We start from the raw sequence: 69,213 nt of genomic DNA, 5'->3' as shown, positions 1-69,213 counted from the left end.
CCACCTGACATGTACTTTGCACTACACACACTCAACAATCCAGCGTCCGACGACATGGTTGGCCATCGGCGTGTATATCATGGTGATATCTGAAGGCCTGCGGTTCCCAATCTGGAAGCGCTTTCGATCTGGTGGATCGCCTCCGTCGGTTTGAGACGGTGAAACTTACCGATGAGTCCAACCGTTTCGATGCCTACTTCCCTGAGTGGTCAAACATGTGCAAACGGGTGCGTCGAGGACCAGCGGCCTTTGTTCCGGGCAATGGATTTCACACGTACAAGTATGGCTGCACGAAAAAAACTCGAAGCTCGTTAGTTCGTTTAGCTCGTGGCTGACTCGACTCGGCTCAGCTCGGTTCGTTATGATAACGAGCCGAGCCGAGCTAAGATTTTAGCTTGTTAGCTATAACGAGCCAACTCGAGCTAGCTCGCGAGCCGCTCGTGAGCTAAACGAGCCAAGCTTCCAGAAAAAAAGTATCAAAACTTATATTAGTTTTTGTATTACCTCATGTCTTGCACTTTACAATTGACTGGTAACTGGTGTAGACCTTATAAATTGACTGGTAACGGGTCTAGATGTATTTATTTTATATTATTATTATTCTCAAATTTTAGATAAATACAAATATTATATTTTGTGTATTTTTTATACCTGGCTCGCGAGCTTAATGAGCCAACTCAAGCTTTTAACGAGCCGAGCCGAGCTGGCTTTCTGGCTCGTTAGGATAACGAGCCGAGTCGAGCTAGCTCGTTATCTTAACGAGCCAGAACGAGCCGAGTCGAGCCAGCTCGTTATCCAGCCTTACGTACAAGCGACTGATTGAGACTGTGCATGTCCTTTGAGCCGGCCACCCGCCAATGGCCCCGTTCGCTTCGCTGAAAAAACAAGCCGAAATATTGTTCCACCTGATTTGTTGTGAGAGAAAAACACTGTTCTGGCTGAAAAAATAAGCTGAAAATATTTGTTGTGAGAGAAAAACACTGTTCTGACTGAAAAAACAAGCTGAAAAGTACGGATTGACCCTGTTCGCTTGGCTAAAATTGACTGAAAAAACAAGCAAAAGCTAAATTATTGTGAGAGAAAAATATTGTTGCTGCTAAAATAAACCCGAACAAACCGGCTTTCAACTTAAACTGAAGGGAGCCTTGAGGTCATCCTTTTGAGCTGCCCGGCCGGCTATCCTCTACTAGCCTTGAGATATCTATATGAATGCACTTGTATATGTTTTTGCACTTTGTCGTGCTCTAGACGCACCACCCTAAATGTTAATTACGCTCTTTGCATTGATCATGTCATAAACATCTTCTTTAGTTATGCTGTCATGGATTTCTTGTTTGAGTGATCATATGAAATGATAGCTGTTAAGTCTTGAATTGTGTGTTGTTGCAAAAATTCTTGCTTGTGTAATGTGTATAGCCTTGCTATTAGCAACTCTAACAGCCTGAACACTCTACCAATCCCCAATTTGTGTATTGGAGGCAAAAAAATACACTACAGTAGACTATACACATGTGTCCCCCTCCCACCACCTATTCTTGTTGGCCAACAAATCAGACAACCTAAATTTTTTCTCTCTCTCCTTCACGCTCGCACGCATGCGCCCTGCCCGCACTGCTCACCGACGCTGCCTTACTCCACGGCGGTGGCCCTGTGACCTCATCGACATCGCCCCGTGCCCTTCCTCTGCTTGGGTCGCGCCATCCTCCGCCGAATCTAGAGGGCCGCCTCCATGGTGATCCTAACGAAGAAGGACGCGTCGGTCATCGTCTTCTACGCCGAGAAGCCTCCCCGCTACTGCTCCCTCAGGCGTGAGCCCCTCCGACTCGAACGGCAGCCCCGCTTCCCAACAGGGAACCCTCCTCCCTACCGGTAGCCTGTTTCCCTCCCTCCTTGTCGCAGCTCTCTGCTCCGACCACCGGCATGGCCCTCTGCTTCAGCCACCGACATGGCTCTCTGCTCCGGCCATCTCTGCTCCAACGAGAAGAACATGTGAGAGAATGACATGTGGGACAGGATTAGTTTGAGTAGCCGGTTTTAGGTAGTACCGTTGGAGTTCGAAAATAGGTAGTGTATTTTAGGTAGTACTGTTGGAGATGCTCTAATGTGCTCAAATAACTATAATTAAGTGGCAAACAACTTTTGAACATGTTCCAACTACATTTTGTTACAATGAAAAAATATCGGCCAAAAATAATAAGTTTCTTTTACTGACTGATGTCATGTTTAATAGTTAATTAAACAAAGTTTTATTTGAGCACATTAGAGCATCTCCAGTAGAATGCCGATATTAAACAAAGTTTTACGTGATTGATGTCACGTACGATGCTTGCAAACCGAAGAATCTCCGAAGAAGTTCATTATTTCGTGAAGAGGCCGACGAGGTAGTAAGCATCGTACGTGACAAACTTGCGCGAAACCTTCTCGATTTTTTTTATCACAGCCTCCACATATGATATCATGACATCTCGACAAGTTTCAAGATTTTCGGTCTTCGTTTACTTTTTATTGAATTTAAAAACAACTCGACCGCAAGTTCGTGGTCATGTTTCGTGAACAAGATGTTCGAAATTGGTGGTCTATTCCTGGATACGGCCTCACATTATACTAAATAACATGAATATCATTTTTCCCATTCATTTTTTTTCATTATTCGAATGACTAGTAGTTATAATTTGAATTATCCAAGAAAATTCAATTAAATGAAATAAATTAAAGAAATATAAAAAAAGTCTGAGAAATGTACCACATTGGAACATGGAGTACCAGATATTGTATGAGGACTGCAGAAAAAGTTTGGAGGTCAAAAGTGAAAAACATATGGTTTGCCGAGTGTCAAAAATGACACTCGGCAAATCACCGCTTTGCCGAGTGTCAAAAAAAACACTCGACAAAGAGGGTTTTTGCTGAGTATCAAAAAAACACTCGGCAAAGAAATAAAATCTTTTTTCTAGAAAAAAAGAAGAAGAAAAAAATAAAAAAAAACTTTACCGAGTGCTCAGATCTAGAACACTCGGCAAACCCTGCTTTACCGAGTGTCAGATCTAGGACACTCGGCAAAAAATAAAAAAAAAATCATTTGCCGAGTGTATGATCTAGAACACTCGGCAAACACTGCTTTGCCGAGTGTCAGATGTAGGACACTCGGTAAAGCTGCTATACTATATAACTGCACGACGACGCGCAACAGCTAGGCAAATTCGAGGGTGGGCAACTCACCCAGCGGGGCGCGAGTCAGCGCTCGCTGCGATGGAGCGGCGGGCGCAGCAGCTCGGCGACGCGCAACAGCCAGACAAGGATGGCGGCGGCGACTCTCCTCCTCCACCGTAACCGGTAAGACCCGCTCTCCTCCTGCTGCACAGAGCCCCACGAACCTTCTTGTACATCTTCATCCCGCAGAAGGTCTGCTTGCTGTCTACTGTCTGCTTGCCGCGGAAGGTCTCCTCCTCCTGCTGCACCCGCTCTCCTCGAACTGACGCGCTTGCTGTTTGCTTGCCGCTTGGCGGTTCTTGGAGGTGACGTGCAGGAGCTCCGGCAAGGTTCCACTACTAGAGAACAGACTTTAGAACGATGTCCTAATTTGGCATTAGCCTCGGTATTTTTTGCTCCCGGGACTAAAGGTTTCTTTAGTCCCGGTTGGTAATACCAACCGAGACTAAAGGTTTCTGCCCAACGGTCGTCCGTGGGGCAGGGATCTTTAGTCCCGGCTGGTATTACCAACTGGGACTAAATGTAAACCTTTAGTCCTGGTTGGTAATACCAGCCGGGACTAAAGCTTTTAGTCCTGGTTTGGGTGATGCCCCGGGAATAAAGATTAATCTCCAACCGGGACTAAAGCTTGAAACTGTAACAGGCAGTCTTTTGAGCCGGGACTGACAGCGTGCTGTCCCGTTTGCATTTATTGTCGTGCTCTAAGATCTAAGCTCTAAAGCTCTAAAGCTCTAAGTTTTAGTCCTGGTTGCATTTATTGCCGTGCTTTACGAGCTGATGACCAGCACTGAACTTTTAGTCCCGGTGCTTTACTTGTACCTGCTTGCATTTACGAGTTGATGACCAGCACTGAACTTTTAGTCCCAGTGCTTTACTTGTACCTGCTAGCATTTACGAGCTGATGACCAGCACTGAACTTTTAGTCCCGGTGCTTTACTTGTACCTGCTTGCATTTACGAGCTTTAGTCCCGGCTTGCATTTACCTTTACGAGCTTTAGTCCCAGCTTGCATTTACCTGCTTGCATTTATTGCTGACACTGAAAACGAAGACCTTTAGTCCCGGCTGGTCCGATGCAACTAAACACGACCAAATCAATTAGTCCCGGCTGGTATTACGAGCCGGGACTAAAGGTATACCTTTAGTCCCGGCTGGTATTATTAGCCGGGACCAAATGTCTTTTAGTCCCTGGTGTTTACAGGAGCCTCGATGGGCCGGCCCAGTACGCAATATGCTGGAATTGCTGGCCAGTCACACCTATTAGCACCACCTCACTTGCTCAGAAGAGTAAAAGCTAACTTAAAAGCTCAGCTCTTGAATCAAGCAGCACGAACTTGAACAGGATTGTACCGCTAATCCTTGACTAAAGGTCCTTCGTACTATAGTTTATACAAAATGTTGCGTGAAAATAGAAAAAAAGGAAAATAGAAATAGAAACAAAAAAAGAAAAAAAAACATTTAGTCCCGGTTGAGTTTACCAACCGGGACTAAAGGGTGCGGCCACGTTTGCTCGGCTGGAGGGCCTTTAGTCCCGGTTGGTAACACCAACCGGGACTAAAGGTCCCTCTTTAGTCCCGGCTCGATGACCCGGGACTAAAGGTGCTCGAACCTGGGCCCCGCCGGCGCTGCACGTCAAGGTCATAAGGGATGGCGAAGAGCCCGTCAGCTTCAGCCCCAGCGCGGCCCTCGCCAACTACGGCCACGGCTGGAGGCTGCAGACCGTCACCACGCAGGATGCACCGGGGATCCATCACGCGCCGCACGCGGAAAGGCAGCGGCGGCGTTTTTTTTATATTTTTTCAAAAATTCGTTGCCGAGTGTTGATTTAGCACTCGGCAAAGGCTTTGTCGTCACGGTGGCGCTCACCGTCACGGCGACTTTTCTTTGCCGAGTGTCAAATTAGAATTCGGCAAAGCCTTTGCCGAGTGTCCGATAAAGTGCACTCGGCAAAGAGGCCTTTGTCGATAAACTGTTTACCGAGCGCCCTTTGCCGAGTGTAACACTCGGCAAAGGTTTTGCCGAGTGTAGGTATCTAGGATTATCTTTATGGTGGACCTCCAAGATTGATTATAAATATATTGAACTGATCAAAGTAGACTAACCTTGAGAAGGGGTTTAGATCCAAACAAACAAACAATGGTTCATTCCAAAAACTCACTATATACTCGTCCACATTTGTTTTCACTATCACATGATAGTTTGGTGTAGCAGATTGCTAATTAAGAACAAGATGAAAAGTCACACCTATGGTGCATTGTTGAACATTTTAGCAACAGAGGGAAATATATGTTAAGGTTTGGACCCAGCATTTTAATTTCTACATCAAAGAATTCACGCACCAAATGACATATTAGGTAACATAAGCAACAGCAATGCAATGATTTCACTATAGCTAGAGAGCATAGAAACACACATCAAAGACCACGATGCAAAAACCTTAGCTTTCAACAGTTCATGAGGCTGATAAGAGAAGTGGATTGCATATTCACATACAAATAGATGCAACATGCAAGGCCAATTTTCATTAGACAACAGTAAGTACAATGAAATTTAAAGAACATGTGAATTATGTCAGGATAAATGCGAAAATAAAGCAACTGAGACGAATCCCATGCATAGGAGCGCTGGGGAGGGGAGAAGAGAGCTGACCGGTACCATGGAAGAGGAGCCGAGGAGGTGGAGATGCGTCGCAGCAGTGGCCGAGGCCGGTACGGCACCCCTCGGCGGGGGCGACGCTCGGCAGCGCCACCTCGACAGAGCGGTGGCTGGGGCGCTACTCGTCAGGGGCTGGAACGGGGACGGGGACGGGGACGGGGAAGACGGCGGCGGAGGCGGAGATACGGCACCTGGTGAAAATAATTTTCTCTCTAGCCATAGAGTGACACGTGGACCATAATATAATAATAATAAACAGCAATGTACGGTGGAGTAAAACCAGACCGTGAAAATTGAATAAAAAAAACAGACCGTGAAAATGAGATGAAACGGTAAGAAATTTTGAAGACTACGCTAACTCTTCAGCCGCTTTGTAGAGGTTATTTAATAATAATTAATAATGAGGTAGATCTGCTAACTCTTCAGCCGCTTTGTAGAGTATTATTAGTTCCATTTAAATTCTTTAACTACTCTTCCTTTCGATCTCTGTTTTCAGTTGTCACACAACTTTCTCTCCATCTGCACAGTGTCCTTCTCACATGGACCATCAAGTGTCTAGCACACCCCGATCCAACTTATTATTACATTTTTGTTCTACACTAAGCTTTCTTGCTTTCATATAATTTTTTTTATGTTTTTGCTTTATATATCTTCTCTAATAATTATATCTTCCCTAATAATTCCATACAATTCAGGAAGCACTGGAATCATCCTATGGTGCTCTTCATGGCATCATCAATTCCCCCCAAGGAGATTCATAGTTCATGAAAATCATCACAAGGATAAATGTTCTATTGAACTGACGGTCAAGTGAATGACTGACCAACATGTTGTCACTATTGGTTAGATCAAATAGGGAGAGCACCTCCAAACGGTCATTTTTAGAGAAGGGAGTGATAAGAGCAAATCACTACGGGAAACAGATCCTTTACCGAGTGCAACTTTCTTTGCCGAGGGCTAAAAGTCGGGCACTCGGCAACGATATACACTCGGCAAAGAAGGCTTTGCCGAGTGTCAGGCACTCGGCAAAGCCAGACACTCGGCAAAAGCCCTTTTTGCCTAGTGTCAGGCACTCGGCAAACCCTGGCGCTCGGCAAAAAGCGGCGTCAGGTAACGGCCGCCGCCTGCCGTCCAGGTTTGCCGAGTGTCAGCGGGTAGGCACTCGGCAAACCACTTCTTTGCCGAGTGCCAGACCCTGACACTCGGCAAAGAATAACGACAAACTATTTTTTCCTCACTTTTGAACTCCAAAATTTTTCTCGAGTCCTCCTACAGTACATGAGACTCCATGTTAAAATTTGGTACATTTTTATGGCTTTTTGCTATATTTAGTTAATTTATTTCATTTAATTGAATTTTTTCGGAAAATGCAAATTTGAACTGCACGTGCATCGAATAATGGAATTTAATGATTCAAAAAATGATATTCATGGTATTGAGTGTAGTGTGAGGCCGTATCTAGGAACGGACGTGAAATTTCGAACATCTTGTTCACGAAACATGACCACGAACTTGCGGACGAATTGTTTTTAAATTCTATAAAATGCAAATGAAGTCTGAAAATCATGAAACTAGTCGAGATGTCATGATATCGTATGTGGAGGATGTGATAAAAATTTGAGAAGGTTTGGTGCACGTTATCACGTACGAGATATCACATGTGGAGATGCCCTGGTTTGTAAGCATCGTACGAGATATCACACGTGCAGGAGCTCCGTCTCGCCCCGCCCACGCACGGCGGCACGCCCCCGCCGGCGTGCCCCCACCGCCTTCGCCCGCCCCACCCCGCCGACGCGCCCCCGCCGGCTTGCCCCCACCGCCTTCGCCCGCCAGCCCGCCCACACCGGCGCGCCTCCACCGGCCGCCCCGGACACCGCGGCCCACCGACGCCCGCCGCTCCAACCCCGAGGCCCGTGCCCCGGTCCACGGCATCGCCGCCCTGGCCCTCTCGACGTGACCCTAGCCGTCCTCAGCGCGCCCCTGACCGCCGCGACCATCCTCTCCCCGTCCCCGACGCGTCTCGGCTAACCCCGACGCCCCGACGCCCTCCCAGCCCCCGACACTATAGGTGAGTAGTAGAGTAGCAGTGGTAGTATGTTTTAGTAGAAGTAGAGTTCGGTAGAGTAGTAGTAGTAGGTGGTTGTGGTGGTGGTAGTAGTACTAGGTGGTGGTGGTGGTGGTTGTAGTAGTAGAAGAGTAGAGTGGTGGTGGTGGTGGTGGTTGTAGTAGTAGAAGAGTAGAGTGGTGGCGGCGGTGGTGGTGGATGAATGTGACTTGGCAATGATATGTTGAATTGAATGCATATGTATATGTGGTTGTCGGCCATCGTGCCATATGTTTTTTGTAGGTTTTGGATACGTCACCGTGTAGGGGAGGTTCTGACGAAATTTTGAACTGAGATAGTATTTTGTTCTTTTTTTGCAGAGAAGAGCCGTCGTAGTCGAGCCGGAGTATCTCGACGACCCCGATCGTCTTCCTCGCCGCTGTGGGTCTGCCTGCACCGCATCGCCTCGCCACTGCACCGACCAGCTTTGTGCCAAGGAGCTCTCTCGGACCATCATTGATGACATGGAAAAAACGGCACCCGTGTTGCTCTATAAGTTGGAGAAGATCTTTCCACCCGGCTTTTTCTTGCCGATGCAACATTTGATTGTGCACCTCCCGTATGAGGCACGGATGGGGGGTCCATGCAGGACCATTGGTGCTATCCAATCGAGAGATGTTTGAAGACTCTTCGCAAAAAATGTAGAAATAAAGCCAAAATTGAGGCTTTTATTGCAGAGGCATACATTCTAGAGGTGGTGTCGAACTTCACAGAGAAATACTACACTGAGAACCTTCCTAGCGTTTATAATCCACCCCCTTGTTACAATACTGGCAAAAATGAATCGAACCTTAGCCTTTTCCAAGGGCAACTCAGAAGCGCAAGTGCATCAACCACTAAGCAATTGAAAAATGAAGAGTGGTGCAATATTATGCTATATGTGTTGACCAACCTTATCGAGGTGCAGCCGTTCATTGGGTAAGTTCTAAATGAACTTGTTTCATTTCACCGTATGTCCTTGTTTCTTCGTCCAACCCCCTTGTTTCTCGTTGGTACAGGGAATTTCTTCGTCAATCTTGGCATGGATCAAGGCAACCTACCCTGCAAGAAAATAATACCCTTCTTTCATAGGGTGCGGGACTAGAGAGCCCCGATTTCATTTGTTGGTTCAAACAGAAAGCCTAATCTGATGCGCCTATAAGTGACGAGCTGAGATAGGATGCAAACAGCTGTGCCGTTAGGGTCAAGTCATTTACCGGTTATGACGTGAATGAATATCGTTTTCACACAGCAAGCTATGAGCAGAGTCGGCCCAATCGAAAAACCACAAATAGCGGAGTTGTTACGCCCGGCACTGATGGGCTCGACTATTATGGAAGAATTGAAGAAATCTATGAACTATCATTCTATGGTTCCAAACCTCTTACTCCTGTCATATTCAAATACCACTGGTTTTATCCTAGAGTAATGAGACGGACCCCTAAGCTTGGGCCAGTCGAGATTCGACAGGATTCCATCTATCCAGGAAAAGATGTCTACATTGTGGCTCAACAGACCATCCAGATTTATTATACGTCATACGCGTGCAAAGACGCCGAGCATCTTAAGGGTTGATCTATTGTGCACAAGGTATCGCGACACGGTAAACTACCTGTCCCAAACGATGAAGATTACAACTTCAACACAAACACATATGATGGAGGGTTCTATCAAGAAGAGGGGCTACAAGGGAGGTTTGACATAGACTTAACCGAAGAGATAGGAATGGAAGTAGACAATGAAAGGGATGATGACGAGGACGCTGGAGACGAGGTGCAAAATCTGAAGGACATACAAATGCTTGAGCGATTACGTTTAGGCAATGACAATGAAGACAATATTCCTCCTTCGGATAGTGTTGATGAGTTAGACAATGTTGATAGTGATGACGAGACCTATGATCCAGCTACTCTCAATCATGAAGATTATTTCTAATACATGTAATACTATGTTTTTTGTAATTATGTTTTGTTCATTTTTGCATATATTTCTAATACATGTATAACTATGTTTTTTGTAATTATGTTTTGTTCATTTTTGCACCTATTTCTAATTACGTCTTGTTTTTCTTTTTTATTACAGGTGATTGAACAAAGATGGCGGGCGACCGTCATAGGTCCGTGAACTCGATTTACCAAAGACCACGCCGGCTGTAGGAGGAGACGGAGGGGGCGGCGGAGGGATCGGACAGGAGGAGGAGGAGGACCACCAGCCACAGGAGGGGGTCGTCTCTTCCCACTCCACGTGAGGAGGAGCTATAGGAGGAGGTGGCGCCCGTGGACGAGTTGAATGAGGAGCTGGTTTGGCAGACGAACAAGGAGAAGGGGCCGCACGAGGATGAGTCTCCTCCCACGCCGTTGAAGGGTCGAGATGGCGACTAGAGGGGGGGTGAATAGTCTTTTCTAAAACTTAATTACGTCGGCTAACCGATACAAATGCGGAATTAAAACTATCAGTCTAGCCAAGACTATACCCCACTATATATGTTCACTAGCACCTTACAAAGATAACAATTATGCAACAAAGGTGCCGGGCTAGCTAGAGCTCTCCTAAACAATTCTAGGAGCAAGGTCACATAAACCTATGCCACTAGTACTTTAAGCAACAAGGGAGCTCCTACACATGCTAGTAAGCAAAAGCACAAAGCTAACTAAGCTCACTAGCAATGCTCAATAACAAGGCAACCAATGCCTAATTAGAGAGCACAAATACTTAGTTACACAAACTAAGCAATGTGACTAACAAGGTTACTAAAACCAAATTAGCCACACAAGGGAGCTACTTCTATGCTACACAAGCAAGAAGATAATTAGCAAGCTACACAAGCTATCTAATTACAAGAGCAACTACACAAGCTTAATATGTATAAAAGTAATTGCAAGCTTGTGTAATGGGGATGCAAACCAACGGGAAGAACAAGGTTGACACGATGATTTTTCTCCCGAGGTTCACGTGTTTGCCAACACGCTAGTCCCCGTTGTGTCGACCGCTCACTTGGTGGTTCGGCGGCTAATTAGCATCACCCGCTAAGCCTGCACGTCGGGCGCCGCAAGAACCTACCCCTTGAGTGAGGGTAGCTCAATGACACGCTTTACTAGAGTTGCTCTTCGCGGCTCCCGCGGGGCGAGCACAATGCCCCTCACAAGCACTTCTCCGGAGCGCCGCACAAGCTTCTTGCGCGCTTCGACGGAGACCACCACCAAGCCATCTAGGATGTGGCAACCTCCAAGAGTAACAAGCACCACCGGCTTGCAACTCAATCACCTAGTGCCACTCGATGCAACCTCACGATGCAATCGCACTAGAATCGCTCACTCACACAATCGAATGATCACTATCAAGTATATGTGTGATGGAGGGCTCCCAAGCACTCACAAGCATGGACACTAAGTCCCTTGAGGTGCTCAACACTAGCCATGGCCGAAGGCCACTTCTATTTATAGCCCCAAGGGCTAAACTAGCCGTTACCCCTTCACTGGGCAACGGTCGGGCCGACCGGACGCTCCGGTCGTGTTGACCGGACGCTGGACCTCAGCGTCCGGTCATCCACAGACGACCACGTGTCCCGGTTCCAACGGTCACTTGACCTGACCGGGCGCTCCAGCTTCAACTGACCGGACGCTGGACCCTCAGCGTCCGGTCGTTTCTAGTAAGCTCCCGAGCATGACCGGACGCGTCCGGTCGAACGCGATCGGACGCAGCCAGCGTCCGGTCACTCTCCAGCTACTGCTACACTCCACGTCAGCGCGACCGGACGCAGCCTGCCAGCGTCCGGTCAGTTGACCGACGCCAGCATCTTCTCCATTCTCTTCACCCTTGCTCAAGTGTGCTAACCACAAGAATTTGCATCCGGCGCAATAGAAAATAGGCATTCCATTTTCCCGAAAGCGCCAACAACATCAAGTGTACATCACCATGTGTATGTGTGTTAGCATTTTCACAATCATTTCCCAAAGGATGTTAGCCACTCAACTTGCCACGCCACTCGATCCTAGCGACAATGCAAAGTTAGATCACTCGAGTGGCACTAGATGACCGATATGCAAACAAGTTTGCCTCTCTTGATAGTACGGCCATCTATCCTAAACCCGGTCATAAACTTCTCTACACACCTATGACCGGTGAAATGAAATGCCCTAGGTTATACCTTTGCCTTGCGCATTCCATTCCATCTCCTTCAATGTCGATGCAACACATGCACCAACACGATCAACAATGATATGATCCACTTCATATCATCACATGATCATATTGGTTCATCGATCTTGACTCTACTTGCTCTTCACCGTTGCCATCGTCCATCGGCGCCAAGTCTTGCTCAAGCTTCACCGCCACGCGGTCCATCACTCCAAAGCCTTTGACTTGCCCTTCACGCTTGCAACTGGTCTATCAAGCCAAGTCTTGTCTTGATCTTCTCCACCTTAATCACATGAGTCAATGTCATGTCTTATGTGCAATAAGCTCCTTCATCATCACATGTGTGAGCTTTGCAACATCTCCAAGCCATTTTCACCTTCATGGCATATGTTGCTCACACACATGTACCTGTGGACTAATCACCTGTGTATCTCACATAAACATAATTAGTCCACCTAAGTTGTCACTCAATTACCAAAACCAAACAAGGACCTTTCAAAAGGGCTACCATTTTTCAAACTGCTCAAAGCATCCGAGAAGTTTGAGTGGTCGGAAGAAGTAGACGCTGCCTTCACGCAGCTAAAACATTACCTTACATCACCTCCAGTCCTCACTGCTCCTAGAGAAGATGAAACCCTCCTACTTTACATTGCAGCAACCAATCGGGTGGTCTCCACTACCATAGTGGTCGAGCGCGACGAGCCAGGCCACGCCTATAAGGTACAGCGGCCAATTTATTTCATCAGTGAGGTACTCAACGAATCTAAGACCAGGTACCCACAGATTCAGAAACTACTCTATGCCATACTAATAACATCCCAAAAGTTGAGACATTACTTCGATGGATATCGTGTGGTGGTCATGACCGAGTACCCTTTAGGGGACATCATCCGCAATAAGGATGCGAATGGGCGCATCGTCAAATGGGCAATGAAGCTATGCCCCTTCTCCTTGGAATTTGCAAGCCGTACTACAATCAAGTCTTAGGCACTTGTCGATTTCGTCGTCGAGTGGACAGACTTAAGCACGCCTGCCTCTCCATGATCTGACGAATAGTGGAGAGAGGACATGCATCACGAGGTGCGCATCCAGGCCATTGTAACCTACTACGGGTCGAAGCTTGGAGAGAGGAAAACCAAGAAAGACGCAAGAGAGATGCAGCTAACCCGGGAGCAGTACCTTGAGGTAAATGAAGAACATCAATATTGATTCGTTTTGAGATTAATTTGGTTTAATTTGATCTTCTTATATGTCCAATACTTGATGAAGTGTAGATGATTCCCGGGTGGTGCCAAGCGTATCCCAAGTACTGGGCGATGATGGTGGAGAAGTGGTTCATGGAGGAGTACCTCAAGATGCACAGGGATGCCTGGGACTGTCGTTTGTAGATGCAAGGTCCAGCACACCATCAAGGCAGCCGCAGCCTCACCGGATACAAACAAGCATGGGTACGCGAATTCATTTATCTATTGTGACGCTCAGTTCTTTCTGATTTCTAATCATCGTGCTGTCTTTCTCGCAGTCGACATCACATAGTGGCCAGGCTTGCTCGGACTTCCAGACATGGTGTATGGCCCACAAGGGCAAGGTGACATTCGATATCTCCTTCAGCCTGGAGGATCCGCCCGAGGCATACACGAACCCGAGCGTCCACTCCCGCATTAGTGAGTACACTGAGGTGGCGAGGTCACTCCATGGGCCAGACCACAATCCGAGCACCCAGGACTTCGATGGAGAGGCCACCATGAGGGTGGGGCAAGACAAGAAGCATGGGCGGTTCTGGCTTGGCGACGGCATCATCGACACGGCCTCTACTCCCTCTCTCTCTCCTAGATCCGAGCACGGAGCACGAGCGAGAGCCCGACCATTCGCACATGGCCGACCGCTGCACAGCACCGGGTCGACGCACTCGAGGTTATTCCTGTTTTACTCATCATACATTGATCTTTACACACCTTAATTAGCTTTGCATTACTGAAACATTGGAGTGAAATATTATAGGCCCGGTTGGAACAAGAAATGAGGCAATGTCAGGAGCTGGAGGTCGGGCAACAGAGGATGGCGGCCCAGCTGGAGGTCGAGCGGGCCGAGCGGCAGGCCCAGGCGCAGAAGCTGACGGACATTACGGAGTTTCTACAAGGGCTTGGGCAACGTGTGGGCTTCTCTCTGCCAGCTGGGCTGTTGGTTCCACCTCCACCTCCGTGTTCTGCAGCTGCAGCTACTCCTGTGAGTATGAAAGTTTTTTACTTTCACTTGTGCTTTGCTTGTATGGCCTCTACCTTCCTAGATTAGCTATCCAAATAATCTTGTCTCACATGCAATCTTTTCTCCTTTGTGCAGTCTCCATCTAACGGTGGTTCGAATAATCCACCTCATATACCTCCGAATGATGGAGCTGGGCCTTCACCACAATCGCAGTGGCTGAGATGAGTGCACGTTGTATTTTTTTCATTTGTTGTTCACTTGGTGATGGACTTGTGATATACTTGTGATGCACTTGTGGACTTTGATGGACTTGTGATGGACTTGTGGATTTATTTGGATGAACTTGAGCACTTATTATTATATATGTGATATATATTGTGATGGATGTGATATGTGTGGATGGATGTGTGGATGGATGAGATATATATGTGATGGATGAGATATATATGTGATGAATGAGATATATATGTGATATATGTTTGTATGAATTTATTTGTCATGATGGAATGTAAAAAAAATTAAAAATTGCCATTTTTGGTCACTTTGCCGAGTGTTGCACTCGGCAAAGGACCCCGTTGCCGAGTGCCATGGTCACAGCACTCGGCAAAGCTTAAAAAATGGGCGCTCGGAAAACCATTTTTCCAGCTTTGCCGAGTGCCATGGCCATGGTACTCGGCAAAGAATTTTTTTTTAAAAAAAATTCAAACTTTGCTGAGTGCCGGCCAGAGGGCACTCGGCAAAGAATTTTTTTAAAAAAAAAATTCAAACTTTGCCGAGCGCCGGCCAGGGGGCACTCGGCAAAGAATTTTTAGAAAAAAAATAAAACAACTTTGCCAAGGGCCGGATAGAGGGCACTCGACAAAGATTTTTTTTAAAAAAAAAAAAATCTTTGCCGAGTGCCTACAGGGTTGGCACTCGGCAAAGCGACCGTCAACGGGGCCGGCGCCGTGACGGTCGCTTTTCTTTGCCGAGTGCCCCCGGGGCTCTCAGCAAAGCCTTTGCCAAGTGCCCGATGAAAGACACTCGACAAAGAGGGCTTTGCCGATCAATTTTTTGCCGTGTGTTCTTTGCCGAGTGCCGCACTCGACAAAAGCTTTGCCGAGTGCCGCACTCGACAAAAGCTTTGCCGAGTGCAATTTGGCCTTTGCCGAGTTCCTCAGGCACTCGGCAAAGAACCTGAATCCAGTAGTGACTAATCCGATAGTAGTTCTGTTCAAAATGGGCATCCATCATTTTGTACCTTTTTCCCCTATCATATAACCACCTGTTGTTCCCATATGATATAGCCAAATTCAGATATAATCTCAAAGTCTACTGTTTCCAAATTCACTTCTAAGTGATGTATTAAAAATTCCTGCAACAACACACAAGGAAAGTATATTTTAAAATATTTGGTGATACACATGTTGCTAATCTTTCCATAAACTTAATCAAACTTAAGAAAATTTGACTGATACTAAACTTAAAATAATATTCTTTTGGGGGCCAAAGGAGGAGACAAAACAGCGTACAATTTATAATGGAGGGGTAGAGTGTTGCGAGATCAAAGAGAAGGCACGGCGCATCGACATGATAACAAAAGCCAAACATGATAAGCAAATTTGTCATAATGTGACTCGACAGATATTCCCAGTTACATAAGACCAACGACCAGCCCGAGTCGATAAACACAGTTATTACAGACAACTATTCCATGATATAACTTGTTAAATACCACCAAACCAACATTTAATACTCAATAGTCAATTATTGACCATACAACCCTCACGCCCAATGTTGCGGCACCAACAGTAATTTCATCCAGATCTGAACCATTGACTCTTGGAGTAAACTCAATGCACTTTGTAATTTCTCCATGATCAGTATGGGCGGCAATAGTCAGTAACAGCATCTCCTTGACATAGACAGCCACCACAGATCGCAAGAGTGGGATGACGGCAGGGGCAATGTTCTGACCACTATCACTATGAGTCAATCTGCCATCATGAAGCACAATCCTATTCTTGATGCTGCTGGTGCAGGCTGTAATTTCTCCAAAATATTCTCCCGCTAAAACTTCAACTGAAATGGTAGCCTCCACTGCATCTTTCACAACTGCATACACCACATCCACAGTACTGAGCCTGGTAGCGAGAGAGCAGCTTTCAAGCACACAATTCTTCAACCATCGCCGTGCTATGCCTTGTATTGTTAGGATTCCTTTACTGAGTTCTCTGTCCTGCTGCAACTCATCATCACCCTTGATCATCAGATTAGTCTCCACATATGTATCACTTATCAGCGCAAGACCTCGTTTTGGTCCTGTTAAGATCAGCGATTCATCCTACACAAGATTGCATGGTAAGCTAGTGCTATATTCCTCAAGATATAGAAAATAAATAGCGCTGCAATCCAAGTTGAAGAAAATTCGAGCCACAAAGCATAAGAAAGCTGCTACCACAGATGAAACTGTGAATGGTCCAATGCTATATACTATTGTAGGCCTCGTAAGAGTGGTAATGGAGTTACATACCTTAGAGTTGATAGTTTGGGAGTCCTCTCTACCACGGTGGAAGAGATAAACACACTTTTTGTCAAGGCTGTCTCTACCAATGACAGTGCCATAGACATGGATTGGGAAGTCAATATCCAAGGAGCCCATCTTCACAGAAAAGATGTTTACTGCCTCACACAGCTCATAGTCATGCTTGCTTTTGTAGACCGCATCAGTAAATCTCATCGGCAGAAGGGGTGCTGCGACGCGGGGGAAAAAACAGATGTTATATGCATTTTACAATAGAAAAAAAGGCAGTGATGTGCCTTTACATCGAGGGCTGATTAACTTGTGACCCCCTTTGGTCGGACTTCTACGACATCAGTAACTGATGACACGCTGTGGTATTCGCTCACATTATGGGAACAGAAAAACAGGTGGCTAGTTACAGCGTTTTAGTTGGGTGGTTTCACCATACCACTTCCAATAGCAGTGGTCAGTGAATGATCTGAGTCAACACCAGTTGGTGGAATATCAGTAGTTCATTGGCTGTGTCCAAACATTGACAGACAAAAAAAGACTATGCTTTTGTGCAGTGACTGCAAATGCATTAAATGTTCCGCTAGCATCGGTGGCATCTACCATGTTTTTAAGCAAATAGTAAGTTTTTCATTACTTGACCTGGAAATTAATAGTTTCTTCAGGGCCTAATGCTCGGCAATTTCTTTTTTTTTGTTCTTTTTCCCCCACAGGATTGCAGAACCATCAAGCAATGCTCCTAATAAAAAAGCCAGAAGGCTAAGGGATTTCCTTTTCTTTTTAGTATTCAATCAAATCAGAAATGCCCATTAAACTTTTAGCGCATGTTTCATCATCGTCAGGAGTTTAAATTCTGGCAATAAACTTAGCCAAATACAAATTGTAGGCACAGTATATAATACATGATGATTTGAACCGCAGTGACACATTCTAATGAAGTGGAATGGTTAGCCTGTTAAAAAATTATTAACCACTTAACTTTTGCTGCCAAGAACTAGAACTGGGGTTGCCATGACATGGCACGGATAGACTAAATGAATCTATGTACAAAATGATCGAACAAGCAAGCAAGCTAACAGTATATGCTACCTGGGTTCTGGAATTCAAATGACACAGAAAATTGGACCTGGATTCCCTTGTTTTGACCCGTCATTTCAGATTTAGTTAATATTTGACTGAATTTTAGCCAAAATTTGTCAAAAGGCATGAAGTTTAAACAAATGAAATATAGCTTGGTAAGTTTGCACTTATATATTGAAAAAAAAGAACTTGTAGGCATGTTTGGGCTTAGACAAAAAAAAAAAATCGAATGTAACTGAACTTTTCGACTGGTATGATGTTGTTTCGGACCTCGTCCTAACCACACATAATGCAAATAGGGGCGGGCCGGGACGCAGAGCACGGATTACTCACACTCCTCGTCGTGGTCGAATGAGGCGAGGTCATAGACGTAGAGAAGCCGGGTGTAGTAGGCGCCCCCCTGCTTGGGATCGTAGTCGAGGATGCGCTCCTTGGCTTCCTTATCACGAGCGGCAAGCGCCGGGCCATACTGAATCTGAAGCTTATCAAGCCTCTGCCGCCACTCCTCCTTCTTATTCACCTCAACAACATCATCATCGTCCTCCTCCTCATCATCAAAATCCTCCTCATCATCGTCATCATCCGGCGCCTCCACAATGATCTGGTGCGCCATCAGCCTCACCCTCAACGCATTTGCCGTTCGCTCAGACTCGGTCTCGCCTAAAGATTTCACGACGGGGTCCGCCATCGATTCGCCGCCGCCGATGGGGGAAGGAAGGTGAGGCTAGGGTTTCGTGAGTGGGGAAATGGATTCGATCGATCCGATCCGCCGGATTCACGACCATTATATAAAGGTTTTTTTTTATCAACGCCATTACAATTTTGCAAATTCGAAGATAGCCATTACAATTCATCTATTTGAAAAATTGCCATTATAATTTCATGTCTCTCTTGTCATCTCATTTTTCTACACTTATATCGTATATGGACCCATTGTCTGTAAGCATATAGATACGTGTACGACGTTAGGTCCCCGCCTCCTCTCCGTTAGAACAGGCCCACTCGTGGCGGACTGCGCGCAAGCCTGTGTCAACGCTGCTCCCGCTCGATCTCCGCAACGTCCGCGGCGATCCGGAGCGACTGCTAGATGCGCGCGAAGCTGTCGTCGAGCTCGTACATGGAGCAGGCGAACGCCTCCTCATCCGTCCCGCTGCGCCGTAGAGCTCCTCCACAACGCCATCCACGGCCGAATCATGGAAGCTAAACTAGCAAAACGCCCCGTGCCCTATGTTCGTTTCTGTTCCGCGATGAATAGCTGCAGCGTGGCTTCTCTCTGCAGTGAGCTGTGCTTTGCCTTGCGCTCATGGTTTGCTTGCGAGCTAATGGATTGGCCGTCAAGGATGCTCTCCCTTTTCGCAGTTCGTGGTCACCTACTGCCACTGACTGTTGGATTATCCGTTAGACTGGTCTGAATAGTGAATATACATGCATGGGGAGTATTGCTTACTTTGCGTTAAAAACGAAAGAACCAAAAAAATGAATTAATTTTGATAGTCCAATGACATATCGAAAAGGAGCAGCAGACTTTTGAGACAAAACAGAGCAAACTGGAAACCTTGTGAAGATCTTGTGCACTGCGCTCCGCTCTGGCTCGTCGCGTGTTGCTGAACTTTAGCGTCAACGACCTCCGGCGACACTGCCCTGTCGTCCGCGAGCACGAGCTACTGCTGCTGGTGCTGCGCGGCGCCGGCGTTCCGCGCCACGAGCTCGCCAATGCGTCGTTGGACAGGTACCTGTACCACAGTACCACTACGAGCGCTGGGCGGCCAACCACACGACGCTGCAGGAAGGTGTTCAAGGGCATGACCGAGGCGCGTGGTTCTTCTCGCAGGGCCACGACGCCGACGCGAGTTCACGGAGGCAGCTGCGGGCGAGCGCCCCCGCTCCGCCTCGCACGCAGGCCTGCCCGGGCGAGCGCCGCCGCTTCGCCTTGGCCCGGTCGACGTCGGACTCCGACAGCTTTTCGGACTGCACGTCCGCCACCGTGTGCTGCGCCAGGAAGTTGCCGGCCATGTGGCGCGGAGGGCAAGCTCGGCTCCGGCCATGACGCGGGCGAGGGGACGGGGACACCGCTGGGCAAGCTCGGCTCTGGCCATGGCCACAGCAAGGGTGGGCTCCGGCCATGGCGCAGGCGAGAGGACGGGAACGGGGACGCCGCCGGGGACGATGGCGCAGGCCGCCGCTCCGCTCGTGCGCAGTTTGCCGCGGGCGGGCCTGTTCTAACGGAGAGGACGCGAGGCCTTAACGCCGTACACATCTTTTATCTGACAATGGGTCCACGTACGGGAGAAGTAGAAAATAGTATGGATAGGGGAGACAACGAATTAGTTTTATAAATAGATGAATTATAGTGACGTATCTTAAAACTTTTAAAATTATAATGGCGTCAATCGAAAAATCCCTTATATAAATAAAATCGTTGAAGAGAACGGGCTCTGGGCTCTGGGCTGATCGGTGAAAGAACGGCCTGGTCCAGATTTCCACGCAGATCTGTTAATGAAGTCAGCTCAGCCCATGGCCCATGCCCACGAGCAGGCTTGGCCCACGGGACAGGTTTTTTGTTTGCACAATTTACCTAGACAAGCCCGGCCTGCTCCTCCGACAGGAGCGCCGTCCACGTCACTCCAATTTTTTCCGTCCGTCGGATTTTCGAATCGATGGCCCAGATCTCTTGAAGCTGATTCTCGTCCGGAGCAGCTTCCCGTCGTCCTCTCCAGCTTCTTCGAATTCTTCGCACTCTTATTTACCTTATACGGCTTCTTGTCAGAATCCAGCGAAACAAATATAATACCCAGCTTCGGATTTCCGTTCTCCAAACTTCTGCTTCTCCTTCCCCTTCCTCGCTCTCTCTCGTCCGCTCCCTCCCTCTCCCGATCCCCCTTCGCTCGTCCGCCCCCGGCCTGCCACGTCCCCGGCCACGGCGCGGCACGACCGGGCCCTACTGGTGGCCGCCGGCGTCGCTGCTCCCCCCCCCCCCCGCTGCCTCCTCCCTCTGCCCCGGTGTGCTCCTGTGGTGGACGAAACCCTAGCTGCTGTGCTACAGGTCGCGACCGCCCAGCGCCGGTCCCGGCGGTGCCCTGCTCCTGCGTGGAGGCGCTCGCCGGCAACAGCAGCGGCGGACGCCAGGTCGCTGTCCCTCCAGCAACTGCGTGGACGACGAGGTAAACTCCCATCTCCTCTCTGTCTTGCCCTCCCTCTCTCGATTTTGATGGAGCTCATATCTTGGAGCATAGATCGTGGTGGGATGGGGCCGAGCGGTAAAGAAACTGGACAAAGAAAGAGCCTTTCAAGCATTGGCCATCTATTTTCTTGAACCTAATTATCATGTTTTCAGCCTTTTCAGTGTTTGATAGCCCCCTGCTCCCTCGCTTGCCCAGTAGGATGCAGTTGAGTGGCATTAGGACATCTTAAAATAGTACAAGGGGCAATAATCTAACCGTACAAATGTATTCATCCAACAGATATGGTGAGATGTTCTAGGTGTGTTTGATCGATGTGATCTTAGGGCCTGTTTGGCACAGCTCCTTGCAGCTCTGCCTCCTCCACGGTGACGTGTCATGCAAGCTATGTGATGTGGCCAATGAAATGATCGATCATCTTTGCATGAACTTTGCATTAAAAAATCAAGTCTACAACATGGTCTTAGGTTGGGGTAATTTTTCACATTAAGCTTTGTTAACTTTAGGGGTAACCATATAGGTTGTGGACAAAGTCTAGATTGAAAACTGATATTTTGAATACAGATAAGCATGAGTTGAATTTAGTTCTATCCGGAATTAGGTAGTCTAATGTCGAGTAAAAAAGTGGGAGAGTACAGACAGTTAGGCTGGTCCAAACTTTCAAAAAGTAAGATTCCGTGAGATAATCATCAAGATTTAATACTTCAACCTCATTTCCCAGGTTTGCAGCAACGAGCCAATGAGCATCGTCGTCGTAGTCACTGCTCCATTAGCGAATCTCGTGGACGTTCATTTTCCATCAGTATCGTGTATATAGATCATCGGCCTGATGAGGCCTGAGCCGGGGACGCGCCCCGCCCGGGCCCCGGGCCGAAGCGAAGCGAGAAGGGACGCGGTGGCACCTCGCTGCCGTGCCGAGATCGATAGGCTCTAGCTGTCTAAAGGAGACCTCGGTACTAAGCAACAAATTTTTTTTTTGGCATGCTAATTCATGGCTGTGATTCCTACCTGATCAAGAGTTATGTACTACATTATGTTTTAACAGTTCAGAAAAAATTGTGTGGTTTCTTTAATCTTTTTTTTAGTCCAAGAAACCTAAGTACGTTAATCCAATACCCATTTGTTTTACTCCACCTCCATTATGCTTGCTTCTGACTTATGCTATATACCTCCAACCATAATAATGTTTCATAGTGCTTGATGTATTGGTTTCCTTGCTTGGTCCTTCCAAGATTTACATAATCATCCAAGGTTCCTTTCCCCTGGTATTAACCGGCCTCGGCACCGTCTCTTAGGTACTCCCGTTTCTATGTTTGCTACTATATAAGTTACTGTTTTCCGTCCTTACTTACCACGGAGTTGCTGGTTGTTGTACCAATCTGAGCCGATATGGTCAAGGGACACAACAGAGCTGAGCACCTGTGCAGCGGCCAACCAATTACTTGGAGCAGCTGCGTGCTAAGTGTGTTATTCGATTTGAGGCACATGAAGATTAATTTGATTGATTCGATGATTACCGCAAAAAGAAAATTCTTTTTGAAAATGTGCTTCCTGCATATTTTGCATATTTTTATAGTCAGTGCTGTCATATATGCTGATAAGATTCTTAGGTGCTTATTTGATAGCGTCATAGCAACTCCTTTGGATTTATTGTACGGTAAGTCCCCTATAATTGTTGTGCTGCAAGCTTTCTGTGCCACACTATACAGAGTGAATTGTTTTCAGTTTTTCATTTTCTTTCTATCGTCAGTAACTAAATAATTCGATATTGAATACGCCTGCATTTTCAGACCAGGAAAGAACATGGCTTGCTAACCATTTCAGGTAATTTACCTTCTTAATATTTTCTCATCCAAATACCTACGCACCTAGCCATGCTTATTGTTATTGTTCCAGAATGAGTTCTGTATTATATAGATCAATTTGCAGTTTAGCACTGTGGCACTGCACTTGATATCAGCTTCAGTGTGTTTCATGGTCTACAGCGCAACTATGTGTGTTAGTGTGCACGATAATGGTTTCCCTCTTCTGTGACCTCTTTCCCCACCCTAATTTTAGAACATTTTTACAGCCTCCTGTTCTTGGATTTGATCATGGTAACTGATAGTCGAGTTCCTGCACCTATGTTATCCATCTATGGTCTTGTGGGATGAAACACAAATATTCTGTATTTTAGAATGTTGTGTTGTTTGTTACCATGATCTAGGACACTACATAGGACTCATCTTTGGTACCTCATTTCCTGCTAAAAAAGATGCAGCTCAAGCCATTGTTCTCTGTTCTTCTACCTGTTCTTTTATGATGCTACTTCAGATTCAGAGTCTACAGCTTCCATTACGTGTTTTTCCCCTTAAACCAAACTCATCTCTTCTTTCTCATTTTCCAGAAACCCTTCTATTTCCGTCTGTGGTTTTTTATGGCCTAATTGTTCCTTTGTGTTTCGTAATATATATAGTTGTTGCAGGTTAAAAAGTTCAGCTACGCAAGGAACAGGTGTTCTTCTTGGAATCTGCCTTCCTGCAGGATGGTAACCAGAAAACCAATAAAAATTCTTTTCCCCAAGCATTGTACTTTGCAAACCACTTCCTTAGTCTGACAAGCTCCCATGAACACCGTTGAAAATATTTGTGCACACCAAGTCGATCAAAGGTAAAATAATGAAACCTCACGGTGGTTGTTTTTTAATATCCTAATGTGATTATTCGGAAGTTAGCTAGACCAATGTATTATATATTCTAACATATACCATTGAGAGATTTGTGAGAAACTATGTAATTAGAGGTAAATTGATGAGCCTCCTCATTATTATTATTCTGATATACTGATGCAATTATGCATTTACAGGTGCCCTCTCCAAAATGTAGGTATCGACACCGAATGTATCCAGCAACAAGTGACCTATCTGCTTCCTTCTCGGCTTTGTAAGTTCTTCCTTCAGCCATCTACATTCTGAGTTGTAGCTTAAGAAAGCATGGTTATTTTCAGAATTTATTTAGACATATCGAAGCGTATAGATAAATAAATTCTGTTATATAAAATCTTCATAGATACTTTATGGGAAGTAGGTGCAGGTCCGATTATAGACACTTTATATCAGTTTGACATAGATGCAGCTTTGCCGCTTTTATATAATTCCTGCTATTGATGTGTTCAATATTAATAATTTTTTTTGCGTACAAACCTTTATGTCTACAGTTCGGTTGGAATTGTGCAAGTTTATTAGACTGGGCATCTCCCATTGTTTTCATGTATACGATGATATTGGTTGACAATGTCTACAGATAGTTAGGATTTGGGAAAAATTGCCGACTTAGCGAGAACCCATAAAGAATATTTTGCTATAGGAGTTCAAAGTTCCTAGGTGTTGTGCTTGCACCATCTATGTACAATTAATTCAGTTTTCTCTATGTTAGGATAAAAAAAATGGGTCTCTAGACTTTGTCTTTTAAGCCTTTCTTTGTCAGCCAAAATTTCAGGTACCACTCCTATCTCTTTCTTGCTTCTTCCTCAGCCTCTCAGCTTGGTTGGTTCCAATTGTTTCTTCCTCATCCTCAGTTATCATAATTTAGCAAACCTATTAGTGATATCAAAAACACTCTCCAGACATCGACACAGATTCCTCGCTGGACATCTCCGACGACGATGAACACGGCTGGGAATCTGACCGCAGCCGGAAGTTCTGATCATCCTTGCATCCATGACGAAGCCCAACAGAGACTGCAGCCCACTGCCTCCTAACCTTGTATAATATTTCTACTCGACGCTCTGTCATGCTTTTGGATACTGCATCTGACAGAGCATGCAGTGCACATCGTACTAATCTTGTATAATATCAACACTCTAATGCTTTTCTATATGCACTCAAATCTGCCATCTAGCAAACCTGCTAGCCATGTAATATTCTGTATATATAGCTATGCCTGCTACATGGTGCTTCAATCTATAAGCACTATCATGCTTGCCACCATTACAGCTGTCGTGTTCCAAATCACCATACTGATGTTACATGTTATTGTCGCCAACATGAAGCAATCTAAGATCCTTTTCATAGTTGTTGGTGAGTTGAGTGCGAAACAAAGTAAAATTCCCACGCCCAGTTTTATGCTACGCAGGTAAAATTTCCATGTCCAGTTTTATGGTCTACAACTAATCTTCGGTGTTCATTGCTACTTTCGTGTCCAGCTGCTACTTTCAGGTCCTCCCCATGCCATGTAGTGTCTGTTCCTTGCTACTTTCATGTTCAATTGTTTGCGTCCTGTTACCTGGTTTGGTTCTTAGATCTTGTCTCCTTTTTCTCTCCCTTGATTTTGCATTACCACTTCCTTCTCTCCGATTTTATTTTACCTCCAGATTGAGAGTTCATGCTGTTTGTGTTTGGGGAAACCAGTTGGCGCATAGCATGAACTTATGTTTGGTAAATTTGCCATCTATAGACGTGTATCGGTGCATGGTTTAAGATTTCATGTTGCACCTTTGGGCTCATCAGGAAAAAACAAGGAAATGCATTCTCCCTCTTACCTTCCCTCAGAGGTCCGTTTGTTTTCCAGTGTTAAAGAGGTGTATATTGCTTCCTTTGTTTTCCAGGGTACGCTTCATCTAACTCAGACTATAAGCTCTTTTTTACATTTTAGCTACTCTGCTCAAACAAGGTATATGTATATATAGTGGTTCTTTGAAGTTCGAATATATGGTACCATCTACGATTCTAAAATATTTGAGTCTAAGTACATTTCACACTATGAGAATGAGAAGCAATTTCAAGCCCAGGCAATTCCAGTAATTACTGGTCCTACACACAAAAAAAGAGGTTCAACTCCAATCGATCAGCTATTTAGTCCATTGCATTTGCTTAAAAAAGTTGGGACTCTTATCTACGATTGTCTCCATGTTACCCCTTTTTATTATTGGACCACAAACATTATTTCTATAGTTCTTTTCATACACATCAGTTCATCATGTTAATGAAGGCCAATGTCATCATGTCCATATTTTTAGGTTCATCAAGTGCCTGGGCAGCACAGGTAAAAAAGATTCAGCACATATTAGAATATCAATTAGAATAAAACAGTCGTAGAATCTGTAACTGTTTTCCACTGATACAAACTGTGATTCATTTGTTATGTGTCATTTGTTTCTAGGTCTGGAAGATGAGCTGGCAGAATACGTGGACAACAGATAGCGTTCCAAGTTGCTTCCAGTAATAATTGCCCACATACTGTTCCAAGCTATGTCCAGTAATAATTATGGCCAAGTATGACGTTTTTTTTCTTCCTTTCTCCCCTTTTTTTTGGCGGCTTAATCTGTACGCATCTTTCTCTTCAAACTATTATAAGGGAATTATGAATGCAGTTATTTTTGAATAGACGCAAAAGCCAAGGGCATGCTGCAAAGAAAGAATCCTATATCGTTGGATAAAATGTACCCAAGCCAACCAAGTTCAACATCTTTATCTGCGGACAAGAATCGTGCCATTGAACCAGCGGTGTCTGATCATGAAAACTGTGAGAAGAGTGAAAGTTCCCTTTCCAGTAGATTCTCTAAGAGGTTGGCGTCTATTTTCCTTTCTGTGTTGCCACTGACAATCCAGGCTTTTACTGAAGGAGTCGCTACAGGCCTCTCCCATTGCTAGGTATTCAGATCTGGCTGGGGTCAAGTGCAGTTCATGAATCATATGTAGATCCCTCCTGGACAAGGCAACCATCATTCCTGAACATCAAAGAGTAACAGGTACCCCTCAATTTGCCTCCCCCTGTTTATTTGTATCCAAATTCCAATTTCGCTCAACCTTCTCTTGCAAGCATACATGCACACAATTGATCGGAAGGTTATTTTTGAGATGTCTTGATTTGAGTGCACACGATTTTAATAGCAGATCATTAGTTACATGGATTCCAATAGCCTTAACTAGGTTCTGAGAAAGCTAATCTGGCAGGACAGAGGATGTGTTCCATGTGCATACTTCCCGAAAGGAGTCCATCAAAGGATCGGATCGTATGATTCATTGTTTCCCAACTGATACCAGGAGGATCAAATGAAAGTGCAGATTAACCAATTTTTTTTCTCCATATCAAATACTTGCATGTTAGCATCAGGGCTTGATTGCGAAATAACAGTTTGGTTCAGAAAATTGGTTGTGTATCTCTAGTTTCCTTACATTGAGTTTTATCAGTTGTTAAAATCTCAGATAGGCTCACAAACCATTTACTCTATCTATAGCTGTTCTTAATCTATATTTGGCTGTGTTATGTTACCAACTACATACATGTCTACTTGACTGTTAACTCGGCTGTACATCGAATGTTTCAATTTATATTTTCGACTGTGAACTAACGCGCGCAATGGCGCGCGCCTTCCACTAGTACTACTACATAGAGAACACCTATAGGGAGAGTATATTCAGTAGCCAGCTACAAAATAAGTTATTCTGTAGCCACCTCCATTTACGATAATTTATATACTAATTTACAATAATGTCAATACATATTTACGATAGTTAGGTTATTATAACACATGGGGATATTTACCATAACGTTATAGTAAACCACTTAGTAAAGAGTTACTATAATCTCGTAAATTAACATAGTAATTATCGTAACTCAAAGTGGCTACAGAATAAGTTATTTTGTAGCCAGCTACAGGGTAGTAGTTCTATATATATATATGTTCTATATATATATGATAAGTAAACTTAAACATTTTGCAACCATTTTGCACCCTGCTTGTTGGCACATAATTTTTTAACGATATATTATTAACTCTCATCAAGATCGAACTAATATTGCTAACAAAGGTCTAGAAAATTACAAATGTTTAAGGTTACGTGGAAATGATGTATAAACAAAAATAAAATCTATTATTATTATTCTTAATCTAAAAACCCACATATTTCATCAGCTACATTATTAACAATGAAAGATCAGAAGATAAGTTGCTAACCTTTGAAAAGTAAGAAAATGGATTAGATTGAAGATCTTCAAAAGAAGCCAATAGCAAGAATGGATAAAGTTGCTAGCCGGCGGCCGGGAGCAAGAACTTCAAGCAAGAAGCCAAGAACACACGCGCAAGGCAAGATTGTCCTGGAATAAAACAGTATATATAGTGGGGACATTTAGTCCCGGCTGGATCTACCAACCGGGATAAAAAAGTTGTAGTCCCAGTTTGGTGGCTTCAATAGGGATTAAAGGACGACCTTTAGTCTTGGTTTAAGCAACAAATCGGGACTAAAGGTCCCTCCTGTAAAAGTCTGCCGCGCTAGCCGTTGGGCACGGGATTTTAGTTCTGGTTGGAGCCACCAACCAGGACTAATTCTCCTATTACTCCCAGGCCCAATCCTGACCGAGACTAAAGCCAAAGATGGAAAGTCTGTTCTCTACTAGTATGTTTAGAAAAAAGGAACTACACGATAAAATAACATTTTAGTCGAATAGAACTGTACTAAATAAGAATTGTACAAAATAAAATAACATGCTTAATTTCCTTGATCACTGCAGAGATCATGAAATCAAAGCTGGGTGGCTTTTAGAACCTTCTATACGCATATATAGTCGAGGGCTCTGAGGCAAGGACCAGCATCAATCCATCATCGAGCCCTTATGTAGGCACTGTAGATTCTAGAAAACCTCGGGCACTGTTTGAGAATTCGGTTGATATTTTTGAAATTTTTGTTCAATAAAATAGGTATATTTCTGTTATATATCCGAATTACCGAAATATATTAGTGGGTCCCAATTTTTTCAACCGATGTGTTAAAATACTGCTAAAAACTATAGAAATACTACATGCCGAGGAGGTGATTAGCCGGGGTTGACAGAAAGTACTGCACGATATAATGCCCACAGCAAAAATTTCCAATTAAAAATGGGCAACTTCAAGGCAATTTTCAAGTGTCGAAAATAGCAAAAGGAACGGGATGTAGCCAACATGGCCATCGATGTTGTGTCCTATAATTTGCATCTGATCATATGCATATATATACTGTATCTATCTATAAGAACAAAGCTACTGACGATGAACTCCTTCCACCATTAATTCCAAGCTGGTATTTCCTTTGGTGCATGCGGTGCTTGATCCCGGCCGCCTCACACTCCTGGAGCCAAGCCGCAATGGCACGACTGGCGTCAAAAGGCGCAACGGCCCTACGCAGCGGCGGAGGAAAAGGCTCCCTACTCGGCGGCGGAGCAGCCGGCGGCGCTGGCGCGTCCTCACGGGATGATGATGTGCGATGCCACTGCCCCATAAGTGCGTAAGGGTGGCAGCGCCTCTTCTGCTTCCTTGTGCGGCTACGCTCGGCGACCGCGTCGGCGATGGACATGCCGACGAAGAACGCCCCGGCGATGACGACCATCCCGCCGAAGACGGCGGTCCGGCTCTGGCGGGACGTCCACGTCCTCGAAGGTTGCCGTCAAGTAGCAGGATGTCGGGCTGTCGGCGAGCGTTATCTCGCCGGTGGCATAGACGAGGGCCTGGCGGCGCGCGAAGTGCTCCACCGCCCGCGTGGCGGCGCGCGCGGCCAGGCCGGCGGCGAAAGCGAGGCCGCGCAGCACCGGTTGCAGCCGGGATCTCCCTGCTACCCTTGCGGCGGCTGCCTGCATGATCAAAGTTGGAGCGATACGAGAGATTCAGTGCAGATATGATGTCCGTGTTTGTTGCCCTGTTGCTGCTGGAAGCGATCGATCGATGATATATAAACTCCAAGATTGGCCTGGTTGCCGTTTCGGACAGATAAAGACCGAGCGTATCTATATGAAGTCTCCGTTTCGGTAATTTGGTTATGTTGTTGCACAAAACCTAGCTATCTCTTGCAAATTCCGTCCCGGCCTGTCCGGACATGATGGCAGCGCTGTCTATTCGGAGTCAACCATGATAAACCCTACTGCTTGCGAACATGCGTGTTGGCTGCCCTAGGCTTTTCAGCGCAGCACGTCGGATCTGGTCGCCAAGAAGAAGTGTCCGGGTCGCCCGTGCTAACCATCAACGGGTACTCCCTGACCAACAAGAGTCGCCACATTCACTGCCGCTACTACAGAAAACATTTTGAGGTATGGTTAAAATGATGTCTGTAGAGGTGGACGGGAGAACCGTTCCTGCTTTCATAGGTAGAAATATCGTGATTGCAAGCCGTCTCTGCAAATCCCTTTTTAGGCAGGCGATGCCATCAACCGCTCCCCAAAAGAAATGTGATTGATAGCATCTGCTGTCCCTAGAAATCAAATAAAAAAATAAATGCTTTGGCTGGCCGCGCCACCGGCTCACCGCGCGCTGCTGCTCTACTCCCCGCATCGTGCCGCTCACTTGCGCGCAGCCACTCCGCTCCCCGTGCCACACCACTCGGCCCCCGTGCGGCTTGCCTAGGCTATCACTACAAAAATTATGTTGATCCGTGACAAGGCCATCCGTGACGGATTTTTTTTTCTATCATGTATCCAGCGTCATGGATTGGCTGCGAGCCATCCGTGACGGATTTCGACCGTCACGGATGGCCTCGAAGCCCACTCAACCTACTCTGGGCCGGGCTGAGCCCGGTAATCTGTGACGATTTTTTCCGTCACGGATGGCTGCCACATAGGGTCCACATAGGATATTTTTCCGTCACGGATTTGCATCGCCACATATGTGCCATGTGTTCGCCAAGGTGGAAGCTGACGTGTCATCGGCGCCACGTAGGATTTAGCCCGGTCATTTGTGGCCCAATTCGGGCTTCCAGGAGCTTTCGGCCCATTTTTACGCCCAATTTTTTTTGGGCCGATCTTGTTTTTTGTTGGCCTTTTTCCGGCCTTTTAGTTTTTTTAGCGGTGTTTTTTCGGCCATTTACTGCACATACAGCCCAGTTCAAATTGGGCTGCTTCCATATTTCAGCCCAGCTCAAATTGGCCCGCAACCAGATTTCAGCCCAGCTCAAATTGGCTGCTTCCAGATTTAGCAAAATACAAATAATTCATCCATAATTTCAGCCAAACTAATTACCAATCATCATTAATTAACACCAGTTCTCATCATCATTACTTAACACATGTACTCATCACACAAATATTACAGGTCACCAAATTACAACTGTTCACATCTCATACAGCATAATTAGGACCTGTCCACAAGCACATGACAGTAATTAATAGCCAATCCAGCACATGTCCAAGGCATTGGCCACTCCGGCATCAAAGTTTTCATCACAACAAAAGGAGCTGATAACTAGCTCAGCAGCAGCAACAGCAGAAATGGCACTTTGCCCACTACAGCACCATAGCCAAGCAGCAGCAGCAACAGAAATGATGTAACAAAAAAGCAACAATGTTGCCAAGAGACCCAGACCATCTTACCTAGTTGGCTGGACGGTGACGGGAGACCGTATCAGCTCTTCCTCCGTCGTGACGATGAAGTCCAGGCTCCCGGAGCGCACGCGCGCTCCCGAGACCCAGCTGATGCCGTGGCTGGTCATCCGAAGCCTGATGGGGACGTTGAGACGCGCAAAAGGCCCCTACCTGGCGCGCCAACTGTCGATGTTTCGAGTTACCAACTAGTAAATTTCTAGATTGCGCGTCTGGCTCGAATGGTGTGCTTAGACGACACAAGATTTATACTGGTTCGGACAGAATGTCTCTACATCCAGTTCGTCACTGCTGCTTATGTTACTAGCAGCGAAAGTTTGTAGTAGGGGTTACAAACAGGCGAGAGAGGGAAATGGTCCCAAGTGTGTGTGTGTCTGTGAGTGCTGCTAAGGCGTGTTAGGGTCGTGTTCAGACATGCCTTTCATGGGGCGTCCTGCTTCCCCTTTTATAGACGAAGAGGAAAAGCAGGTTACAGAGAGAAAGAGGGAGAAAAGTCAAGGAGAAGAAAGCCTCCAGGCCCACCGGGTTCTTCTTCTCTTTTATGCGAGTCCCGTCGACGCTGTAGATGGTGACAGGGATGGCTCCACGTCGGGCTCCTGTTCACCATTGGTGCTACTCCCCGGCGTCATCAGATGGTCGTGGCGTCCCATCCCGTCCCGGCGGACGACGCGGCGAACCGACGTGCCGGTCAGCGGCCGTACGTGGAGTAGGCAGCACAGTAACCACGTATCCATCACTGTTTGCGGTGTGAATCCCCAGGAGTGACATGTCGTGGCCATGGGTCACGTCAAGACATGCCTGTTTCCTGCCTGGTGCCAGAAGTTTAACCTTGGGTTGTACCTTCTGACCCGTAGTGGATGGCGGCGGTACGGGCTTCCGTCGGGCGAGACGGGAGCTGCGCTTGAGGGGGCGAGGTGGAGTCCGCACCCCCGGGGTCGGCCGAGGTGGGACCCGCCCCTCAGCGGTCGGGCGAGGCGGAACCTGCGCACCTAGGGGCGATTGGAGCTGTAGCCACGCACTTGATTGCTCAGGTGAATTAGTGCTGATGACCGTTAGCTCCTCCTCTTCGGATACCCTAATATTGGTCCCCGACAATAAGAGAAGAAGACCCAGAACGATTTGCTGAGATGTTACAGGGGGTTCGCTGGCAACAGTTTGTCTTCGTGCTGAAAGTCAAGGAAGAGACCTTTAACGATGAGCAGCGTGTCAAGTGCAGCATTATGAGAGCGGAGAAGCTGGATCCAGCAAGACAGAGCATGCTAACCTCCAGCTAGACAGAGCAAGCTACAGATCCAGCATGCTAGCCTCCAGCAATGTGGGTGCCACAGGCTTTGCACAGTCGAACTGGATGCCTACTCCACCATCAGCTTCATCCGATGGTTGTGATTTCAATGGTGGCTTTGGCTTCTTGGGTCAGTCGGCAGTGAGGGGAGCCTCACCGTGTATCAAATGCAACCAGCTTGGGCACTGATCTAAGAACTGCTTTGTCTGAGGCACTTTATTGCCTTGGCTCATCCCGGAGGTTGCTGGAAAAACCTATCAGACCAAGTAGTTCTATGAAGGTTGTCGTAGCTAGAGAGGAAGTCGCGGTCGGAGAAACAGAACAGGCACCGATGGTAGTAAACCGTCGCGTATCTGGATCCAATGCAGATGGTGGACAACGCGAGGCTGAGCACCAACGCGAGGCACAAAACGCAGTGGTCGCCAAGGAAGTCCCCGCGGCAGAGCACGAGCCCGTACGCCGTGTACGTGGCGTCGCCGAACGCCCACAACGCGAAGCCCGATGCCTTCTCATTCCCTGGCAGCTCGTAGGACAGCTTGGCGCGAGGTTGGCCTGGAACGTGCTGTTGGACCGCGTCGAGTTACAGTAGTCGTACGTGGGGTTGCAGATGTAGGAGAATGGTCCGGCCGCCCACCTCTCCTTGCCATCGCTCGGCTCCGTCGCCAGTGTCATCGAGACAACGCCGACAACGAGGAGCAAGGGGATAAGCATCGCATGCATCTATTGGACAGTTGGGGAGGCCGGTGGTGATCTGATGCAGATGCTGCTGTTAGCTACGTGCGTGTCGCACGTGCATATGTTCTAGTAATAAGAAGTATCGGTTTATTACTTGTCTTTCATAAATTTATTGGATATGTAAAACTTATAGGATCCTCTCATGAATGGTGGGAGAAAGCTAGTAACGCCATTGATGGGTTGATGAGGCAATGAGTCAGTTCCCTAGTTATGCTTGGATATTGGATCTTATGGAACCATTGCGATAGATACGTCTTTGATGGAGTAGCTCCAAGCATAGCTGGCACCCTGGTCATCGATGGCGAGGAACACCGGTTGTGGTCTTTGGTGGGGGCTCGAGGGTTATCACTCTTGACTGCCCCCTCCCTTGTGGACAGAGAGCTTGGTAGTGGTCGCCTTGTATGTTTATCACGGGCAGGAATATAATCATTTGAATGATGGGTATGCGAGTGAGTGTGTGTGATGTTTGCGGGGATGTATGGGTTCTTGTCTTTTTTTTCTTCTTAATTAATATATAGCTGCCATTTGGTTCCTATAAGACTTTTAGAATTTGGATAAAAAAATCTCAAAATTATAGACTCACATCCAAACAGACTTGATCATAATGAATTAGAATCTCTACAACTAAAAAATCTATAAAAGAATCGTTGATGAGCGTGCGATAAAAAATCCTGCACGACATTCTACCTCTCCCTTGCGATCCCCGCCTCCCGCCCGCCCGCGCCCACAGAAAGGAAGCCTCGCGACGCCGCTAATCACGCGTGAGACTCGCGCCCGATCCCCGCTACGCTCGCGCTCGCCAGGCCCCGTCGCCCCCTGCGACCTCGACGTGAAGCTCTCCTCCTACGCGCGCCTCGCCCGCGACGAGCTGGACGCCCTAGGCGTCGGGTTCCGCCACCTGGTCGTGCGCACCGGCGTCGTCGCCACGCTCGGCACCGGCCGCCCACCCGTCGTCGCGCTCTGGGCCTACATGGACGCGTTGTCCATCCAGGTACGTGCGTGCGTGGTGTGTGTGCCGCTCTTCGCCTCTTCCGAGCCATATCCTGCATTCAAGCCTATGCTCCATCGCCTCCCTCCTCCTCTTGCGCTACACATGACTACGCGCTGCACCAACGCCGGTGGCACACCGCAAGCTCGACTCCGTGACTAGGCCCCAAGGCCACGGTGACGGAGGACCAGCGCGGCTTCGGGCAACGACGGCAGAGGTGGGGCGTGGGGCGACGCCTAGCCAACTCCATAAAAGAAGGCTGCATGAGAGGGAGTTATGATGCCCTGCATGCTGCATGCAACTGTAAAGAAAGGAATTTTTTTCTGTACCTGACACATAGCCCACATACAGCCCACAAAGGCAGGCGATGGCAGGCAGGCACGTCCCCACTCCCCTCACCACTGCATGTCATGTCGTCGTCTGTACTGCCCGCGTGTTGCTATGGAAAAACCAAACTTTTGTACTAAAAACACACAGATCGCATGATAAGATAACAATACTGTAAATTTTACAGTATTGTTATCTTATCATACGATCTGTGTGTTTTTAGTACAAAAGTTTGGTTTTTCCATAGCAACGCACGGGCATAAACCTAGTACAGATACATAATCAAATGAAATATGCTAGATTTTTTAAAATCCAGATTCTAAAAATCTCTAGGAACCAAAAGAGCCTATAATGACGCGCAAGCTCTGCCGTGTTTTCGAGAGAAAAAAAAACCGACATGACATTTTTTATTTGAAAGAATCCAGAGGGGTTTTGCCCCTACCGTGAATTTTTTAATCTGGATTCTAAAAATCTCCTAGGAACCAAACCAGCCTATAATGATGCGATGTAAATTTCAGGACATACAAGTTATAGAAAGATTTTTTTGAAGCTAATTATAAAAAGAACTTTTTTTGAATCTAATTATAAAAAGAATGTGATACACAAGACCTTCGGTTGTCTATTTGGTCACGGTTTACCCGTTGGCATTTTTACCTTTGCAGCACTGCAGCTGTGCTGGTACGGGTACAGAGTAGATTTTTTTAAGAGAGAATTATTTATTTGGCACTGAAACAAACCAGTGTTTCGTATTTGGCACTCGAAAATTTGAACTTTCTTATCTGGCATCAAGTTGAAATTTCCTTTCGTAAATGGCACTGCCGTCCATTTAGGGCAGTAACGGTGTCAAGTGACCGGCAAAAAGACATAAATACCCTTGTTTACAGCAGAAACCCGCGATGCCAAATAGGGAAGTTCAAGTATTTCGTATGGTGCCAAATAGGGAACTTCAAGTATTTTCGTATGGACGATATTGGCCTCAACTACTTCCCTTATCCTAGTCACTGACGTGTAGGCCCCACGCGTGCTCATCGTCAACAGCAGCCTCTTCAACCCGACGCCGTCGCTGGCGTCCATGGTGGTGCACTGCAACAAGATGCAGGAGGACGTCAAGTCGTTCAACCTTGGCGGCATGGGGTGCAGCGCGGGGCTCATCGCCATGGACCTCGCCAGGGACATGCTGCAGGCGAACCCCGGGGTGCTACGCCGTCATGGTGAGCACCGAGAACATCATGCTCAACTGGTACTTCGGCAACGACCGCTCCATGCTGCTGTCCAACTGCATCTTCCGCATGGGCGGCGCCGTCGCGCTGCTGTCCAACCGCCGCGCCGACGCCGGGCGCCCCAAGTACCGGCTGCTGCACATGGTGCGCACCCACAAAGGCGCCGCGGACGAGTGCTACGGCTGCGTGTACCAGCGCGAGGACGACACAGGCCGCGTCGGCGTGTCGCTGGCGCGCGAGCTCATGGCCGTCGCCGGGGACGCACTCAAGACGAACATCACCACCCTAGGCCTGCTGGTGCTCCCGCTGTCGAAGCAGCTCAAGTTCCTCAGGTCCCTCGTGCTCCGTCGCGTCCTCCGCTCCCGCAGCGTCCGTACGTACATCCCGGACTTGCCGACGACCAGGAACAGCAGGCTCCCCAGTTGCTGAGGCACCTGCACGCTCGACTGCCATGGCCGAGAAGGTAGCCGCGCCATGGCTAGCGAGCGCGTGCGAGCAGGCTGCCACGCTGCTGCCGGGCAAGCGCGCGAGCGAGCTGCTGAGCTGTCGCCGGTCTCGCGCTTAAGGGCCAGGACGGCCTTGCCGGCAACCGGAGCTGGCGCAGGCGGCGGCTATGTCCAGGCAACACACGCCTCCGTCGTCGATTCACTCATCCTCCGTGTGTTGCCTAGACACGCGCCTACGCACCCAAACCCACGCCCTTGGCCGCGCAGCAGCCTGCCGAGATACCGCCGGCGCTACCGTGCTGCTCTCCCTCTCGCTTGCGGTTATACCTTTGCTCGTCGAGTTCTCCTAATCCGAAAGCAACGGCGGCACCACCAGCAGGTTTCCCTTCCCTCATTCCGGTACTTACGCCACCCACCATCCACCTAGCAGCTCAAGAGGGCGACGCACAGGCGCACAACGGAGTGGGCATCGATCTGGGCGGTGCTTCAGCGCGGAGGCGGGCCCATCTCTTTGATGACCGGTGATTTCGCCCACACAGCCTTCACCGGCGCACGGCGTAGCACCCCGGGGTTCGCCTGCAGCATGTCCCTGGCGAGGTCCACGGCGATGAGCCCCGCGCTGCACCCCATGCCGCCAAGGTTGAACGACTTGACGTCCTCCCGCATCTTGTTGCAGTGCACCACCATGGACGCCAGCGACGGCGTCGGGTTGAAGAGGCTGCTGTTGACAATGAGCACGCGTGGGACCTACACTCAGTGACTAGGATGAGGGAAGTAGTTGAGGCCAATATCGTCCATACGAAAATACTTGAACTTTCCTATTTGGCACCATACGAAAATACTTGAACTTCCCTATTTGGCACCGTGGGTTTCTGCTGTAAACAAGGGTATTTATGTCTTTTTGCCGGTCACTTGACACCGTTACTGCCCTAAATGGACGGCAGTGCCATTTACGAAAGGAAATTTCAACTTGATGCCAGATAAGAAAGTTCAAATTTTCGAGTGCCAAATACGAAACACTGGTTTGTTTCAGTGCCAAATAAATAATTCTCTCTTTTTTTAATCGTGTGTGGGTACATTTTTATCTGTTCCCTCCATTCCAGTAACAACGTAGATCTCACTTTTTGAGGTGAGATTAGTGTAGATGTAAAATTATGCATTTATCCCTACTTTATCATTCTTGAAATTAAAAACAATGGTTAAATTCCGTAATGTTCTTCTCATGGATAAATAGAATATGATAGTTTTTAGACATGTAGTGGTATATTTAATAGGTGGGTCCTATTGAGAAAGGATTTCAAGTCTACATTTAGGTGGTGTTTAAATTCATGGGCTAAAGTTTAGGGGTGTCACATCGGGTATTATATAGGGGTGTCACGTGGGAGTGTTCAGATAGTAATAATGGACTAATTAGGTTAAAAAAATCGTCTGGCAAAGTACTCGCAATCTGTGCAATTAGTTATTTTTTTAGTTTATATTTAATACTCCATGCATATGTCTAAATATACAATATGATAAGGACTAAACTTTAGAGAGGGACTAAACAAGACCTTACAATTTTTTTAAGATAAGATTTAAATCCCAAGACTACATTCTTCGGCACGAGTAGCTTCTTGGGCTGTACGATAGGCTCCAGCCCATCAAGTCGCAAAAAAAAAAAGATAGGCTCCAGCCCACAAAAAAAGGAGGGCATTTCCGTCTTTTCGCGTCCAAAATTTTTCTCTCTCCCTCCACCCGTTCAGTTTCCCGCTCGGCGGAACCGCCGCCCGCCCCCTCAAATTCCCGCTAACCCTCGCCCCTCCCCCCTCCAAATCGAATCGCCCCCTCTCCTCTCCATTCCCCCAGCTCCTCTCGCCTCCCTTCCGCCGCAAGATTCACCCAGGCTCGCCAGCGCGATGGCGGCCCAGCCGACGCCCGGCGCGGTGGCGGCGATCTCGGAGCACGCCGACGGCGGCAACGGGACGCTGCAGCCGGTGCTGCAGGTGGTGGACGTGCGCATAGTCTCCAACGTCAAGAGCCCTACCAACCACGAGCGCTTCCGGATGCTGCTCTCCGACGGCGTCCACACGATGCAGTCCATGCTCGCCACCGCCGAGAACGTGCTCATCCACAACGGCTCCATCCAGAAGGGCTCCATCATCCACCTCCACGAGTTCACCTGCAGCACCATCCAGAACCACAGGTGAGGATTCATTAGTTAATAGTCCTGCCCCGCGCTCGGTTCCCCGCTCCATCCCAGATTCGAATCTCGCAGATTTGTATTATTTTGTTGCGTTCCTAGTAGTAGTAGAAAGGCTGAATCTTGGTTTGCTTCCCGCACGGTTCAGTGATGTAAAACATGCAGGGTATTAGGCTCGTGCCATATCGTTAGGGGCGACATTTCCGTACAAGATTTGCGGCTCCCGCTTTGGAAACACAGATTGGGATTCGGTGGTGGTAGAAAATGGTATTTGGGCGATGTGGTACTAAGGTTTATGGTCATTCCAGTCCAGACTCACGGAAGTCTTGTTGATTGTTTTTTTCCCACTATCTTTAGATTAGCCTCGGACTAGGTTAACTTCACTGCAATGGAGTCCAGCCAGTTCTATTCTTGTTTCTATTAAGGTTGTTGTGCTTCTCTGCATGTGTTTTTTTAACCCTTTGATCCCTACAATGCACATTGATGTTATTTTCCCTTTGTCATTAGCAATTTTCCAATTTCCACTGAAAGAAAACCATCAAACAGGCAATGGTTAACATGCAGAGTTTCTTTGGTTCTGTATAAACTTTCTATACTGTTGATAATGATCCTTAGTGCAGTGAAAGGGCGCTGTAGTTTTGTGCTATCTGAAAGCTCTTATTCTGGCATCCATGTCAAATCAGTGAAACTGTCTCAACTCACAACACATTCTGTTGTGACCATTCAAATAATTCTTAAGTAGCTCTTTTAAGATACGACAGAGTCTGAACCTTGTATACTCTTGTGGGAGTTACTAAAGTATGCACAATTATAGATTTCTAATGAATTACCATACATCAATAGAATCTGAATCTACTGATTATGTATGCTGGATTTTAAGATCTGAAGTGGGTTAATGTTGCTTCATGAATGTTTCAAGAATCGTTGTTTCCCCAACTTCTTTGGTTCTATAACTTGAGTCAATTCTTGGAAATACCTATTTCTGTTAGAGCTGACTGGGCATCTCATAAAGAGAAGAATATCATATTTGAATGTTAGTTTGTTTACACCTTTTTGTGGCTTGCCTCTTATCAGTTGAGTTGACCATGCCTTTATCTTTTGTTCAGGATCATTATTATTATCAAACTTGATGTTCTGCAAAGCGAGTGCGCCATAATTGGAGACCCCAAAGCCTATGATGTGAGAATCCAACCTAATGAGCAGGGCACCAACTTTGCGGCAAATGCTGCTCAAGCTAATACCGGAACATATTCCAGCGGCCCTGGTATGCTGGGATCTTCTGCTGCCCCAAGGCCATTGCAAGATGCTAATAATGTACCATACGGATCTTCTGCTGCTCCAAGGCCAGTGCAAGATGCTAACAATGTACCATACGGATCTTCTGCTGCTCCAAGGCCAGTGCAAGATGCTAATAATGTACCATACGGTGGATCCTATGGTGGTTATCAAGGTACGGTGGGCCCTCCAATTGGTCGTGCAGTAGAATCTGTTTCCAATGTGGCATCTGGTGTCTCATATGGTACAACTTCAGCACATAATAATACAATGAATGTGGGCATGGTGCAGTCAAACTTGCAGCAGCCTTCACTGAACTCTCACCAGAACCGAAGGTTTGCAGTTCCTTCCATGGCTGGTGGCAGTGGTGCTCCTGGGAATACATACGGCCAACCTGCACAGTCCTTTTATCAGCAACCGCCTCCAGGGCATATGAATAGAACCCCTGTGTCTAAGAATGATGCAAGTCGTCTTGTCCCAGTGGCTCATTTGAACCCCTACCAAAACACATGGACAATCAAGGCTAGGGTGACTGCAAAGACTGATCTCAGGCACTACAACAACAACAAAGGTGCTGGAAAAGTCTTCTCCTTTGATCTCCTTGATGGACAGGGTGGAGAAATCCGTGCAACATGCTTCAATGCGCAGGCTGATCAGTTTTTTGACCTCATTGAGGTTGATAAGGTGTACCTGATATCTAAAGGGTCGGTGAAACCTGCACGGAAGCTGTTTAACTCTTTGAACCACGAGTATGAAATAACTCTGGATTTCAAATCATCTATCGAAGTTTGTGTTGATGATGATAGCAACATCCCTAGGCAGCAGTATAATTTCCGGCAGATAAGCGAAATTGAGAATCTTGAGGCAGGTGCTATTGTGGACTTGATTGGAATTGTTACATCAGTTGGCCCTTCTGCCACAATAATCCGAAAGGTTGGTGGCTCGGAAGCCCAGAAAAGAACTCTTCAACTGAAAGACATGTCTGGTCAAAGCGTAGAAATTACCTTATGGGGGAAGTTCTGTGATGCTGAAGGCCAGCAGCTGCAGTTGCAGTGCGATTCTGGTTTGAATCCTGTTCTAGCTTTGAAAGGTGCCCGGGTTACTGAATTCAGTGGTAGATCTGTGAACACAATCGGCTCAACTCAGTTAAAAATAGACCCAGACTTTCCTGAGGCTGAGAGTCTGCGGCGATGGTATGCAACTGAAGGGAAGACAGCTGCTTGTGTTTCTTTGTCAGGGGTAAGTATGGGCAGGACTGATGTCAGGAAAGCAGTGGCCCAGATCAAGGATGAAGATCTGGGGCGATCAGAGAAGCCAGACTTTATCACTGTTAAAGGTGCAATTTCACATCTGATCACTGATAATTTTTGTTATCCTGCTTGCACCATGGAGGTGAATGGTAGGGTGTGCAACAAAAAGGTAATAAATAATGGTGATGGGACATGGCAATGTGACAAATGTGACCAGAGCTTACCAAAATGCGAGTATAGATACTTGCTGCAGTGCCAGATCCAGGACCACACTGGGGTCACCTATGCTACTGCATTCCAAGAGGCTGGTATCGAGATCGTTGGCCACAGTGCCTACGAGCTCTACAACATAAGAGAAGAAGACCCAGAACGATTTGCTGAGATCTTACAGGGGGTTCGCTGGCACCAGTTTCTCTTCAAGCTGAAAGTCAAGGAAGAGACCTTTAACGATGAGCAGCGTGTCAAGTGCAGCATTACGAGAGCGGAGAAGCTGGATCCAGCAAAAGAGAGTTCTTACCTTCTGGGGGTAATCAATGGCCTATTGCAGGATGATACTGGCTCACCTTCTGTGGCGCAAGGCGCCATGGCCTATAATGCTGGTCTCAGCAACACTGGCGCTGGACGAAGCGTGCCAACCTCCAACAGTGCCTACACCACCAATATGAGCGGTCCAATGTATGGGGAGTCCGTGAACCAGTTCGCGCAGCAAGCAAAAACGTATATCGGGGCGCCCACTCCAGTGTCGGTGACAGGGAATGTGCAGACCTGCATGTCTTGCGGGTCAAGTGGGCACAACGCGCAGAACTGCCCTGCAGGCATGTACAGGCAGCAGCCTGGTGTGAAAACGGCAAGCTCCTACGGCTCTTCGCAGCCTCGTAACGCTGGCCCCAGACCGTGTTTCAAATGCAATCAGATCGGGCACTTTGCTAGCTCTTGCCCACTGCTGGCCCCTGCCCCCCAGCAGCAGCAGTATCGGAGCGGCGGCGCTTTGTCAGGTGGTTATGGTCAGCAGCAGCCCTATCTTGGGGCTACCAACTACTGAAAGTAAGTATACATCGGATCAGGCGTGATATTGGTTTTGCTTTAGATGCCTGTCCTGAATGGCATCGCTGCGTCTATCTATGTAGTGTAGATACAGAATGTTCCTTTGTGTTTGTGTGAGAAGTTGGAACCATGTATCTCGGTACCTCAAAATGTTTTTCGTCTTATATATGGTGTGGTAAATCCTCGTTGCTGTGTCAGTTCTGTTGAATTCGTGGTTTGTCCAGTTTAATAAACTCACTGTATGGTGGTTGTAAATTAATGCAACTCATCTTTAGATTGTCAGCAGTTCATTTTCGCTCCAGGTTGATCTTATCTTCTGTGTACTCAAGTTAATTTTCTTTTGTCTTTATGTTTTTTACCCCCGACATATATGATTGATTTTTGGCGATACAAACATTGTTTTAAGAGGCGAAACAAATACCATGAAGCTGCACATTTTTTTAAAGAAGCTGCACAAGGCGAAATAAGGAATATGTTTCTAAGACGGGCCCAATCCATCACAGCCCATCCGCCAATTATGGCTTGAAACTGCACAAGGCCGAAACAATATGTTCCTGGGCCGGCCCAACCCGGCGCCATTGTGATAAAATCGCTGCCAGTTCGTCTTCCTCTTGTCCGCCCAGCCTAGGGTTCTTCCTTCCCGACGCGCCGCCGCCATCTCGCCGCTCCGACTCGCCTCTGCCCGCCCAGGTAATTTCCGGGTTTCGGAGTTTAGATCCATGCGGGCCACTTAGAACTTTTAGCCCGCCAACGATAGGAACCAGCATACTCGTAGAGTTTTTTTTTTGTTACCCTATATATGGATCTGAGAACTGTGTTTCGTTCGAGCGAGTAGTTAGTGACTTCGTGTTTATTCCATGTGCAGATTGACGGCTCCACTTGGATCCCATGGCGGAAGAAACCAATGTAAGCTGAAAAAAATTACTGCATCCCCCTCCCCCGGATGTTGCTCTCTTCTTTCTGGTGCCGTGAATTAATTGTGATTTGGTACTTGTGGTTTTCCTTTTCCTTTGTCGAAACAGGTAAAGAAGGAGGAAGAGGAGTTCAGCACCGGTCCTCTCTCAGTGCTCATGATGAGCGTCAAGAATAATACCCAGGTTGGTAGATTTCCTCTGGAAAATTCAGTGTCTTCTTCGCAGTCTGTCTACATTGACTTTACTTCTCAAGTATGAAAATATGTATGTGCTGGTGTTTTTGTTGTATAATCTGGTACCATGACGTGGATTATAGTTATGCAATGTGCCTGCTGTCCAGCTGTGTCAATATGGTTAACCTTAATTGGCTGCCTCCTGCTCTTGGTAGTCCTGGAACTTAGATCCATTGTTAGGTTATATTTGACCATAGTTTTTGTGTATCAGAAGGGCAGGCCTGGTGCAGTGGTGAGAGCTGTCTCACTGAGTCACCAGGTCGTGGGTTCGAAGCAGCCTCTCCGCAGATTTGCGGGGGGAAGGCTTGCCTCGGTTTTTCCCTTCTCCAGACCCCACTCATGTGGGAGCCTCCGGCACTGGGTCTGCCCTTTATAGTTTTTGTGTATCCTCCATCCAACTTATGATCGTTTGTGTTGTATTTGAACCTTCATTTATTGGCTGAGACAAGTATAGTTCTGTGCAGCAGCCTGAAGCTCCTGCTTCACCAAATCATATGGCTAGTAATCTTCTTAGCTAAGACATGTTTATTAGCTGTGGTTCCCAATTGTTTACTAAACATGTCCCTCAGCTGTGATTCTAACACTATTTTAGTCCGTGGAAGTGATGCACTAGTGTGTAGTCGGTGTTGTATTCTTGTTCCCTTAACTGTGATGTGCACATGTTTCTTACCTTCCATGCATGGAACTAATGCGGTGGTCTTGGTAGCCAGTATTGTATCGCACCATAATTTGGCAGTTTTGACTATAATTGCTAGTACCTATCTGTCATAGGTTTCTGTATCTATACTATCTATTTTTCTGCATTATTGCTACGGTTCATTTATAATTTTTTAGTCATTTCCATCATCAAAGTTGAATTAATTTGCCAGGAACTGTTTTCTGAGTGGCACTAGTGATTTATATAAGCTGATTTGTTTGATGTTAGCTCCATTCAGCCAAAATAAAAAATTTGTCATGCATCCTTATTTCTTTCATAAATTGCAAAAGTAAGATTTACTATTTTTGTACTAACTGAATTGCTTGCTTAGTTGCTGTCAACTGCCAGACAATCATCTTTCCTTGGTCCATATTTTTTCCACCCATTTTATCTAAAAATGTCCATGTATAAACCTAAGCCATCGTTTCCTGTAGTGTGATCGCTATGTCATTGTTACTTAACTGATATATCTTTGTTTCTCTCATGTATCACATATTATGTGTCCGGTGTCAGGTTGCATACTGCTGACTGCAGATAGTGCTTTTCAACTGCTCCTTGTTCTGATAATGCATTGTCTCTTATGTCTTAGGTTCTTATCAACTGCCGGAACAACAAGAAGCTGCTTGGTCGCGTGAGAGCCTTTGATCGGCATTGCAACATGGTTCTCGAGAATGTTAGGGAGATGTGGACTGAGGTATGTTGAACAGTCGCTTACCTTTTGTAAAGTTTCCCTTGCTTGAACTGCTGTGTTCATTAATCATTTGTGAACACATTTTACCTGTGTTACAGGTGCCAAAGACCGGTAAAGGCAAGAAGAAGGCTCTTCCGGTGAACAAAGACAGGTTCATAAGCAAGATGTTCCTCCGTGGGGATTCGGTCATCATTGTTCTCAGGAACCCGAACTGAGTATCTTGTACACGTGGAGAGTCTATTTGCTAGTACGCTGCTATTGAGTAGTATGTATGCCAGATGCTCAAAACATGGGAGTGTAAGACACGACATTTCCTGAACCAGAATTCGCTATGTGTATGTTGATGGTGGAGGATTTAACTTAAAGGCAGGATGCTAGGACTTGGTTTTACCTCTTGTAGCCTACTTGAACTGGATGTTTCTTTGAAGTAGTAACAAACCCCGCTGCATGAATCATTGGTTCCAATCTGTGAGTCGAGTTGTTAATGGCACACTGACTGCCAGATGTATGCTTGGTTATTTTTGTGCAATAGTAACTACCGCTAGCTTGTCCCTTTGCTTGTGAAAGTTGAAGGTTACTGAGGGGCCACACACAACCTTCACGGTCGAATGACACTATTTTTTGTACAATGGACAGTTCAATGGGTAACTCATGATCAGCAAATTATTTGTGACCTATAACTGGCGTAGAATTGGAAAAAAGAACACTTAGAATTGGAAAAAAGAACACTGAAACAAGTCAGGGCGTAAGGAACGATAATGTTGGAAGACGGGTTTTTGCTGTTATAGATCGTTCCTTTGGCTTCTTGCATGAATACACGAAGAGCCTCAGAAGCAAACCAGTCAATTGCATTAACCAGGGTCCAGAGTTAACACATACAAAAAGAAAGAAAGAAAAACCCTTGACATGTATACAATGAAAAGAACTCTTATATAATTGATGATGCAACGAGGAACATAGTTTTTAAACATGAACAGTTTGAAAGTTTTAAATAACTGAAAAAGGAGATGGAATTGTAGCTTTTATGCGCACTGCTACAAATAATCTTCAGAGACCAAAGCACTTAAGAATCTTGTTCGTGTCATGTGATTTGAAAACTCTGAAGTGCACTTCAAAATCTAACCTTTACATCTGCCTCTCCCAAGTCTCAACTTCATTCAGTTGTGGCGTTGGCCACATTACTCTGATCAATAACATTTTTTTGAATAAGACAAATCCTTGTCTCATCAACACCTTTCAGGGGAGAAAGGACATTCAGGAATAGATAATTAGAGATACCAGGAGTCAGGAAATAACCGATGGATCTTAAGCCAGGCCTTGTGAGTGAAAAAACCAAAACTTGGTCGCATTGATGTTTGTTCACCAACACATTTCAGCAATCATTTCGGATGGGAAATTCACGTGTATATCAAGGCAGCATGCTAAGTTCAGATGAAATAACAAATTTCATCTAGCAAAGGAAAACACAATACATGGATGTTCTGCATCCAAAAGAAACAAGAGAAGGCTTTTGTTGCACATTTACTCATCATCAGTAAAGCATATGAAGAACCCCAACATTTGGTCCCTGCTCGCTGGCCTGAGGGTCCAGGGGTGGAATGTAGCAAAGGATGTGGAAATTGCAGCTGCACCTCTTGGTGAGGCATCAAATGAGTTAAATTACTGCTGCATTTTGAACAATGAATCTCTTGAGCAAGCACCGCTAAAACAGCTGGCAAAATTGTCTGATGTAGTCTGCTGGCTCAACTATTACAACCTTGCTTCTGAGAACACTGCTCTCATTAAAAGGCTTATTTTCACCCACATTGTATACACGTACTCCAAAAGAATGAGCATTAAGAATATTCTTTGTGCTTACATTCAGAGTGTTAGCCCATTAACTAGTAAGATCTAATCTCTTAGCAGATACTACTGTGAACTAATGATGGCCTCTTTTAGATCAGGAGTATCATAAGGCTGTTATTTGTGATTTTCTGTGCACAACCTGACAGTACCAGCCTGGTTGGGCATGGACTTCACAAGGCACAGCATTTGGTAATATGACTACTGTAGGAATCAGAATGACACTGAAAATGTCCGTTAACACTCCTACTTATCTTACAGGCATTGAGTCCCAAACCATTGTTCCCAATAAAAGTCTGCAACTAAGGATTATACTATATAATGGGGGTCATTGTCATTACTTTTTCTGTAGCATGATCTATGCGGTGGTAGTGGTGCTATGAGGCCCAGTTGTGGTTGCTACATTACTCTGATCAAACACATTGAGCAAACTGAGCTGGATTGCAGTGATGTTGTACAAGATGATAACCAAAGCTGAACATAAACCATCACATGAGAAATGAGATACAGTAAGAACCTTTTCGCATATCCATATCAAGGTAATAGTAATACTCATTCAGAGAGGAAAAATCAGGACATGAAAAATTCATGCATTCATTCATCAAAATTCCAAATTTGCAGTGTGTGAGAGTATAGATCACTCCTGGCCTTGCATTTCCTTCCTAACAACTGCTACGCTCGTTAGTCTTACGGCGTCGTGTTTCCTTTCCATGGATCATCACAAGGTAAAGTAAAACTAAGCTACACTTACAGAAGAAGTGAAGCAAAGAAGTAACTGTCGAGAAGAGCATGGGTGGATCAACCGATCAATCGTCGAATGCTGCCGACGACGAGGAGGAGTCGGCGAGGTGGGGGAAGCGCGCGGCGGTGGCGGTGGAGAGGAGGAGGTACTTGCGGACGCAGGAGCGGACGCACTCCTCCTCGCGCTTGCCAAGCGCCCGGCGGTAGAAGGAGACGACGCAGTCGGAGAAGCAGCGGTGCGAGAGCCAGCTGTACAGATGCATCCTGCAACGAGGGTGGGGGGGAGGGAGGGAGGAGTCGTCACTCGTCAGCCACAACTCACGAGAAAGGAAGGGGAGCAGATGGAGCAGCCGCCCTCTGCCACCTCCTCGAAGGAAAGAGAAGTAGAGATCGAGCAAGGGAGGAGGAGGGCGTACGCGTCTCGGGTCTGTAGGCCGTCGGCGATGGTGTCCAAGCGCGCCTGGTCGTGCTCGTCGTCGCCGGCGGCCGTGGCGGCGGCGGCGGCGTCCATGATTCAGCTGCGTGTTTCTTTCTTGGAGGAGGAGGAGGATTGGAAGGGAGACAAGGGTAAAGCAAACAAGACAGTCGCACAGAGCCTACTAGAACAGAATGCGGCGGCCCATGGGGCACTTTGGGCCGGCCCGTTCTGGAAAGGGGAGAGTCCGGAAAATACTTGTGCCGATTTTTCATTTATATATTTTTCTATATTTGTTTTTTTTTGAAAAAGTAAGTTTTCTATATTTGCTATATTTAATTTTTGCAAAAAAGGTCTAAGAGCATCTCTAGGATTTTGGTATAATTTACTTGCTAAACTAATAGATCTAGCAAGTTAACATAAGAAAATAGCAACCTTAAATTTAGTTCTTCTTCAATAGTCTCCAATAATAACTTTCTAAACGATTTTGCATTGGGAACCCCAAACTATGTCTAACTAACTAAATATTTTTTAATGGTTTTATAATCTCTTACTGCTTTCTCACATGAAATCCTTTCTTTTCTTAATTACACATACGTTCAATTTACTTTGATTTGATCTCCTGAGAAAAAGCTTATGAATTGGACCGCGAAATACAGACTTACAGAGTTCATTTCGACCGCGAAAGCTTATGAATTGGAGAGCATATTTGACAATTTTTTATTTTTAAGGAGCTCTTTTATCAAAGTGTTGGATTGGAGGACACTTTTTTTTAAAAAAATCAAAATGGAAAGGCATTTACAAATTAAAATTTCTAGAGATTCTGTAAGTAAAAAAATCGGTAATGCTATCTATCGAGCGTCCGTCTGGCCGGATGGGATGGACCCGCCTACCCCTCATCCTTTCGCCTTGCGCGCCATGCGCCTCGTGCCTTGCGCGCCCCACCCACACCTCGTGCATCGCACCCCACCCGCACCTCGCGCGCGTGGGCTGCTCTCGCCTCGCGTCGCCTGCGCCTCACGCTGTGCACAACCGAGGTTCAACCTCCATATCGTGGCATCGAGCTCCGTGCCAGCATCAAGCTCCGTGTCAACGAGTGTCTATTGGGGGACAGCAAGTAGATGAACACATGTTGAAGCTGTATGTTTTATGCGTTTTAGATGTATGTTGCATATGTGTCATCTAGATGTTGCAAAAGTAGATCTGTTGTTGCATGTGTTGCAATGACTATACACGTACGTTGCAAATGTATATTCTAAATGTTTTAGCTATTTCAAACGTATGTTGCAAGTGTTTTATTTGGATATTGCATATGTTGCACTGGCTATACATGTATGTTGCAAGTCTGTGTTTCAAATGTTTTAGCCGTTTCAAATATAGGTTGCAAGTGTTTTATCTAGATGTTGCAGTGCCCATACACATATGTTGTAAACGTATATGGCAAGTGTTTTATTTGGATGTTGCATATGTTGTAAATGGTTCATCTGTTTTAGATGTATGTTGTAGCAAATGCTTTATGTTGCAAGTGTTTCATGAGCAGGCGCGGCAAGGGGGTGCTGCTGAAGGTGGTCCCCTCGGGCGCAGCGGTCCCCGCGTGCGCGTGGGAAGTGAAGTGGGCACGGTAGCAGGCGCAGAGCACAAAGCTGTATCCATGGGCATGGCAGCAGGCGCGGAGCACGAAGCTAAATCCATGGAGTAGGCGCGGAGGACGAGGCGAAGCGGAGCACGAAGCTGCATGGGCAGACAACATGCATGGAGCACGAGGCGAATCAGAGTACGAAGCTGCATCCATAGACGCCCTGAAGGTATCATTATTGAAAATAGACGAGCAACGGGCGTGGACGTCCGAACGGATGCCGCGTCTGAACATCCACACGCTACTCTCTCTGTAAAAAAAATTGTAAAGAGATATATTTTTACCACCCATTGAGTGATCAAGGTAGATTATTACAGGGGGTTTCTATATGTGATAGCGCACCAAGCATTACTCATTTGCTATTTGCGGATGATTCACAGCTTCTTCTCAAGGTAAACCAAGGGAATGCAGATCATCCCAAATATGTGCTGCAACTTTATGAGGAGTGCTCGGGTCAGATCATAAGTACATCGATCAAATTGAGTCGCGGAAGGTCGCTTTGCTCTGCACGTAGGCTTTTTGTTTTTTTATTTAATCCACAACGAATATCTAGGGGCCATAAAAAAATATTATGATCTTCCAAGTAGATGTTAAAATTTAAGTACGACCCATTTCACCTGTATCTGGTATCACAACTTTTGCTGTTTTAAAATTACTAAAGTTAACATTCTTCCTAAACTGGTATGTTTGAGTTTTCGATTGATCAGCTGCTTAGCCCGAAAATAATTTTTTAACAATTCAGGAAGAATAGTATAAATTTATAATTAAAAAATAATATTTTATCATGTTGCAAAGAAAAATTCAAGAGCACCTTTGTCTTGGTTTTACATGGTGCAAAGCAAACAGCCCCCCCCCCCCCCCCCCCCCCACCCCACCCCACATAGAAGAATGCACACTACACTTTGTGTAATATATCCTTTTGATCACCTTTTGTTTTTTAAACGCTTTATAATGTATTTTAGCTCTTCTTCTCATTTATTTACATATATATAATTAGTAGGGGAAACCCTCATGTTTATTATACCTTAAAAAAGAAAGAGGGACTATGTATATAGGCAAATATTTAGGGTCAAAGTCCGGTGATATATATTAGTTGTGAGCGGAAGGGAAATGTTTTATTCACCATAACTTTGATGAGCACGTACCCATACATGATTACATTGACCAAGGAAAAGGAAATTGCATGATGAAGCAATGACATCCAAAATAACCAAAATCAATGATTACAGTGACATGTGCAGCCGTTGCTGCTAAAAAAACAAGCAGCCGAACACTCTCATGATAGTTATCTTTTGCGAGTTTGCACATAAACCTAGCTGTTCTTCACCACATAAACGTGAAAGTTACCCCTTCCTAGGTGAAATCTAGGAAACCCGGTTAGGTCGGGTTGCAAAGTTGACTAGGCTAGGTTCAGGTCGGTTAGGCCGGGTTCCAAACTCATATAAGCTGAGTTTCGCAGGCAGCACCAGTGAAGTATTGTTTCGTGATCCGAGCGCTCAAGCTCTTTGAAGTGTGAGACCAACTTTGTGTCAACAACGGTGAGTGGGCCCCTTTGGTCTTTTGGGCCTAGGGTGGTTGCTCCGCTTGAACCTAGGGCTAGGCCTAAGCTTGTTGTTTTAGATGATAGTAAAGAGATCTATTTAAACGTTAATTTCATGATTAACAAAAATCTATACAAGATTAATCAAAATCTATACAAGATTAATCAATCAAACTTTTCAAATTAATAGCTCGATGCCCTAGCATGGTTAGATTTAGACAGACCAAAACAAGTCTAAATTTGTGAACAACAAATCAATCTAAAAAAAATAGGCATGTAAAATATAGTTGAAGAGCCGAGCTAGGAAACAATGTTACCAACATGTTGATATGAGATAATTAATCTTTATTACTCTGATGTGTTCACAAGATGCATCACACAAACATCCATACAAATACTGGGACTGCATAAAGGAGACATCCCATTCAGTGACGTGGAATTGTGAATGTCTCTAATGTATTATTAGAGACGCGTGTACAAAAAACACATCTATGACTAGTTATCACGCATAGAGACATGTCAAGAAGACACGTCTCTGGATGAGGGCAATTATTAGAGACACTTTTTAATAAAACATGTTTGTGATATAAGAACCTTGGTCCCAACAAATTTCCCATCCCTTATCTCTCTCGTCCTCATCTCCTCCTCTATTGTCCATCCTCTGTTGTCGCCACCTTTGTCTCTCGTTTCCTCTACTGCCCCTCCTCCTCTCTCTCTCTCTCTCTCTCTCTCTCTCTCTCTCTCTCTCTCTCTCTCTCTCGTCTCCCTATGTCTCTCCCATCAGTCTACCACATTGTCTCCCACCTGCCACAATGGTACAAACCGAGCAAGTTGTGGATATATCTTTTCTTTATGTACTTGGCAACAATGGTACAAACCGAGCAAGCACTATATATATGGAAAAAAATAATGCATAATGTACTGGGAGGGTTGATTCCTTTAATTGTGAGCATTTGATTTCAAGTACTAGGTTGTCTTAAAGGTTGTGAACGTATAAATGTATGATATCATTTTACTATGATGTAAGGGGTTGTTAATTACTCCCTCTGTCATGTTCTATAGTGCATGCAAGCACTCAAAACTTATACCCAAATGTAAGAGATTTTAGAGACAAAAGTATAGTTTTGCATTAAATACTAGTATAAATTGAGTAGGTGGTATTATATCACTGTTTGTCATTTATCAACCAATCGTCATCAATCATGCTGGCAATAGTGTCTGATTAGGAAATGAAACGAGGGCACGTGTGTCTTTTTGCATTCTCTTGAATATAGTATATTGGACAGAAGGAGTAACTATAAGGTCGAGCCACTGGTCATATATGCATTATGTCCGTTGCATGTGGCAACATGGAAAATGAGAAACTTTGTCACGGAAGCACCCTATGAAACTTTTTGAGCTTTATTATTTAATTACATCACGTTATTACATTTCATTGTTTATTACGACATGCGAGCGCGGATTTGGTTCATCTGTCAATTCCAATGTTTGGTCAGTTGCATCATCGGTTCTCAACGGATGGGGCTGATCGAAACGATCGACGTGCCTGCGGTGGTTGATGAACTCGAAGGCTGTTCCGATGGCGCCGCCAGTGATGGCAGCCTTGATCACCTGCCGCGTGTAAACATTGCATCCATGGCTGTTGTAGCTGGTGGCGGCAGAGATAGTTGCACCAGCCAAGGCGCCTCCAATCATCGCATTCTTCTGCACGACGATAATCAATCGAATTGGATTAATTAATTAATACCAGAAACAACAACAATACAATGAAAACACTAGGGTATATTCGTATGTATTGGCGTAATTACCCAGTCAGAGCAACCACGCATCAGTTCCGCTCCAAACTCAAGGGTCTCAAAAGCTCCAGCAGCAGCCCCTGCGTTATATTTGATTTCATTTGTGAAACAAACAAACATCTGATCGACCAGCGAGAGTGCATAGCCAAAGCAGGCTTCATGCATATGCAAACGGTTAACTGAGTTTGAAAAAAATTATTACCCCAGTATGCACCCTCCTTGCAAATCTTCTTCAGCTGCATACGTAGAAACATGTTCAAGCAAAGATTAATTAAAGCATGCTGTTTTACTATGGCATGCGATGTAAATAGAAAGTCTAATGATAGATCCCCTACCAACTGAATTTTCACATACAAGTTTTATGTTGGTGTTATGACTTCACCAAAGATGACATAGCTTTTGACAAACAAATTACCAAAATCATGCATGCAGGTACATACTCTGCCAACCAAAAGGGGTTATTACTAGATTATTTTTTGTCTACATTCTTTTGGCAGGGTAATGAATATAAGAAAAAATTGTCTTGCAAAATGCAACATTCTATGCCAACCCAATGACCAAGGAGTCGAAGGATTGATGAGCTAAGAATGAAGAACCTCTATTGAGCAAATGGCTCTTCAAGCTTCTCAAGAAGGATGGCACCTCTGGTAGCATTTACTACATAATAAATATCTATTGTATCTAAACCTTTAGTGCAAGTTTATTGGAAACCAGGTGACTCACATTTCTGGTCCAGTCTCTTATGAAGGTGAAGTAGGAGTTACTTTGTTTTGGATCATTCGCAGTTCAAGATAGATCATAGGTGAGGTTCTTGTAGGAGGACAAATGGCTGGGAAGTGTCTAAAGTATTAGTGTCATAGACTTAATAATACAACAAGACCCAAATTTATCACCATTTCAGATGTCCTTGATTCCTCTTCCTCCCCTACAAACCTTTCATGATGCAGAGATCTCATTGGCCAAAAAAAAAAAAATAGCATATGGAACCATTTGGTGTCACGTGCATGATGTGTTCACTGGAATCCACAATTCTACACCCAGAGGGCCAAGGCAATTCTCAATGAAATCAAACTACCAAGTTATGGTCTGACATCCCCAATTGTGAGAAGTCTATGCAAACTAAAGGCCCCTATAAAGATTAAGATTTTCAATGGTACCAACATATATAGGGGAGTTGTTTTGAAAAAAGAGAGTAACTTATAAAGGAAACAGGCAAGGGAACATGGTATGTTGTTTTTTCATAGAGATAATACAATTCATGGACTTGTTTTTTGAATGTCGAGTTGCTCGAGCGATTTAGAACACAACTAAAATGGCCTTAGGGACTAATAAAATCTCATAGCATATTTACATATGTTCGGTAGTTGGTTAATGGCTTTAACCAAAGATGTGAAACCACTAGTGTTGCCAGGTATAGCAACTACATGTTTGTCCATTTGGTTAAGCATGAATGATTTGGTTTTTGCAATGGAAAGAAAAAACAACTTCTCCTTTAGTTTGCAAGTTATCTTTGCATTTACCCATTGGATCTATAAACCATAATTCAAAAGCCAGACTTACACGATTTGGTTGTTGGAGGCTTCACAACAATTGGTGTTATTGGTATAAACCTTTTTTTCTTAGGCACATAGTAGCGGTCTAGTATATGGATTGCTAGTCAGAAGAGCGTGCATGGTCTCTTTTGCTTTTTAGGAATTGCGTGTCTTGTTAGGTAGAGGCTAGAAGCATCTCTTAAGACTTTGTATTAACTTGATGTATTATTCTTAGAAATTTTAATAAAATTCTCCATTATCAAAACAAAGGTATTAGCTTTATTTTTTGTTGTTGCCAATCTAAAGGAGTTGCTAATAAGGGCACATACCTACAAGCGACCACTTTTCAATCTCTTTCCCTAAATATTTTTCTCAGTTGAGAAAACAACTCCTCGATCCATCAAAGTAAGGGGAGAAAAACTCATCCCCTTTCCCTCTCATCGTGTATCGGCAGCAGTGTCAAAGGAAGCAGCCTTGTCGGGTAGTGACCACACCGAGCCCTAGCGCCATGCCGCCATGCCAGCAGGGGAGCGGGCGCCATGCCGAGCGGGGGAGCGGGAGATCGAGTCAGATGGGGAGCGCCGTCGCGAAAAAAGACACGAGAAAGAGAAGTGCTGTCATGAGAAGAGACGGGGAGGAAAGAGAAGAGAAGCAATTGACACGTTGGGCCATACCTAAAGAGATAGGACTTTCTCAATCTGCTGCCGCAACAAATCTCTGTCCCATCTAGTTTCGTTTTTTTCCCCAATCTCCTATATGAACATTTTAGGAAAATAGAATGTTCAATCTACTGAAGATGCATGCTCTTATAGCACGGGCCCAATTCATTGCTAACCGTCTGTAAAAAAAAAAGTTGGGGCGCTAGTAAAGATGGGTTTCTGTGCCTGATGCTACCTCTTGATTTTAAAACTATGCATATACTTTTCAAAAAATGGAAACTCGAGACATAAATAATATAATTAATATGTAACCAAAGTTAAAAACAATGCATACCGAACGCCCAAGTTTATGCCTGGAAACACCCTCTGCAAAGAAAAAAGGGAGTTTGTGAAATTAATCAAACAAGAACCGGATCAAAATGTTGATGATGAGCATTGAGCAGAGCACAGCACACTATGACAATGGTGCATCAAGAGAGGAAACAACATAAGGACAATGTTTAGATACAAGGGCTCATTGTTAGCTAGCTAAAAATTACCTCTAGCGCTTCCAAACATAATAGCTCATAGGTGTTCTACTAGTTGTTACTAATTTGGGTTAATTTTTATTTTAGCTCCAACTAGCAACTAGCTCTAGCGATCCAAATCGACTGAAACATTAGGACGACAAAACTAAACTTTTTTTTTGCGAAGGGAAGGGGGACTTATATTAAATCTTGGCATAATACATCCCCAAATTACCCATGAAAAATATTTGAAATAAAAAGTACATAACATTCTATCCAGATTCTTTCATCTTCTTTTTCCCAATGGCATCCCTCGAACGCCGGAGCCAAAGTGCAGTGCTTATGCCGAATCCAACGATCAACCCAAAAACATTGGCCGAAAGATCCAACGCTTTGGAACCAGTCCAAAACGCATCTAAATCGCTGAAAGAATATTGGCAGCCGCATCGTCGGGTACGACATAAGCTGCAGATTCATCACCTCACGACCCTGATTTCCTCTCCGCGACCATCGACGATGAGATCAATGACTCAAAGTCGCTGTCCTCGTAGGGGGCTCCCAGAACCACCCCCTTCCCTTACAAATTGGCCGTCGGCCGATGAAATCGACACCTACAACGGCGATCTCGTCGTGGCAATCACCGAAATCATCGCAGGACACACGATCCCGACTGAAAATCATCTGATTTCGCCACAAATTTATTTAGACTAAACTCTAAACAAACTTTTTTATGACTAAACTCTACACAAACTGAAACTAAAAATTGTGGAGAAGAGAGATGGTCCCCTCTCCTTCTTACCTATGGCAGACGCAGAGAGAGAAGGAGAGGGGCCCTAGGTGGAGGCGTGGCAACAGCGAGGCCCTAGGACGAGGAGCAAGGGCGGCGGAGGCTCCTGACCCTAGGGGGCGTTAATTGAACGACCATAACATTTCAGTAACGACTACATTCGAGTTGACAAAACTAAACTTGCTTTATATATGTCGATAATGATAAGATTTTTTTTTTTAAAAAAGAACGAACCTTTACCGAGGCAGTCGACTGTGTCCTCGGCGGCGACCTTGCAAGCGGCGACGGCGCCAACGACGACGACACTGCGGAGCGCACGGATGGCCACATCTAAAGGCTTGGCCGGTAGATCTCGAGGCACAACTGAAGGCTTCGTCGACGTATCTTCATAGAAACTATGGCATTTTGTAGAGACTGAATTAAAAAATTACAATAATTATTGAGATCATATAAAAATGCTCTCCAGTCTCCACGTACGTACGTCTGTCGTCTCCAGCTCCAGTGCCAAGATTTACCGTCAGGGCTTACAACGTAGCTGATGTCGTAGTGGCCCGAGCTCGACACGGGGCTCCAGTCCATCTTCTTCGTCACCTCCGCCCGGTTCCCTTCCCACTTGGCCGCAGGCCCAAATCTGGCTCTGTTGCTCTTGCTCATCTCTCTCTGTCTGTCTCTTTATTTCTCAATGCCAAAGAAATTAAGGAGAAGCTAGCTATGAGGACGACAAATGGAGATGCAATTTGGGGACCGTAAGTACCTCTACCTTATATACGCTTGAGTACGTAGTTCTCTGTGAAGTAGCTAGTGCAGATAGATGCTGCATGCCTAAAAGCAAGGAACTTTCTTCTTCTTGTTTCTTTCTCTTGGAGACAAGACAGGCAAGGAACTTGGAATAGGTTTACTACGCAGAGAGGCAAGGAACTTTAGTTTCTTCTTCTTTCTTTTGCTTCTTCTTCTTCTTCTTCTTTCCATCTATCCTTTCCTCCCTCAAACTCTACTCCATTCCCTCCTATGTCTCTCATCACACACAAACACAAAACCTACTGTGATGGTTCCCATCGTAAAATTTAAACTCAACTCTATCTAGTTCCCGTGTGGATTGCGTTGATTGATGATACCAAATACCAAAGCAAAGCCAAAGTCAAGACACGTTCGTTGCTTGCAGCATTAGAACTTCATCCGCCAAAAAACAAAAACAACAAAAAAAATCAAGTACCTTGCTTCTGCTTGCCTCGATCAGTATAACCTGCAATGCAATGAGGTAATCGCAAAGGAAGACGACAAAGAGATCCAGTAAGAAATGCCTGGGAGGTAGGTAGCATTTGGGCCCACGGTTTTCATTCGGCACGCAGCCTGGCCCGTTTAAGAAAACGCTTTACCTCCAAAGCCTGCTTCCTCGCGTGTGGTGGTACTGTGGTGTACACACACCCGTTTCTTCAGAAAAAAATTGGAAATAATTTGTTTACAAAAATGGAAATAATTGCCAAATCAATCCAATGACTACCAAGCATGGAAGTTTAGAGAGTTCAGATGAAGCTGTTGAAGTCCCAGGCTTTTTTTTTTAATTTGCCCAAAGAAACTTTGTTAGAGAGCTGAATTAAAAATTTCTTGGAGATGCTCTTGTTTAAATGGATAAAATAAAACCATGAATTCCTTGACAAAAGAGCTCACCTATCTATACTTTGTCTAAAAACCGGCAGTGAAAACCGAAAAAGAAAGCATGTCTATAGCTTAATTAAGTAATCAAAACAAAAATAAGAAGCATATATAGACTTGCCACACGGTGTGCCCTTGCATTGGCGCGCGCGAATTCTGCCTATGATAGGGATGTGTCTATTCATCCTCACTCACCTCCAATTCAGACTAGGTCGTCTTCGTGCAGTGTAAATCGACTTAATTTCTATGTGCTTGCCCTACATGTCGCGTGGTTGTACTCAAAACTTTTTTACACATGCAGTATAACAACTAACAAGCAACAATCCTGCGTATTAAGAAAAAACAAATGCGGAAATAAAAATGTAAATAAAATAAATGTATATAATTTAATTCCAAGGGAAAGTAAAAATGGGATTGAAAAGAAGAAGAAAAGAAGGAAACAAGAAAAGTTTGAAGAAAGAGGAAATTATTTTTGGCCCTGAAAAAAGTGCCTCTAGTTTCTTGGTCATTTTTTAGTCGAACTTGTTTATTTTGTCCAGGATCGAGTTTTGTTTGGTTTCTTGGCCCTTCCGTCCATCTCTACCGTGAGCCAGCACATGCGCCCTGTTCGTTTGGGCTGGTTTAGCTTATAAGCCATGACTGAAAGTACTGTTGGCTGGTTTGGTGTGAGAGAAAAATACTATTCGTTGGCTGATAAGCCATGTTTTATAATCCAAATACGATCAAGCGAATAGGTTGGTGGAACGACACGAAAATGCAAAAATAGCCTTACCCCTTGAGCGGGCGGTGACTCCCTCTTTCAGTCTTTCCCGTACCCCTTCGAGCCGGTCGTGATTTAGGCGTCGGGCACCCAAACCCTAACCGCCGGCGATGGAGAAGACCGGCTCCGACTAGGTCCCGCCGGGAGATATGCAACTGCGCCGGCGCCGCCATCGCGGCAGAGCAGGGCGGCCCGGCTGGTGTCGGGGCTGGCCACCGGCCGCGCGAGGCAGGGCGCCGCGGGTGGTGCGGCGGACACTGCGAGATGAGCACGTGCCCGCACGGGGAGAAGTCGTTGTTGTGGGCATCCTCGGACGACAGCACCAGCAGGGAACGCCGCCGCCTCGACGACCAGCTCGGTCATCGAGGATACGACCATCTATTCTTCCGCTGAGATGGAAGAGAAACCAGCGCGGCCGCACGATGTGGACGAGGCCAGCACGGTGCCCGTGTCCCGCCGCTCGCCGGACATGCCGAGTTGCCGACGTCGTGCAGCGGGTTGCCGGACATGCCGACGCCGTGCAGCGGGAAGGCCAAGGTCGACGTGTTCACGTTGCCGCTCGGGGACATGGAGGTGGAGCATAGCGTGATGCAGAGGCAGATCATGGAGATGTACGTACATGAAGAGCATGCAGCAGTTCAGCGCGTGTGAGAGATAGTAGATAGGAATTGGGGGAAATTGGAGTAGGATTGGGGAAGAAGAAAGAACAGAGAGAGAGAGAGAGAGAGAGAGACAGAGTTGGGGACGACGGATCGTCTCCCGCGTAGCGCGTGTTTGCCCTCCTGAGCCTTGATCCCCTGGGCCGGCTGCTGGAGATGGCCGCTCGAGCTGTTGTTCTTCAGAGTTGGCGCTGCTGACAGCGCGTCGCTAGCCAAAATGCAGCTGCGGATCGAGCTCGGTAGTGACAACGGCGGCGGCGTCGTACAGAAGGGAGAAAAGACGCCAGACAACAAGGTGATCGAGCAGTGGGTAGTAGCATGAGAAAAAGGATGGGACAGTGTTCTATGGGAGCAGAAGCAGATCTTTCTTTGAACTGAACTGAGCAGAATTTGCAGGGAGAAGCACAAATCTCTTGCAAATTTGTTGAGTTCGACATAACATTCATCCCGTGGTTTGTTCATCAGCGACAAGTGTAGACAGTGGCTTTGTTCACAAACTCTGAGAGACTGAGAAGCCAAGTCAAGCAAGAGTGTGCAGTTATAGTATTAGTAGCAGTGTGTGAGAGACGGCAAAGAGCTATTGCCTAGGGTGTTTAGGTGAATTCTAATGTGTACGAATGTGCAGTGACGTGGATCGGAGGTGCCGACGTTCAACGGCTCAGGGAAGAAGCAAGCAAGCACTTAAGTCGTGGCTCGTGACTCGTGTGATTCTGACTCGTGTGATTCGCATCTCAGGACTTTTTACCATTATAAGTGACACTTCTGTTCTCCAAATTTAGCCTGTTTTCTTGCACAACATAGATTTTTAGCATTTGTATTATTCGATACGTTGCAACGCACGGGCATGGTTTAGTATATATAAAAAATAGTGATTCCATGCTTCAAAAAATTATTGTAGATCATTTTGGAAAATTATTGATACTAAGCAACCTGAAAAAAAACCCATACAGTGCATCTGTAGGTTGCTGATCTATTTCATTCGGCGCCGGGAGTAAAATAGTCTTTACGCGTACAACTTAACCCCGTTATCTCATCAAGCTGACGGAAGGGCCAAGAAACCAAACAAAACTCGATTCTGAGCCAAATAAGCAAGTTCGACCAAAAAAGAGCCAACAAAAACGAAGAGGTACTTTTTTTAGGGCCAAGGAAATAATTTCCTCTTGAAGAAATGGGGGTCAAATTTTTTTTTAGCAAACGAAAAGGGGGTCACTTGAATGACGTAGTGGCTGATGGTGGGCTGGATCGGAGGAACAAAAAAAATGGCCCACGAAGAAATCAGGAAAGACACGCAGCCCACGAGAAAAAAAAAGTAGCTGGATGGAGCATCGACAGAAAACAATGCCAGTCATATACGTGACGACGTACGTATATAATCAATAATTGGCAAATGGCAACAAAAAGAAAAAGAAAAGAAATGGAATGACGATATAACATATAACATACCCATAGTCCATAAAGTGAATGCATATCATTAAGTCTAAAGATGGGGAATAATTAAAATTTTGATGAACCCATGGATACGGGGACCATAATATATCAGGTTCGAATGCCTTTTGCAATATATTTTTCGAAAAACCATGACAAGAGAAATACCGGTCATGTACTGATAGAGAAGAAACAACATACAAACATAAAAAGAAAAAAGAGAAAACAAAACCACCACTCTCACAAAGGAGGTGACCACAGGGCAACCATCACAGCAAACACAACGCTGACGAAGGAGGTCACGGCCTTTACCTCCATCAATTTTATGGGCATCCTCTCTTTTCTCATCATCTCCATAGACATGCTTCAAAGGGGAATTTCTAGACTTTGCAACTTAGATGATTTTTCTTGCACAATTGAAACAATCGGATTTTGCTTTGATTGAAGAGAGCTCGCCTGCCCCCGTGCGTTATGTGAATTAGGAGCACCTACCTTGGTTGGTGAAAAGCCATGACGACAATCCGACACCATAACTATAAGAGACTCGATGACTGAGAGCACCCCTTAGTGGACTGCAACATGGACTAGGAGTTATGTATTGACGATCGATACCATGAGATAAATCGTATCGTCTCCTAGAGTTTACCCTCTCTATTACTAGCTCTCTACTTATCACATTTATTGTTTTCATCTTAGTTGCCTCTTGTGGGTTGAAAGTCAGAGACCGCCAGTGGCGGAGCAGCTTACGAGTTTCCTGTACAACTGTGAGCATCTTGTTAGAACTTGCGGATCGACTAGTATAGATCATTGGGTGTATTCACTTGCATTTGGGATAAACAAACCTAGAACAAGAAGAACTAGAGATAGAGAGAGATGGGAAAAGAAGTGGCTGACCATCAGAGGGTTTGGTGGAGCTGAAATCGTCCATCGCGTCGGTAGAGAGGGCGGTGAAGAGGTGACGCTCCAGTGGCGGTGTAGCGGTGAGGTGGTCGAACGGCAACGGTGTCCCGGTGATGGTGCTTCCCATCGCTGGTTGCGTCCCTCACTAGATCGGTTAGGTTTTGTCGGTGGGTGTGGTGGCTCACGGTGAACCTTGTACTGAGAGCCACCGGCCCCCACCTCTCTTTATAGCGCAGTGCAATGGGGGCCCACCAACCATGTAGGGTTGGGCGCCCCCGATCAAGACGCGAGGTCAAGGCCCAACTCGGCCGTTGGGCCGAGCTAGAGAGATCAACACTAACAATCTCCCTCTTGATCTCATCTTATTACTTAAACCTATCTTACTTTATCTTTTTTCCATTTCATCATAGATCAGTGCATAGAGCGTGCCTCATCGTCACGGTTAGTGCCATTAGATTAATAGCTACAATGCACATCTCTGTTTTATTAATAGATTCTCAACTAGGCCCTTATTATCCAGGAATCATAGGCTTTCCCTTAAACCCATGCAGGCTAAGTGTTCTCTGAACACGTTGGGTGGTAAGCCTTTTGTAAGCGGATCCGCGAGTATCTTTTCTGTACTTATGTGCTCAAGACTAATTATATGATCCCAGACTTTGTCTTTCACAACATAATACTTTATGTCAATATGTTTGGCAGCATCACTTGACTTATTGTTGTGAGCATAACATACTGTTGGATTATTATCGCAGTATAACTTGAGTGGCTTATGTATGTCGTCTACCACTTTCAACTCGGGCATGAACTTCTTCAGCCAATTCACCTGTCCTGTGGCTTCATAACACGCTACAAACTCGGCATACATCATAGACGATATAGTGACGGTTTGCTTGAAGCTTTTCCACGATATAGCTCCTCCTGCGAGAGTAAATATATATCCTGACGTGGACTTTCTATCATCTCCCGCATAAGCTGAATCTAAATACCCCTCTATGTGTAGGGAATCAGATCTTCTGTATGTTAGCATGAGGCCTTTTGTGCCTTGCAAGTAACGCAAAACTTTCTTTACCAGTCTCCAGTGTTCTATTCTTTGATTACTCTGATATCTGCCAAGTAACCCGGTAACAAACGCTAAGTCAGGGCGTGTACACACTTGAGCATACTGTAAACTTTCGACAGCTGAAGCATATGGAACCGCTTTTATTTGATCGATCTTATATTGGTTCCTGGGACATTGGAATTCCCCAAATCTATCGCCCTTGACTGTGGGAGCAGGTGAAGGCTTACAATTTTGCATACTGTATTTCTTTAGCACCTTTTCTAAGTATGCCTTTTGTGATAATCCTAAAACCCCCTTTCTTCTATCTTGGTGAATCTCTATTCCTACAACGAACGAAGCTTCACCAAGATCCTTCATATCAAAATTCGAGGACAAGAACTTCTTCGTTTCTAGTAGTAGATTAACATCACTACTAACGAGTAAGATGTCATCCACATACAAGATTAGGAAAATGTATTTTCCATTCTTGAACTTTGCATAAACGCAATTATCCTCTATATTTTCTTGAAACCCAAACTTCCTTATTGTACTATCAAACTTTAAATACCACTGTCTTGATGCTTGTTTTAATCCATAAATGAATTTCTTCAGGCGGCATCCCATATGTTCTTTTCCTTCCACAACAAAAACCTTTTGGTTGTGCCATGTAAATATTTTCCTCCAAATTCCCGTTTAGAAATATCGTCTTTACATCCATCTGATGTAATTCTAAATCGTAATGCGCTACAAGCGCTATTATAATTCTAAAAGAATCCTTACATGAGACTAGAGAAAATATCTCATTATAATCTATGCCTTCTCTTTGCGTGAAGCCTTTCTCCACAAGTCGCGCTTTAAATCTTTCTATATTCCCTTTGGAGTCATATTTAGTTTTGTAGACCCATTTACAGCCTACTGTCTTGGCTCCTTTAGGAATTGTTTCTAAGTCCCAAACACTGTTGGTATTCATTGATCTCATTTCATCTTGCATGGCTTCAAGCCACTTTGATGAGTGACCGCTTCTCATGGCTTCTTCAAATGAGGTGAGATCACCCTCTATTTGAAATTCTTCACATTCATAGACTTCGTAGTCATCAGGAATGGCTGGTTTCCAAACTCTTTGAGACCTTCTAGGGGCCTCGTTAGTTGACACTTGTTCTATATGAGGATGTTGTTGCTCTTCCTCATGTGTGACAATGGGTTCTATAGGATCCTAAAGGACAAGTTCCTCATATTCATTCATTGTCGTCATGGGAGAACTAACAACAAGTGCTATTACTATAGTGTCTTACACTGTTGGTGCAGCAACAACAGGTAGCATGAAGAATGGCTCCTGAACCATCAGAGTAGGCACATGTACCCGCTTCTCCTCTAGGTTAATTTCTCGCGCTACCATGCTCTCCCTGATCAGCTCTTCCTCTAAGAACACAACATATCTTATTTCTACAAACTTCGTATGTCTGTCAGGACAACAGAAGCGATAACCTTTTGACTTTTCTGGATAGCTAATGAAATGGCAACTAACTGTTTTGGAGTCTAGCTTCCCTATGTTTGGGTTAAAGACTTGGGTTATTTTGATGGGTACCATTACAATTTTTAAAGTTTTGAGAACTACCATTATTATTCACCTATTTTGAGATGAGCCATTATAATTCTTCGGTGCTCTGAAATATACCATTATATACGCTTTGGATGTTGTTGGGCCCATATGCAGACCAACGTATTTCCGTATTGACAAGAGTACCCCTCTGTCCTCCTCTTCCTCCATATGACTGCCGTGTGGGTCCCGTCTGTCATCTTCTTCCTCCTTCCCCCATCTTCTTCCCTCTGCAGCATACCGACCAAGCGCCCACGCCGGAGCCTGCATTAGCCACACCGCTCGTTGCCAGCCTCGTCCCCGTAGCTCGCAACAGCCGAGGATGGCGGCGCCGCCGCCGTAGAACGGACAAGAGAAGGGGATCGCGGCGACGTAGCACATCGTCAACTCGTGGCGAGGCGGCGGAGGTAGCGCTGGATCGTGACGCACCGCTGGTTCACGAAGTCGTGCCGCTGCATGACCGCTGGCCGAGCCTGGAATGACGCCAACGGCTCTAGTCGTGGGCTCCGCGTGCTTCCTAGGCTCGGAGACATGGGTCTCAGCGAACCCCGGTGACGCCTTGCGGGACTTCGTCGCAGTCGCATCGGCGTGGGGAGCTAGGAAGTCCTCCACCCCATACTCGTCCTCCTCGTCCAGAAACGCGCCGTGGTTCTCGCCGGCGGTGGGAGAGGAGGTGGACGGGGGGGGGGGAGGTGGGCGGAGCAGGGGGTCGGTCGTGGCCGCAACACCGACCGCTGGAGGAGGAGGAGTCGAGGGGTAGTGTTTCGAGGTCCTCGACGGGGTTCCCCGGGGACAAGGGCTCGGTGGCCATCATGGCCATGCCTGCTCCACCTGCCGCCGCCGTCGATTCCATCCTGGAGGCGGACGAGCCCGACTCCGACTCCGACGACACGCCGCGGCCGCCTGCCTCGCGGGCGCGCCGGAACCGCGCGTCGAGGCCGCGCGGGTCGAGGCCAGGCTCCGCCACCTGCCCGTCCGTGGGGCGCTGCCGCTCGCCGTCGGGGACCTCGAGGCCTTGCTCCTCTTCTCCGGCAGCTCTCGCTCATGGGGTAGCACTCGCTCTCGCCGCCGAGGACTTCGACGCCTCGCTTCGGCACCTCATCGCGAGCGCGGGCGACGCCGTCGCCGGCAGCCTGGCGTGCGGCAGCAGGACAGGGCCGAACGGCTGCACAGGGAGTTTAGGGGAAGAAGATAGGGAAGGAGGAAGGTGATGATCAGTGGGGTCCACACGTCAGTGACATATAGAGATGAATGTGGAGGGGTAGTCTTGTCCATTCAAAAATATGACGACGTCATGTACACCTGCAAGCTGGGCCCAAGGTATATAATGGTATATTTCAAAGTGCCGAAGAATTGTAATGGTTCATCTCAAAATAAGTGAATAGTAATGGTAGTTTCTAAAACTTTAAAAATTGTAATGGTACCTGTCAAAATAACCCTAAATACTTTAGCCTCAGCTGGACAACCCCACATATGTAAATAGTTATGTGCGGGTTCTCTTCCTGCCCACAACTCATATGGTGTTTTGGGCACCGACTTGCTTGGCACTCGATTAAGAATATGAATAGCGGTTTTTACCGCCTCCATCCATAAACTTATCGGTAGAGTAGAGTAACTTATCATATTTCTCACCATATCCATTAAGGTATGGTTGCATCTTTCAGCTACTCTATTCTACTGAGGCTCGCCCGGTATAGAGTACTGGGCAACTATGCCATTTTCCTGTAAGAATCTTGCAAAAGGACTAGGAACTTGGCCATATGGGGTGTGTCGACCGTAGTACTCCCCCCACGGTCGGATCTTACTATCTTAATCTTCAAATTATGCTGATTTTCTACTTCAGCCTTAAATATCTTAAATTTATCCAATGCTTCTGATCTTTCCTTAATTGGATAAATATAGTCATAACGAGAATAATTATCTGTGAATGTTATAAATGAATCATAACCATCCACACTCTTCATAGGAAAAAGGACCACAGATGTCTGTGTGAATTATTTCTAAAATTCCTGCACTTCGTTTGACATCTTTCTTTATTTGCTTAACATACTTTTCTTTTATGCAATCAATGCATTGTTCTAAATCTGAAAATTCTAATGATGGAAGAATTGATTTCTTAATCAATCGCTCTATTCTCCCCCTCGAAATATGGCCTAAATGACATTGCCATAATTTTGATGATACATCATGAACTCTCTTTTGCTTATTTCTTGCATTCATAGACGAGGAGGCATTCTCATTCTCAGTGCTCACAACATTCACATTCTCAGAAAGTGATAACAAATAAAACTTATCTTGTCGGAAGGCAAGACCAACACACTTATTATTAAACATAATCTTACATTTGCCATTACCAAAATGACAATCATATCCATCATCGTCTAGACGTGAAACACTTATCAAATTTCTACGCAAAGAGGGTACATAGAGGACATCTGAAAGCTGAAGTACAAAACCATCATATAATTCTAGAGAGAGATCTCAAATGGCTTCAACTTCAGCTTTAACTCTATTTGCTACTTTAATTCTTCTTTCTCCTCTTTGCAGGGTCCTCCTCGTATGGAATCCCTGTAATAAATTTGGAACATAAATAGTTGCACCTGAGTCAATCCAACAAGTAGATTTTGAATAACTTAAATACAAGGACTCATCTATGAATGTAATAATGTCCTCACCTCTCTTCAAAAGGCTCTTCAGAAAATCTGGATAGTCCTTCTGGTAATGTCCATGCTTCTTGCACCATTTGCATTGATCTTTGTCAACTTGGACACTGTTGTTCTTCTGATGGTGATCATTCTAAGGGGCTTTCCCTTGAGGTTTGACATTCTTGTTAAAGTTCTTCTTTTTATAGTCCTTCACATGGTTAGCAGAGTCACCATGTGAGCTTTTAAGCCTCTCATCTTCTTGCACACACATGGCAATGAGCTTCTCAATATCCCATTTATCGGACAGCATGTTGTAATTAACAACAAAAGTTTCATACTCTTTAGGCAAAGAAGCAAAAACCAAATGAATCAGGAACTCATCTTTGAGCCCCAAATCCATTGGCTTGAGCTTGGATGCCGTGTTGCTCATCTTCAATATGTGCTCTCTTATCCCTCCACCAAAGTATTTTTCATTGAATAACTTCTTGATCAGGGTGCTTGCATAAGCCTTTGAAGAGCTAGTAAACTGACTCTCCACTTTCTTGAGATACTCGGTGGCGGTGTCACAATCTAGGATTGATACCCTTATTGCATCTGAAATAGTGGATTTAGCCACTATCAAGCACTTGCGGTTCGAAATGCCCCACTTCTTACGATCAAGATCGTATTTCATTCTCACTTCTGCATGATCTCGCTGTCGAGTAGTGAAATCAGCATTAGTTTCATTCTCTGCCCTCACCGGGTCCACTGGCGTAGCAGGACACGGAGAGGTAAGTGCTAGGTCATTCTCGGACAGCGCAAGTGCCAACTCATACTTCTCTCGCCATACGCGATAGTTGCCCCCTTCAAGAGGCGGAATGTGCGAGATGAATGCCATAGGGTTGAGTCCTGAAAACATCATCAGAGAAAGTGAGAAAAACATGACATAATAATTGCATGGCTTAATTTAACGTTGGTCAAAATAAAAACATACAGTGTGCTTCTACATTAACTCTACATCATCGTTGGGCAGAAATAGAACTAATGCATAGAAAACAACTCATGAATAAACTTATAATATTGTTATCATCAACGTTGGTCAGAAAAATAACAATATCATAATTTACTGAACATTATAACTACTCTTTAAAATTAAATCATCATGTTGGTTCGAATTTAATTAGAAGATGGTAACCATCATCATTAGCAGCGAAAACATTATATTAATTTATTCTACTTATTCAGAAGAAATTTTCTTACTCATCTACTCTCTGGAAAAAAAATCTCTTTGATTCAAATTTTGACAGAGATTTAAAACTCCAAATTTATCTAAAATTCATCCAAACTTTGCTTCTGAAAATAAATAAAATTAAAACCTTTGCATACTGTTTATCGTGGCCCAGTGGCGAATTTGGCTCGTGGCCCAGCAGCACACGCTGCGCTCCCCGCGCTCGCCCGTGCCCAGGCCACAACCTGGGCCTAGGCCGGGAAACACTCTTCCCGCCTGGGCCTGGAGGTGGCCCGGTTGCCACCAGCCGTCCGATCGAGATCGACGACTGGACGGCGTTCTCAGTTGATCAAAAACCGGCGAGCCGGCCTCTTCCCAGAACCCTAGCCCCATTCTCTTCCTCCCCTTCTCTTTCTTCGTCGCACTGCCGACTCCGGGGCGGGCGCGACGCAGGAGGTGGCGGCGCCGCCGTGGCACCCCTCGCCGGTGCACGCGTGCGGCCGGTGCCGCGCGCGGCACCGTCGAGCGGCACCACGGTGGTGCCCTTTGGGCCGAGCCCGAGGCGGAGACAGTGCGGTGGCGAGACCTCGCCCCCGACGGCTCGGGTTGACTTCCCGTGCGGCGTCGATGTGACGGCCGGCGATGGAGACGGGGCGGGCGGTCCCTAGGTAGGAACCCCTTCCCCTTTTCTTTCCGTCCCCTTCTTCTAGGGTTAGGGTTAGGATTTCTGATTCTTGAAAAAGCATTCATCTCCTTCTAATTTCTACTCGATTTCTACCCCCAATAACTAGATCTATGGCTAGATTAGGCATACTGATACCATTGTTAGAACATGCGGATCGATTAGGTGTAGATCAATGGGTGTATTCACTTGCATTTGTGATAAACAAACCTAGAACAAGAACTAGAGATAGAGAGAGAGGGGAAAAGAAGTGGCTGACCATCAGAGAGCTCGGTGGAGCTGGAATCGTCCATCGCGTCGGTAGAGAGGACGGTGAAGAGGTGACGCTCCAATGGCGGTGTAGCGGTTAAGTGGTCCAACGGCGACGGCGTACCGGTGATGGTGCTTCCCATCGCTGGCTACGCCCCTCACTAGATCGGGTTAGATTTTGTCGGTGGGTGTGATGGCTCACGGTGAACCTCGTACTGAGAGCCACCGGCCCCCACCTCTCTTTAATGAGTAGTGCGACGGAGGCTCACCAGCCATGTAGAGGC

General features: G+C 45.8%; 8 protein-coding genes and 1 long non-coding RNA gene across 10 annotated transcripts; 4 read left to right on the top strand and 5 right to left on the bottom strand.

The window, feature by feature from the left end:
- Nucleotides 1-15,849: 15,849 nt before the first annotated feature.
- On the bottom strand, nucleotides 15,850-18,610 carry LOC136512028 (uncharacterized). The gene is made up of 3 exons (XM_066506037.1): nucleotides 18,211-18,610; nucleotides 16,798-17,018; nucleotides 15,850-16,608 (listed from the first exon to the last, which is right to left on the bottom strand). The coding sequence occupies exons 1-3, from the start codon at nucleotides 18,563-18,565 to the stop codon at nucleotides 16,021-16,023; spliced, it is 1,164 nt and encodes a 387-aa protein (XP_066362134.1). The 5' UTR covers nucleotides 18,566-18,610; the 3' UTR covers nucleotides 15,850-16,020.
- Nucleotides 18,611-20,713: 2,103 nt separating this feature from the next.
- Nucleotides 20,714-27,188, top strand: LOC136512029 (uncharacterized). 2 transcript variants are annotated; one of them, XR_010772955.1, is made up of 10 exons: nucleotides 20,714-21,038; nucleotides 21,778-22,009; nucleotides 22,251-22,880; nucleotides 23,521-23,977; nucleotides 24,470-25,251; nucleotides 25,641-25,863; nucleotides 26,052-26,077; nucleotides 26,195-26,307; nucleotides 26,406-26,783; nucleotides 26,989-27,188. It is a non-coding gene; the product is annotated as an uncharacterized lncRNA (long non-coding RNA). The 2 variants fall into 2 exon arrangements; XR_010772956.1 differs by lacking the exons at nucleotides 25,641-25,863; nucleotides 26,052-26,077 and having other exon boundaries at nucleotides 24,470-24,798.
- A 5,701-nt stretch (nucleotides 27,189-32,889) lies between these two features.
- On the bottom strand, nucleotides 32,890-33,307 carry LOC136510297 (putative cysteine-rich receptor-like protein kinase 9). Its single transcript, XM_066504798.1, has 2 exons — nucleotides 33,295-33,307; nucleotides 32,890-33,212 (listed from the first exon to the last, which is right to left on the bottom strand). The coding sequence occupies exons 1-2, from the start codon at nucleotides 33,305-33,307 to the stop codon at nucleotides 32,890-32,892; spliced, it is 336 nt and encodes a 111-aa protein (XP_066360895.1).
- Nucleotides 33,308-33,869: 562 nt separating this feature from the next.
- On the top strand, nucleotides 33,870-36,359 carry LOC136510295 (3-ketoacyl-CoA synthase 1-like). The gene is made up of 4 exons (XM_066504797.1): nucleotides 33,870-33,877; nucleotides 34,038-34,386; nucleotides 35,723-35,844; nucleotides 35,894-36,359. The coding sequence occupies exons 1-4, from the start codon at nucleotides 33,870-33,872 to the stop codon at nucleotides 36,357-36,359; spliced, it is 945 nt and encodes a 314-aa protein (XP_066360894.1).
- Nucleotides 36,360-38,201: 1,842 nt separating this feature from the next.
- On the top strand, nucleotides 38,202-42,358 carry LOC136512027 (replication protein A 70 kDa DNA-binding subunit C-like). The gene is made up of 2 exons (XM_066506036.1): nucleotides 38,202-38,558; nucleotides 39,662-42,358. Exons 1-2 carry the CDS (start codon nucleotides 38,272-38,274, stop codon nucleotides 42,120-42,122), a joined length of 2,748 nt encoding a protein of 915 aa, XP_066362133.1. The 5' UTR covers nucleotides 38,202-38,271; the 3' UTR covers nucleotides 42,123-42,358.
- Nucleotides 42,359-42,709: 351 nt separating this feature from the next.
- LOC136513340 (uncharacterized) lies at nucleotides 42,710-45,124 on the top strand. Its single transcript, XM_066507335.1, has 5 exons — nucleotides 42,710-42,814; nucleotides 42,990-43,030; nucleotides 43,147-43,221; nucleotides 44,558-44,662; nucleotides 44,758-45,124. The coding sequence occupies exons 2-5, from the start codon at nucleotides 43,013-43,015 to the stop codon at nucleotides 44,872-44,874; spliced, it is 315 nt and encodes a 104-aa protein (XP_066363432.1). The 5' UTR covers nucleotides 42,710-42,814; nucleotides 42,990-43,012; the 3' UTR covers nucleotides 44,875-45,124.
- Nucleotides 45,125-47,094: 1,970 nt separating this feature from the next.
- LOC136510040 (mitochondrial import inner membrane translocase subunit TIM9-like) lies at nucleotides 47,095-47,792 on the bottom strand. Its single transcript, XM_066504617.1, has 2 exons — nucleotides 47,659-47,792; nucleotides 47,095-47,506 (listed from the first exon to the last, which is right to left on the bottom strand). Exons 1-2 carry the CDS (start codon nucleotides 47,751-47,753, stop codon nucleotides 47,308-47,310), a joined length of 294 nt encoding a protein of 97 aa, XP_066360714.1. The 5' UTR covers nucleotides 47,754-47,792; the 3' UTR covers nucleotides 47,095-47,307.
- A 4,466-nt stretch (nucleotides 47,793-52,258) lies between these two features.
- LOC136510294 (outer envelope pore protein 16-1, chloroplastic-like) lies at nucleotides 52,259-56,767 on the bottom strand. Its single transcript, XM_066504796.1, has 6 exons — nucleotides 56,595-56,767; nucleotides 56,348-56,508; nucleotides 55,155-55,186; nucleotides 52,832-52,865; nucleotides 52,642-52,709; nucleotides 52,259-52,537 (listed from the first exon to the last, which is right to left on the bottom strand). The coding sequence occupies exons 1-6, from the start codon at nucleotides 56,765-56,767 to the stop codon at nucleotides 52,259-52,261; spliced, it is 747 nt and encodes a 248-aa protein (XP_066360893.1).
- Nucleotides 56,768-66,942: 10,175 nt separating this feature from the next.
- On the bottom strand, nucleotides 66,943-67,668 carry LOC136510293 (uncharacterized). The gene has a single exon (XM_066504795.1). It carries the CDS (start codon nucleotides 67,666-67,668, stop codon nucleotides 66,943-66,945), a length of 726 nt encoding a protein of 241 aa, XP_066360892.1.
- Between the last annotated feature and the right edge of the window lie 1,545 nt (nucleotides 67,669-69,213).

The sequence above is a fragment of the Miscanthus floridulus genome, chromosome 16, assembly GCF_019320115.1.
Source record: "Miscanthus floridulus cultivar M001 chromosome 16, ASM1932011v1, whole genome shotgun sequence".
Lineage (NCBI taxonomy): Eukaryota > Viridiplantae > Streptophyta > Magnoliopsida > Poales > Poaceae > Miscanthus > Miscanthus floridulus.
The sequence above is the reverse complement of the archived record's forward strand: the minus strand, read 5'-3'. Positions and strand labels throughout refer to the sequence as shown.

Excerpts from the sequence above, each read along its gene's own strand:
- LOC136512028 (XM_066506037.1), bottom strand. The coding sequence starts at position 18,565 with ATGGCGGACCCCGTCGTGAAATCTTTAGGCGAGACCGAGTCTGAGCGA. Across the intron at positions 17,019-18,210 it reads ATTCGACCACGACGAGGAGT|CACCCCTTCTGCCGATGAGA; the intron begins GTGAGTAATCCG and ends CCCGCGTCGCAG. Across the intron at positions 16,609-16,797 it reads CCCAAACTATCAACTCTAAG|GATGAATCGCTGATCTTAAC; the intron begins GTATGTAACTCC and ends AATCTTGTGTAG.
- LOC136510295 (XM_066504797.1), top strand. Across the intron at positions 34,387-35,722 it reads TGGACGCGTTGTCCATCCAG|GCCCCACGCGTGCTCATCGT; the intron begins GTACGTGCGTGC and ends ACTGACGTGTAG. Across the intron at positions 35,845-35,893 it reads TTCAACCTTGGCGGCATGGG|GCGAACCCCGGGGTGCTACG; the intron begins GTGCAGCGCGGG and ends GACATGCTGCAG.
- LOC136512027 (XM_066506036.1), top strand. The coding sequence starts at position 38,272 with ATGGCGGCCCAGCCGACGCCCGGCGCGGTGGCGGCGATCTCGGAGCAC. Across the intron at positions 38,559-39,661 it reads AGCACCATCCAGAACCACAG|GATCATTATTATTATCAAAC; the intron begins GTGAGGATTCAT and ends TCTTTTGTTCAG.
- LOC136513340 (XM_066507335.1), top strand. Across the intron at positions 43,222-44,557 it reads GCGTCAAGAATAATACCCAG|GTTCTTATCAACTGCCGGAA; the intron begins GTTGGTAGATTT and ends CTTATGTCTTAG. Across the intron at positions 44,663-44,757 it reads TTAGGGAGATGTGGACTGAG|GTGCCAAAGACCGGTAAAGG; the intron begins GTATGTTGAACA and ends CCTGTGTTACAG.
- LOC136510040 (XM_066504617.1), bottom strand. The coding sequence starts at position 47,753 with ATGGACGCCGCCGCCGCCGCCACGGCCGCCGGCGACGACGAGCACGAC. Across the intron at positions 47,507-47,658 it reads GGCCTACAGACCCGAGACGC|GATGCATCTGTACAGCTGGC; the intron begins GTACGCCCTCCT and ends CCCTCGTTGCAG.
- LOC136510294 (XM_066504796.1), bottom strand. The coding sequence starts at position 56,767 with ATGAGCAAGAGCAACAGAGCCAGATTTGGGCCTGCGGCCAAGTGGGAA. Across the intron at positions 56,509-56,594 it reads TGGAGCTGGAGACGACAGAC|TTTCTATGAAGATACGTCGA; the intron begins GTACGTACGTGG and ends AAAATGCCATAG. Across the intron at positions 55,187-56,347 it reads AGTCGACTGCCTCGGTAAAG|AGGGTGTTTCCAGGCATAAA; the intron begins GTTCGTTCTTTT and ends TTTTCTTTGCAG.
- LOC136510293 (XM_066504795.1), bottom strand. The coding sequence starts at position 67,668 with ATGGCATTCATCTCGCACATTCCGCCTCTTGAAGGGGGCAACTATCGC.